Source organism: Setaria viridis, chromosome 2, assembly GCF_005286985.2.
Source record: "Setaria viridis chromosome 2, Setaria_viridis_v4.0, whole genome shotgun sequence".
Lineage (NCBI taxonomy): Eukaryota > Viridiplantae > Streptophyta > Magnoliopsida > Poales > Poaceae > Setaria > Setaria viridis.
Window position 1 is genome coordinate 16,379,838 of NC_048264.2, and position 70,747 is coordinate 16,450,584.

General features: G+C 48.5%; 4 protein-coding genes across 5 annotated transcripts; 3 read left to right on the forward strand and 1 right to left on the reverse strand.

Moving 5' to 3' along the window:
• The first annotated feature begins 22,843 nt into the window (after positions 1-22,843).
• Positions 22,844-27,994, forward strand: LOC117845308 (uncharacterized). 2 transcript variants are annotated; one of them, XM_034726303.2, is made up of 5 exons: positions 22,844-23,226; positions 24,536-24,689; positions 26,002-26,222; positions 27,338-27,511; positions 27,616-27,994. In XM_034726303.2, exons 1-5 carry the CDS (start codon positions 23,011-23,013, stop codon positions 27,700-27,702), a joined length of 852 nt encoding a protein of 283 aa, XP_034582194.1. In that variant the 5' UTR covers positions 22,844-23,010; the 3' UTR covers positions 27,703-27,994. The 2 variants fall into 2 exon arrangements, with proteins under 2 accessions (XP_034582194.1, XP_034582195.1); XM_034726304.2 differs by having other exon boundaries at positions 22,850-23,226; positions 26,038-26,222.
• A 2,171-nt stretch (positions 27,995-30,165) lies between these two features.
• On the reverse strand, positions 30,166-31,647 carry LOC117846601 (uncharacterized). Its single transcript, XM_034727825.2, has 2 exons — positions 31,242-31,647; positions 30,166-31,085 (listed from the first exon to the last, which is right to left on the reverse strand). Exons 1-2 carry the CDS (start codon positions 31,405-31,407, stop codon positions 30,394-30,396), a joined length of 858 nt encoding a protein of 285 aa, XP_034583716.1. The 5' UTR covers positions 31,408-31,647; the 3' UTR covers positions 30,166-30,393.
• A 7,084-nt stretch (positions 31,648-38,731) lies between these two features.
• Positions 38,732-43,298, forward strand: LOC117845635 (PI-PLC X domain-containing protein At5g67130). The gene is made up of 8 exons (XM_034726697.2): positions 38,732-38,990; positions 39,279-39,401; positions 39,488-39,625; positions 39,712-39,810; positions 40,086-40,389; positions 42,155-42,375; positions 42,454-42,540; positions 42,806-43,298. Exons 1-8 carry the CDS (start codon positions 38,907-38,909, stop codon positions 43,028-43,030), a joined length of 1,281 nt encoding a protein of 426 aa, XP_034582588.1. The 5' UTR covers positions 38,732-38,906; the 3' UTR covers positions 43,031-43,298.
• A 2,589-nt stretch (positions 43,299-45,887) lies between these two features.
• On the forward strand, positions 45,888-48,650 carry LOC117845343 (CBS domain-containing protein CBSX1, chloroplastic). Its single transcript, XM_034726354.2, has 7 exons — positions 45,888-46,138; positions 46,634-46,721; positions 46,813-46,877; positions 47,066-47,114; positions 47,483-47,541; positions 47,950-48,123; positions 48,241-48,650. The coding sequence occupies exons 1-7, from the start codon at positions 45,965-45,967 to the stop codon at positions 48,313-48,315; spliced, it is 684 nt and encodes a 227-aa protein (XP_034582245.1). The 5' UTR covers positions 45,888-45,964; the 3' UTR covers positions 48,316-48,650.
• Positions 48,651-70,747: the final 22,097 nt, after the last annotated feature.

The window sequence follows — 70,747 nt, forward strand, 5'->3', positions numbered from 1 at the left end:
TGTCGATCCGGAAAATGCTGGAAAGGTATGCAAGCTTCAGAGATCCATTTATGGATTGAAGCAAGCATCTAGGAGTTGGAACATTCGTTTTGATGAAGTGGTCAAAGGGTTTGACTTCACCAAGAACGAAGAAGAGTCTTGTGTTTACAAGAAGGTTAGTGGGAGCTCTGTAGTATTTCTAATCTTATATGTGGATGACATATTACTGATTGGAAATAACATTCCTATGCTTGAGTCCGTAAAGACTTCACTGAAAAATAGTTTTTCGATGAAGGACTTAGGGGAAGCGGCATATATTCTGGGCATTAAGATCTATAGAGATAGATCGAGAAGGCTTATAGGTTTAAGCCAAGATACTTACATTGACAAAGTGTTGAAGCGGTTCAGCATGGAAGAGGCAAAGAAAGGGTTCTTGCCTATGTCACATGGCATACATCTCAGCAAGACTCAGTGTCCTTCGACTGCTGATGAGCGGGATCGCATGAGTAGAGTGCCATATGCCTCGGCTATTGGATCTATCATGTATGCAATGATAAGTACTCGCCCAGATGTTTCATATGCGCTAAGTATGACAAGCAGACACCAATCTGATCCAGGTGAGAGTCACTGGACAGCGGTGAAAAATATTCTTAAGTACTTGAGAAGGACTAAAGATATGTTCCTCATCTATGGAGGTGAGGAGGAGCTCGTTGTAACAGGTTACACCGATGCTAGTTTCCAAACCGACAAAGATGATTCAAAGTCACAATCAGGATTTGTGTTCACACTGAATGGTGGTGCTGTTAGTTGGAAGAGTTCCAAGCAGGAGACGGTGGCCGATTCTACGACAGAAGCCGAGTACATCGCGGCTTCGGAAGCCGCGAAGGAAGGTGTTTGGATAAGGAATTTCCTCATTGAGCTTGGTGTGTTCCCGAATGCGTCCAGCCCATTGAATCTCTACTGTGATAATAATGGGGCAATTGCGCAAGCAAAGGAGCCAAGGAACCACCAGAAGAACAAACACGTAATGCGGCGATTTCATCTCATTCGAGACTTCGTTAACCGGGGTGAGATCAAGATATGCAAAATACACACGGATCTGAACATTTCTGATGCGTTGACAAAGCCACTCCCGCAGGCTAAGCATGATGCGCATGTAAGTGCTATGGGTATTAGGTACCTTCTAGATTGACTCTAGTGCAAGTGGGAGACTGTTGGAGGTATGCCCTAGAGGCAATCATAGAGATGATGATATTCCATTTGTATCCATGATTTGTATATTGTGTTCATTGAATATCCATTAAAGGCTACTTGAATTGATTTGCAATTATGTGAATTGTATGTGAAACTCTTTACTTGTATGGTTATTCTAAAGTTGTCCCTAGTCGGAGTTCATGTGAGGACACACATGAATATTAGACTAGCACATGTATTAGTTGATGACTATGTTTCACAAGTCATGGACATGGAGATGTTGAACTAATAATGTGGACACATGTGGAGACATGTGCTAGGACTGACCCAACACGAGAAGTAGTTCTCTCTTTAAACAACATATACGCTTTGTCCTTAGACCTGAGATTGTCGCATGTATTCTAGATGTGGATCGACCTACTTAGGGGCTATCAAACGCTACGCCGTAACAGGGTAGTTATAAAGGTAGCTTTCGGGTTTGTCAAGAAGCATGCTATGAGACATGGTCAATCAAGATGGGATTTGCCCCTCTCTGATTGAGAGTGATATCTCTGGGCCCCTCGAGTGATCGGATCCGAAAATGCATGGCCATGCTACGTACGGTTAAGAGTTAACCTACAAAGGGATTCCGAATCATAGGATCGAGAAAGAGCGGTCGACTTGAAGCTAGACCAAATATCGTGAGGCGAAGGGAATAGCATGTATATTATGTTGTGATGGTTCGTCTGATATGATCTTCGTGTGCGTATAGGAGTTGGCACGTCTTGCTAGAGGCCGCTACCGACTATTGGGCCGAGTAGGAGTACTCGGGCCATGTCTATACGTATCCGAACCCATAGGGTCACACACTTAAGGGGCTGGAAGCCCAATTCGGATCAGATCCGAGTTGGATTAGGTTTAGAAGTACTAATGGGCCTCGGATCCAGAGGCCCGTCAGGAACCTCTATAAATAGAGGGGTGGGGGCGCCCTAGGGTTTACACCTTTTGGCGAAACTCATCTACCACACCTCCCACGCCCTCGCCTGTTGCAACTCACGGATCTAGCAGTCCGGCTTGCGACGCTTCCTCCCTGCACGTGTGGATACCTTGGAGGTGTTGCGCCTGCAGCACTTGGACGAGCCGACGACGAGCCGCCGACGAGCCACGATGAGCCAACGACGAGCCGCGGCATCGGAGGCGATCTTGCTGCACGTGGACGAGCTGCTGAGGAGCTGCTGGATGTTGACGTGATCGACTACGTACGACTACGTTGATCGACTACGTACGACTACGTGATCGTCTTCACTGCATCGACGCATATCTACATCTTCCGCACCAGTAGTGCGTCGAGTGGTAATCCCGTGATCCTTATATGGCAGTTCTTCCTGGTTATACGCGGTAGAAATTTTGATTTGCGCTAGCATAGCCTACCTCGTATCCCAACACTTGCACCTTGGGCCTTCTTCCTCTGTTCGCCAGGGGGTTCTGGCCTTGCTGTTGATGCTTGTTCCTGGGGCAGTCCTTAGCAAAATGCCCTTCATTGCCGCAGGTGAAGCAGCGGCTACTGGTTGCAGGGCGGGGTGGTGCTGGTGGGGTCGGCCGGGGCGCCTGTGGTTGGAAGCCGGGAAAACGGGGCGCTGCTATTGGTGGGGGTCGGGCAATCCACCTTCCCGACTGCTGGGGTCAGCCGGGGGCTTGCGGAGGAACCATCCTGAACCTTCGGGTTGGCTGGCTCGGAAATGCCATGGAGGCCTTCCTCTTCTGGTCGGCTTTGAGAGCCTGTATGCAATCTTCTTGGGAGATGATCAGGTTGACCAACTCGTTGTAGGTGTCCACCTTGATGGGGTTTAACCTTTCTCTGAGCTCCAAGCTCAGTCCTCAGCGGAATCTGTCCTGCTTCTTCTCGTCTGTGTCCGCATGATAGCCGGCATAACGGCATAGATCGTTGAAAACTTGGGCGTAGTGCAGGACATCTTGGTTTCCCTGGGTAAGAGCCAGGAACTCGTTGAGCCTGCGCTCTAGGAGACCTTCTGGGATGTGATGCACTTTAAACGCGGTCTTGAACTTGTTCCAGCTGACCACATGGCCATCCGGCAACATGGCATGGTAGTGGTCCCACCAAAGCTGTGCGGAGCCACGCAGCTGTTGAGCGGCGAACCGAGCCTTGTTATGGTCGGGGCACGGGGCGGTGAGAAGCTCGAACTTGGATTCGATCGTACGAACCCAGGCATCGGCGTCGAGCGGTTCTTGTGTCTTCTGAAACAAAGGGGGCTGCGTCCCCAAAAAGTCCTCATAGCGAGCCACATGCGGCTGCTGCTGAGCCCTTCCACCATGGGGCTGCTGCTGTTGTCCTTGTACAAGATGCCTTAGCAGCTCGGTTTGAGTTGCTAGGATTGCCTCTAGTAGAGATGAGGGCAGGGGTGGGGGAAGATCCTGTCGCTGCTCGCTGCTGCCGGGCACAGAACCAGATCTGGTGCAATGCGCCATCTGCAAGAGTTATCGTCCCATTAAATTCCAAAACTTAGAAGTACTCCAACCGATGGAACGTATAAGTTAAATTCTCCAATGCGACTCTTGCTGATAATGCAACACACGTCCTCATAGGGAAGACACACTTCTTATCTTCATGTTAGTTAGCGTTTATCCTAGCCTTGTACTTAACTTCGGGCGAATCATACCCTACTCAGACTCCTATAATCCAAACTTAAGCCAAGGGGTCAGGCTAGGCGATCCTCCCGAGAAAAAGGGTCGGCAACGGTCCATATTAAAAAAAGGTCGGGCGAGGCGGAGACTGCCTCGTAAGGTCGGCGCATCCGATCTCGCGAATTGGGGTCGGCCAACTTGAATAGACTCACAGAAAACGGAGTGTGTGGTCGCGGCTCAACTCACTTAGTCTATCATTCCAACACTTTGCAAAAGTTAAAGGCCAGACTCAGGAATTGACTTCATTTACAACGGTGTTCCAAACACAGGGAGTACTCGACTCAAGGCTAACCTATTACAATTCTTTCCAAAATTTAGGCTGCTGAGGAGAACAACAAAAGAATGAGCCCCTGGTAACTCTTAATCTACAAATGGACACTATGAGTAGGAGAAGGGGCGCCGTCTTCTTCAATGTCCATACTGGACGCTCCCTCATCCTCCTCGGGGTCCTCTTGAGCTTCGAGTTGCATATGGAGGGCGTGCATATCGTCGAGCTCAGCTTGATGCTCGTCCAAGTAAGCATTGGCAACCGCCAGCTCCATCTCTATTTCCATTTTCTCCTCCGACAGCTCGATCATGCCGTCCACCAGGTCGGCCACTTCTCCTTCGAGCTCGGAGATCCGGTCTTGCATGTCGTGTATCTGAATGCCTCGTTGGATAAGCTGGTAGGTTTGGCCTACCATGTCTCTCCTGGCTGACTGAAGGTGTCCTTGAGCGTCCACTGCGGTCCGGGCAAGGATGGTCATGGCTCTCCCTTGGAGCTCGATCAGCCGATAGAGGGCTGTCATACATCTGACGTTGGTGGAGATTGTGACCATGGAGTAAGTGGTGGCTAGCACCTCAATATTTCTGACGCGGTCGAGCCACGCCGGATCCAACCGGTTCCTGGCGGGGAACAGGCCGATAGGGTCTAGGGTGACCTCCAAGGGGTGCAGCTGACAGAACTGGGTAAGGAGCTGGAGAGCGGCGGACTCCCAGGTGTCCTCTGGAGCTAGGCCGTAGGCTGATATACCGAAGGAGGGCCAGTCGGGCAGCACAGGGGGAGGAGGTACCACCGCCTGTACATTGCACGTCTGGATGCCCTGCTCCAGGTATAATCGTCCTGCGTACAATGGTGGGGACTGGTACCCGAACCATTTCAATGTGTCCCATAAAATCGCGGGGAAGCCCTCGAAATATAGACAGGTTGACTGGAAGGTACCATCCGCTCCAAACAAAACGTGTCCGGGGACGGCCATCTGGAACCAAGAAACCAAAACCACGTGAGATAGACTCCAAGGGTCAGGGGTCGGATAGAGAAGCATTCGGCTTAACCGAGAGCAATTGGAAGAACTATAAATCCTTAAAACCAAAAAGAGCTTTTCCGAGCAAGGTTGCTTTTGAGAAGAGTGACTTTACAGATTTTGCTTATGACGCATGCACGGCCTACCTTATTCTTAACCAAAACAACTGCCCGAAACCTGGGTCTTACGCGGTCAGTGCCGGTGGCAAGGCAACAAGTACGTCTCTCCCTATAATAGCTAGTCGGTTCTAGCCACGTCTCCTAAGCGAACGCGGTTAGTGTACCTGCAGAAAACACCACCACACGAACCTTTCGTGCCAGCACCCACGAAAGCGTTCCCAAACATTACCGCTCACTATAGGATCGGTACCCATGCGTTTAAGGCTGCATGGACAGCACTCAACCGTGGAAATAGGTTCCCTTTGAATGGAACCGTATAACCCTTCGCATACTCGCGATGCGGAATCAACTCACGTGTGATAAACGTGGCGAATCAACCGTGTTGATAGGTTCGTTGGAATCGAACCGTACCAACCTTCGTATGGATTACATATGGGACTTGCGCACGTATGATAGACGTGGGCGAAAACAACCACGATGATAGGGTCCTTTGAATAGAACTTCCTATCAACCTTCGCATACTCGTGATGCAAAACTCGGCACACGTATGACAAACGTGGCGAAGTGCTGGAAGGTTAGCAAGATAACCAAATAAAGTATTAGCCACCTAAAACAACCCCAAAATCCCCTAGGGCCTCTCGCACTAAAGTCATCCTTAACGATCGTACGAGATTTTTCAAAAAGTTTCTTGCAACTTTTATCTTTTCAAAGAAGTGTTAGGGCTTCTCGTGTTCTCTGTATTGCTAAACCGGCTCTGGTACCAGCTGTGGCGGATCCACTTCGGATCTACTTGGTTAAACCTGATTTAGCCGCATAATACGCGACAATCATGCCTAAGCCGAGTAAACACGAAGTGCCGTCGGATTTCTTCCGATTTAACCACATGAACAGGACCATTTTAGCAGACCCACACGAAGGTGAGCGGTTCCAGAGAATACAACAAGTCCACCGAGTTAACAACTTAACCACTGATTTTTGATTAGGAAATGAACCTCAGAGTTTTACAAGGGTTTCAGAAAGACAAACAGAAGGTAAAACCACTAGCGGAAGCAACGTCGGGGTCGGACATCCCTGGTGAGGCCAGCCGGGACATCACTGATCCCTCTCCTCGCCGTCCGAGGAGGGGTCCCACTCAACCGTCCAACCCGGAGGGAGCTGGGGCGGCCAAGTGCCAGCAGGAGAAGGGTCGGGAGCAGCAACTTCACCTGAAAAACAGGAGCCACAACAAGGCTGAGCTACTAAGCTCAACAAGACTTAACCGACAGGAGTAAAGCTACTCCACACTTCTAGACATGCAAGGCTTTTTGGCTGAGGGGTTTGTTTACCAAAAGCACTAAGTAAAACCCTATTTTCAAGTTTTAGCTCCGGTTCTAAGTTCATTAACCGGTCTAGGTTTTGCAACCTATTCTAAGCAATCATAGAACCAACCAAAGATATATATATCATCAACCAAACTCATGTCATCATCAGATTCCTTATTTACTCAGGGTGACATAGCGATCAAGCAGTCTCAAACTGTGAGAGGCAGACGAATCGATTCGAGTTCTTTAACCATGCATGGTGAACCTAACCTCACGACATCCGCGTACCCGGAGGTCGCTTCCTGTGTCGGCCTTCCCCATCAATCCCCTAACCCGTGTCGGGCCCATTTCCTTTGGTGCAAGGTTCCACAGACCCGGCCTCTGCCGTTCTGTGACCACGCATGCCACCACGTGCGACATCCAGCAGGGGAAACTCCATTCCAAGAACAATGGGGCGACCGCTCACGTCTAGGTTCAATCCGGTACTAGGTTTCCTCATCCCATACTAAGTATGAGGTTAGTACTTTCAAACACTTGATCACGAACACCACCACTGTCGGGCCTTAGCCAAGTTTCATAGACAGACGGGGCGACCATCCGTCCACCAAAAGAGTTACCTCATCCCTGCCCCGTCCATCGTCCTTACAGGTGTAACAGAAGGGTAGACATCCAACTCCTACCACTCGCGAGTGACAGGAAATCACTCGGCTTTTACCGTTTCCTATTTAAGCAAGCATCTACTCGGTCTAACAGCTAGTGTTCAGATCATGGGAGCTAACTTGTGCATCTAGGGTTCCAACCAACTCCTATACGTAAATGCACAATCATGTTTAAGGAAGGCATGCGCAAGTCTGGTAAAACAACACCAGGTTTTCATGCAACCGGGGCTTGCCTTCGAGCAAGGAGGAAGAGAACTGCTCGACTTCGGGGGCGGCTTCGGCTTCAGAGGGCAGGAGCTCAGCTACACCGTCGTCTTCTAGCGCCGGGTGCAGCTCGTAGAAGCCATCGGCGAGGCGCAGCTCTACACGAATGCAATGCATTAGTTAGTATAGACGGTTATTTCAACAGCAACACTTGCAAGTCTGAGCCCAGAAACTCGCGACACAAAGCAGGAGGGTGGGAAGGTTCAAGGGAGCTGGTGGAGATCAAGAGGTAAGGGTCGGAGGAAAGGCACTTATGATCTGACCCTTAAACTAGAGGGTTGGTGTGCTAGGGATCCTTAGACACTCAACGCTGAAGGGTTCACAAGTTTTACACATACACCCTTGGTTTGAAGAAAAGGTTACAGCCGAGCCCTTGGGCGAGGCGGAGAGGGGTCGACGGAACAGGTAGGGTCGGGCGAGACGGAACCGGGGTCGGGCGGATAAGAGGGGTCGGGCGAACCGGACAGGGGTCGGACGAGGCGGACCAGGGGTCGGCAGCTTACCTTCTTCCTATAAGGAAAAAGCTTGGGGTCGGGAAGGGACACGCTTGGGACGGAGGGGCTAAGGTCTTGAACAACGGCTAGGTCCGGCAGTGCCTCGGTGGCGGCGGTGCTTCTTGTGGATCACAAGTGAGCTCTTACGCAGCACGGAGGAGCAAGCGGCTGGATGGCTTGGGGAAAATGGAGTGGAGCGGAGAGGAGAGTTCCTCAGGAACTTAGTGTGTGGCGCTGGGAGCTCAAGCAGGGAGCAAGAGAAATGGCGGAAAGACAGCGATGGCGGAGGGAACTCCGGCGGGGTTCGCGCATTCCCTTTTATAGCGACTGGGAAGTGGGAAGGGAAGCGGCGCGGGAGTAAGAAGGTGAGCGGCGCGAAGGCCGGGGAAGAAGCAATGGAGTGCTCTGCCTGGGCGGCGATTGAGCGACGAGGGCGGTGGTGCAGGACTTCGGGGATGACGCCAGTGGTCATTGGGATCTGGCATTAGGGTGGCGCAGGAGCGGGCATGCCGGTGGTTGGGATTTAGCGGAGGCGGGCGTCGTTGTGCGGTAGAGTTGATGGAAGTGACCGGTTTAATGGCGCTAGAATCGAGGGCGCACAGGTGAGAAGACAGGCAGCCGCGGGCGCGCAGGCGAGCGCGGAGCAACAGATTGTCGGGCGGCTTCTGACAGGGCGGGGAAAGGAGCTGTCGCTGCCGTGGTCAGGGTTAGCGGAGGGGGAATCGTCGGGTAGCGAAGACTAGGCGGCGCGACTGTGTCGAAGTGACGGAAAAGACGGGTGACATCGGGGCTCTACGGCCGGGATCTGGCGATGTGATGATGGGCGCGGGAGGCGAGGCGTTGCAAAAAGGTTGCAGAGGGGCTTCCGCTACAATTGGGGAAAGGGGGCGCGAGAATCCACTTGGTCGCGGGCCAGAGACGAGGCTGATCGGCGGGCGTCGGAGAAGTTGAGCCACGCGGCGGGGAGACTCTGAAGCAGGCATGCAACTCGAGTGCGCCTATCGCGGAAGATCTGGGGGAAAAAGATCTCGGGGGTCCACCGGTCAGATAGAACGGACGTTTTGGAAAGGACCCAGAAGGATCAGACGGTGAGATGGGTTGGCGGGGTCGGAACTGGAGGCAAGCGGGGAGGGGTCAGGTCTCAGGGGTCGGGGCCGGTCGGAAGGTTGAACACTTAGGCTTGGAAAACTAGACAGGTGATCAGGGGCTCGGATTAAGATTAACTTGGAAGATTTGGGGCCGGTCGTCACAGCCTACCCCTCTTAAAAAGAATCTCGTCCCGAGATTCAGGTATCAAGTAGGGTGTGCCGTTCTTACCTCCTTGACGAGACAGAAAACCTGGGAAGTGCTTGTTCAGATACTCGTCTGTTTCCCATGTTGCTTCATCCTCCGTGTGGTTTCTGTTGGGATACGAGGTAGGCTACACTAGCGCAAATCAAAATTTCTACCGCGTATAACCAGGAAGAACTGCCGTATAAGGATCACGGGATTACCACTCGACGCACTACTGGTGCGGAAGATGTAGATATGCGTCGGTGCAGTGAAGACGATCACGTAGTCGTACGTAGTCGATCACGTCCAGCAGCTCCTTAGCAGCTCGTCCACGTGCACAGCAAGATCGCCTCCGGTGCCGCGGCTCGTCGTCGGCTCGTCGTGGCTCGTCGGCGGCTCGTCGATGGCTCGTCCAAGTGCTGCAGGCGCAACACCTCCAAGGTATCCACACGTGCAGGGAGGAAGCGTCGCAAGCCGGATTGCTAGATCCGCGAGTTGCAACAGGCGAGGGCGTGGGAGGCGCGGCAGAAGTGTTTCGCCAAAAGGTGTAAACCCTAGGGCGCCCCCACCCCTCTATTTATAGGGGTTCCTGACGGGCCTCTGGATCCGAGGCCCATTAGTACTCCTAAACCTAATCCAACTCGGATCAGATCCGAATTGGGCTTCCAGCCCCTTAAGTGTGTGACCCTATGGGTTCGGATACGTATAGACATGGCCCGAGTACTCCTACTCGGCCCAATAGTCGGTAGCGGCCTCTAGCAAGACGTGCCAACTCCTATACGCATACGAAGATCATATCAGACGAACCATCACAACATAATGTACATGCTATTCCCTTTGCCTCACGATATTTGGTCTAGCTTCAAGCCGACCGCTCTTTCTCGATCCTGTGATTCGGAATCCTTTTGTAGGTTAACTCTTAACCGTACATAGCATGGCCATGCATTTTCGGATCCGATCACTCGAGGGGCCCAGAGATATCACTCTCAATCAGAGAGGGGCAAATCCCATCTTGATTGACCATGTCTCATAGCATGCTTCTTGACAAACCCGAAAGCTACCTTTATAACTACCCTGTTACGGCGTAGCGTTTGATAGCCCCTAAGTAGGTCGATCCACATCTAGAACACATGCGACAATCTCAGGTCTAAGGACAAAGCGTATATGTTGTTTGAAGAGAGAACTACTTCTCGTGTTGGGTCAGTCCTACCACATGTCTCCACATGTGTCCACATTATTAGTTCAACATCTCCATGTCCATGACTTGTGAAACATAGTCATCAACTAATACATGTGCTAGTCTAATATTCATGTGTGTCCTCACATGAACTCCGACTAGGGACAACTTTAGAATAACCATACAAGTAAAGGGTTTCACATACAATTCACATAATTGCAAATCAATTCAAGTAGCCTTTAATGGATATTCAATGAACACAATATACAAATCATGGATACAAATGGAATATCATCATCTCTATGATTGCCTCTAGGGCATACCTCCAACAGTCTCCCACTTGCACTAGAGTCAATCTAGAAGGTACCTAATACTCATAGCTCTTACATGCGCATCATGCTTAGCCTGCGGGAGTGGTTTTGTCAACGGATCAGAAATGTTCAGATCCGTGTGTATTTTGCATATCTTGATCTCACCCCGGTTAACGAAGTCTCGAATGAGATGAAATCGCCGCATTACGTGTTTGTTCTTCTGGTGGTTCCTTGGCTCCTTTGCTTGCGCAATTGCCCCATTGTTATCACAGTAGAGATTCAATGGGCTGGACGCATTCGGGAACACACCAAGCTCAATGAGGAAATTCCTTATCCAAACACCTTCTTTCGCGGCTTCCGAAGCCGCGATGTACACGGCTTCTGTCGTAGAATCGGCCACCGTCTCCTGCTTGGAACTCTTCCAACTAACAGCACCACCATTTAGCGTGAACACAAATCCTGATTGTGACTTTGAATCATCTCTGTCGGTTTGGAAACTAGCATCGGTGTAACCTGTTACAACGAGCTCCTCCTGACCTCCATAGACGAGGAACATATCTTTAGTCCTTCTCAAGTACTTAAGAATGTTTTTCACCGCTGTCCAGTGACTCTCACCTGGATCAGATTGGTGTCTGCTTGTCATACTTAGCGCATATGAAACATCTGGGCGAGTACTTATCATTGCATACATGATAGATCCAATAGCCGAGGCATATGGTACTCTACTCATGCGATCCCGCTCATCAGCAGTCGAAGGACACTGAGTCTTGCTGAGATGTATGCCATGTGACATAGGCAAGAACCCTTTCTTTGCCTCTTCCATGCTGAACCGCTTCAACACATTGTCAATGTAAGTATCTTGGCTTAAACCTATAAGCCTTCTTGATCTATCTCTATAGATCTTAATACCCAGAATATATGCCGCTTCCCCTAAGTCCTTCATCGAAAAACTATTTTTCAGTGAAGTCTTTACGGACTCAAGCATAGGAATGTTATTTCCAATCAGTAATATGTCATCCACATATAACATTAGAAATACTACAGAGCTCCCACTAACCTTCTTGTAAACACAAGACTCTTCTTCGTTCTTGGTGAAGTCAAACCCTTTGACGACTTCATCAAAACGAATGTTCCAACTCCTAGATGCTTGCTTCAATCCATAAATGGATCTCTGAAGCTTGCATACCTTTCCAGCATTTTTCGGATCGACAAAACCCTCGGGCTGTATCATATACACGTCCTCAGCTAGGTTTCCATTCAGGAAAGCTGTCTTGACATCCATCTGCCATATCTCATAATCGAAATATGCAGCTATAGCTAGAATAATCCGAATGGACTTAAGCATCACTACGGGCGAGAAGGTCTCGTCGTAGTCAACTCCTTGAACTTGTCGAAAACCTTTTGCGACAAGTCGTGCTTTATAGATGTGAACATTTCCATCCATGTCCTTTTTCTTCTTATAGATCCACTTGCACTCTATGGCTTTAACACCATCAGGCGGGTCAACCAAGTTCCAAACTTGATTGTCTCCCATGGACTCTATTTCGGATTGCATGGCACTCTGCCATTTTTCGGAGTCTGGGTCCATCATTGCTTCTGCATATGTCGCAGGCTCATCATTGTCCAACAATAATATTTCTCGCATTTCGCGGAGCCTTGCTGACTTTCGTGGTTGTGGCGGTGCTTCTCTTGCCATGGGTATCTCAACTTGTTCTGCTACGTTAGCATCACTCATTGATTCTTGCCCGATCGGCTCATATTGAACTTCTTCAAGATGCACTGTCTTTCCACTCTTTTCTCCTTTGAGAAACTCTTTCTCTAGGAAAACCCCGTTCCGAGCGACAAACACTTTGCCTTCTGATCGGTTGTAGAAATAATATCCCAAAGTTTCCTTTGGATATCCCACGAAAATGCACTTATCCGACTTGGGTGTGATCTTGTCCGACTGAAGTCGCTTGACAAACACTTCACATCCCCAAATCTTTAGAAAAGACAAACTAGGAACCTTTCCAGTCCACATCTCATATGGTGTCTTAACTACGGATTTAGATGGTACCCTATTAAGTGTGAAAGCTGCTGTTTCTAGAGCGTATCCCCAAAATGACAACGGTAGGTCCGACTGGCTCATCATTGATCGAACCATGTCTAACAAAGTTCGATTACGTCGCTCGGACACACCGTTTCTTCGAGGTGTTCCAGGCGGCGTAAGTTGTGGAACAATTCCGCAACTCTTTAGATGATTGCTAAACTCGTGGCTCAAATACTCGCCTCCACGATCAGATCGTAAGGCCTTAATTTTCTTGCCACGCTGATTTTCAACTTCATTCTGAAATTCCTTGAACTTTTCAAAGGTCTCAGACTTGTGCCTCATCAAGCAGACATAGCCATATCTACTAAAATCATCAGTGAAAGTTATGAAGTATTGGAATCCTCTTCTAGCCGTCGTGCTCGTTGGTCCGCATACATCACTATGTACGAGTTCCAACAAGTCTACTGCTCTCTCAGGAAATCCTGTGAAAGGCGTCTTGGTCATCTTGCCTAGCAAGCAAGCCTCACATGTCTCGTATGATTCAAAATCAAACGAAGTTAGAAGTCCATCAGAATGGAGCTTCTTCATGCGCTTATCACTTATATGACCCAAACGACAATGCCACAAGTAGGTAGGACTCAAATCATTAGGCCGAGGCCTTTTAGCACTTACATTATAGACAGGTGAACCATCAAGATTTAAAACAAATAATCCATTCACAATGGGTGCAAAAGCCATAAACATATTATTCTTAGAGATCACACAACCATTGTTTTCACTCGCAAATGAATAATCATCCTTCATCAAGCATGAAGGAGACAAAATGTTTCGACTTAAACTAGGAACAAAATAACAATTATTCAACTCCATAATAAATCCTGACGGGAGGTGGAGTTGCATCGTCCCGACGGTCAAAGCAGCAACTCTTGCATTATTGCCCACGCGGAAATCAACTTCTCCTCTTTCCACGCTTCTACTTCTTATCATTCCCTGCATCGAATTGCAAATATGAGCAACCGATCCGGTATCAAATACCCAAGAATTAATAACTGTATCAGCGAGAAATGTGTTGTCTATAACATTAACAACAAGCGTACCTGAGGTAGAAGTACTCTTACTTCCGCCGTTCTTCAAGGAAGCTAGGTACTGCTTGCAGTTTCTCTTCCAGTGACCAAGTTCATGACAGTAAAAGCACTCTTTATCTGGAGCAGGTCCAGGTCCAGCTTTAACCTTGGGCAGTGGGTTTGGCTTGGACGTTCCAGCCTTGCCCTTCTTCTTCCAAGAATTGCCCTTCTTTTTAAAGCTGGGCTTGTTCTGTATCGCCATCACATGGCTGGTACTAGCGCTTTTCTTAATGTCAGCCTCTGCTGTCTTGAGCATACCACACAGCTCATTCAGACCCTTCTCCGTCCCATGCATATGGTAGTTCGAGATGAAGTTCCCATAGCTAGACGGAAGAGATGAAAGAATGAAATCAGTGGCCAACTCTTGGCCCAGTGGGAAGCCTAGCTTCTCCAACCGTTGAGTGTAACCAACCATCTTGATTACGTGTGGTCCTACCGCTGCGCCTTCTGCTAGCTTGCTCTCAACAAAGGCCTTAGACACATTGAACCTTTCAGTCCTGGCCTGTGTTTGGAACATGTCTCTAAGCGCCACGATCATATCGTGCGCCTCATGGTTTGTTTCGAACTGCATCTGCAGCTCGGGTTCCATGCAAGCAAGCATAAGGCAGCTTACTTCGAGGTTAGCATCACATGCTTTCTTGTAAGCATTCTTAGCAGCAGCGGGTGCATCCTCAGCAGGTTCTTCTGGTAGTGGGTTGTCTAGAACATCTTCCTTTTTCTCAGCCCTGAGAACAATTCTCAGGTTGCGGATCCAATCCGAGTAGTTTGTTCCATTCAACTTGTCCTTCTCAAGGACCGAACGCAAAGCAAACGATGTGGTGGTGTTGCTAGGTGCCATTTAATCTACAACAAAAGTAATGCAAAATACACTAAGACAAACGTATCCATGATAGAGCAAATCACATTAAACTATTTTAACAGAATCTACTGCCACTAAAATCAATATCCCTCTATTGAAACTTAGTGATTCAGGATCCACAACTAACAAGTCCACTAGTGAGCTTTAGCATCACCGCTAGCAAATGAGGTAGATCGATAAGCAACTTTTGCTAATCATATCACATATGACTCCTGTTGTTGGGTGACATCTCTATGTCTCGGCGCCCAACCTTTATGCCCCAAGGTCCTTAACCGTTAAGATGACCTCGTTAAGCAAACCAACCCTTATGCGTGTAAGTGTCCGACACAAACCCGTCTAGTCAAGGAAAACTAGTGGCACTCTAATTTCATAGACCCACCACTAATTGTACAAGACATGAGACGGTGCAAGTTTTAGTTGGGAGGGCATACTAACTTAAACTTTGTGAGGGATCGTTCTACTTCTAACATCACAGCATGCAGAAAGTAAAACATAAACAGAATAGCATTCACATAGTTGTGACACAGTATGGCCCGTTTTCATATGGTGATCTCCATCTCCATAGAACCTGTTCACCATGGTGATCTTCATATCCATGTTCCATGTGCGCCATCCTCCTGGTGATGAGTCCTCCAAGAACTAGAGTATGCTATTACACCTAATAGCTAGTAAAGAATCTAGTAATGAAGATTACATAGTTGCTTGGATCATCACAGATTGGTACGCAGACCATTAAATACAATAAAGTGACAACACATATGGCTCCTGCCGTGTTGCCGTACGCGCGACACGCAGGTCACGAATGAGTTACACACATGCATCACATACACAAGGGGGCCATACTGATCACAAGATACATACATACATCCTGCAAAATAGAGTTAGACGTCCTAACGTTCCAAACTTCGGAGGCTCAAAACTCCATCTTCCAAGCCGAATTTGGCAAATCTAATTTCGTCGAAAACGGCGAAGCCGATGAATTTCATGTGTAACTTTTTCTGTAGATCAATTTTCGTATAGAAATTGCCCCGATCCGAGATCGTACCGAAAAGTTACGGCTGATTTACCGAAGCATGCGCATACGGCAAAATCCCGACCCCGGCAGTAGATCACATCTACTATTGCACATCTAATGCGCCTGGCGTATGACCCTGGATCTCGATTTGACCAATCATATTGATCTTCCCTCACTGCAACTGGATTTACGTGTATCACTTAACTCCGATGGCGGAAATCGACCGGTAGGAGTATGTCGTTACACTACCATTGTAGCAAGGGCACGAAATCAGGACATAGATCAAACAGAGAACTCGCATATCTCCATATGCACACATCCCGAATCCAAAACTAAGCAGCTACGGCTCTGATACCACTGTTGGGATACGAGGTGTGGTAGATGAGTTTCGCCAAAAGGTGTAAACCCTAGGGCGCCCCCACCCCTCTATTTATAGAGGTTCCTGAGGGGCCTCTGGATCCGAGGCCCATTAGTACTTCTAAACCTAATCCAACTCGGATCTGATCCGAATTGGGCTTCCAGCCCCTTAAGTGTGTGACCCTATGGGTTCGGATACGTATAGACATGGCCCGAGTACTCCTACTCGGCCCAATAGTCGGTAGCGGCCTCTAGCAAGACGTGCCAACTCCTATACGCACACGAAGATCATATCAGACGAACCATCACAACATAATATACATGCTATTCCCATCACCTCACGATATTTGGTCTAGCTTCAAGCCGACCGCTCTTTCTCGATCCTATGATTCGGAATCCCTTTGTAGGTTAACTCTTAACCGTACGTAGCATGGCCATGCATTTTCGGATCCGATCACTCGAGGGGCCCAGAGATATCACTCTCAATCAGAGAGGGGCAAATCCCATCTTGATTGACCATGTCTCATAGCATGCTTCTTGACAAACCCGAAAGCTACCTTTATAACTACCCTGTTACGGCGTAGCGTTTGATAGCCCCTAAGTAGGTCGATCCACATCTAGAACACATGCGACAATCTCAGGTCTAAGGACAAAGCGTATATGTTGTTTGAAGAGAGAACTACTTCTCGTGTTGGGTCAGTCCTAACACATGTCTCCACATGTGTCCACATTATTAGTTCAACATCTCCATGTCCATGACTTGTGAAACATAGTCATCAACTAATACATGTGCTAGTCTAATATTCATGTGTGTCCTCACATGAACTCCGACTAGGGACAACTTTAGAATAACCATACAAGTAAAGAGTTTCACATACAATTCACATAATTGCAAATCAATTCAAGTAGCCTTTAATGGATATTCAATGAACACAATATACAAATCATGGATACAAATGGAATATCATCATCTCTATGATTGCCTCTAGGGCATACCTCCAACAGTTTCCCCAGAGGATCGTGTACATCTTGACCATTTGGCGCCGGGTATGCCTCTCTTTCTGATCAAGAACTCGGTCTGGGTATTCGGCGTAGGTTAGGTCGGGCTCTACCTGAAGCTGCTCTGGCTCTAAGATCTCGGTTGGAACTTGGACACATTTCTTTAGTTGAGACACATGGAAGACATCGTGTATGGCCGATAGCTGTTCTGGGAGTTGGATCCGGTAAGCCACGGGTCCACAGATCTCCACAATCTCATAAGGGCCAATGTAGCGGGGAGCCAACTTGCCTTTCACTCCAAACCGTTGCACTCCTTTGGTCGGGGAGACTCGAAGATACACATGATCACCAATGTCAAACTGCAGGGGCCTTCTTCGCCTATCGGAATAGCTTTTTTGTCGAGATTGGGCAGCCTTGAGATTTGCTTGAATTACCCTTACTTGCTCTTCGGCTTCTGCCACTAAGTCAGGGCCATAGATCTGTCTTTCTCCTGCTTGGGACCAGTTCAAGGGTGTCCGACATCTCCGGCCATACAAGGCTTCAAACGGTGCCATCTTCAAACTGGCCGGTGTGATAATGCGGCCACTCGCTGAATCGAACTCTCGGCATGGCCGTGTGCAGCGATAGGAATGGAAAGAATGGAGACAGATACGAGGCATCGCACGAGTGGACTGTCAACTATACCTGCGCGTACCTGGGTAAGAGCCAAGGACAAAGGTAGGGGGTTACATGCAAAAAGTTGTTCGAGCCACGCGCCATGGTGGCAAAATCCAACTGCATGGAGTATATTTGACTGTCTATGCACATAACACTAAGTAAGTAGAGAACTGACCTTCTATCCAGGTATTTTTGTTCCAGTTGATTTTGGACCCGGGACTAAAGTGGCTTTAGTCCCGAATTAAAAATGAGCCACCGAAGGGGGAGCTTTAGTCCCCGTTATAACGGCTAGTGGGATGAGGAGGCCTTTTACTCACGGTTGTTGTTTCCAATCGGGACAAAAGGCTCCTCCTCCCACGCAGCCCCCCCTCTCTCTCCACTTTATCTTCTCCTCACCCTTAACCTCCCTCCCTTATCCTCTCGCGCGGGCACCTCCTCTCCTCCCTCTCCTCCTGTCCTCCCTCTCTTTTCTACCTTCCTCTCCCGCCTCCTCCCCCTCTGCTGCCCCTCCTCTTCCCCCTCTGCTCGCCCCTCACTGGCAGTGAGGAGCGGTAGCGGGGCGAGGGCAGGGTGAGCAGCAGGCGCAGGCGAGCAGCTGAGCGGCAGTGGGCATGGGCTGGCGCGGGCAGAGGCGGCGGAGCCGAGGCAGACGAGGGCGGGTGGAGGTGGGCGAGGGCAGGCGGCGGTGAGCGGAGGCGGGCGGCAGTGGAGCGGAGGTGGGCGGAGATGGATGGAGCGGCGCCACCGCGCCGTCGGCCCACCTTTTTTTTAACCTTTTTAGTCCCGTTGGTATTATGAACCGGGACTAAAAGGGGTCTTTGGTCCCAGGTGAATGACCCGGGACTAAAGGACCCCATTTGTCTCGAAAACTTAGTCCCAGTTGGATTTTTGGGATCCATGGCCCTACCCAACCTGGACTAAAGGTCCGTTTTCCACTAGTGTAATTGACAAGTTCGTTTACCCACTTGCACGTTCTGCTATTTATTAGACCAAAATGATACAACCATACAAGTTGTTGCATGGTGGGTGCAATTTACTCATTATAAAAATTAGGAGGAGTTAGAGAGATAAGACCACTAGTAGAGAACTGACTTTCGATGTGCCCCCTTTTGTCCCGGTTTAAAGTAGGCCCGGGAGGAAAGGGGGTGCGCCACGGTAGGCAAGAATGGAAGGGAGATTTACTACCGGTTGGTATTTGCAATCGGAACTAAAGGCCCCCCTTTAGTCCCGGTTGTAACGGCTAGTTCCGGGGCGTCGGTGGCGTGACCCTTTTGTCCCGATTGGAGGCTCCAACTGGGACAAAAGGTAACATCAACCAGGACAAAAAGTTTAGTCTCGGTTGGTAATTCCAACCGGGACAAAAGGGCCACCCTTTTGTCCCGATTGGAGCCTCCAACCAGGAGTAAACTTTCAACTAGGACAAAACATTTTCCTTTTTGTCTCGGTTGAAGTTTTTAACCGGGATAAAAACTTGTCCCCCATTATATACCAAGACAAAGGCCTTTCTTCCTCCTCCAGCCCGAGCCAGTCCACCACAAAGACAGAGAGTTGAGCTTCACCTACTCTCCGGTGGTGCCGAAGCAAGGGAGGTGCTGCCCGAATTTTTTTCCCTAATTTTCGCGGGAATTTCACTAATCCAAAGTGTTGTGAAGGTTTGCTACTTCATCCGAGATGAACATGGTTTGCAAGTTCAACAAGTACGGATTTGAAAAACCATATTGAATTTGATAAGATAAACTATCTAGACAAGGGTAGCATCATTCTTAAACTGCTGCAAGGATACATACTACATACGACACATATGACACACTAATTTTTTCCTCATAATTAATATTGAAAGCCTCTCCATTCTACCTCACATTTACTCCCCATTCTCCCTCACATTTTAGCTCAAAATCCTCTCCATTTTCTACTTTACATTCTAGCAAATAAACTATCCATCTCCATTCTACATATCAAGTTGTTTTAACTAATAAAAATCGTATATAACAAGCAAACTATCCACCACATTCTATCTCAAAAATATGTATAAATACAAATCATCTTCATTCTCCCTCTTTCTAACAAGCAAATTCATTTTTCTCCCTCTCTAAAGTATAAAACAAAGCATAACAATAATAAATGAAGAGAGAATGAAGTAGTTAACCTTCACAACACTTTGGATGAGTGAAATCCCCACGAAAATAAGGAAAAAAATTCGTGCAGCACCTCCCCCAGGCTTGCTTCGGTGCCATGGAGAGGAGGTGAAGCTCTCTGTCTCTGTGGAGTGGACTGGCTCGGGCTGGAAGAGGAAGAAAGGCCTCTATCTTGGGATTTAATGGGGGATGATTTTTTATCCCGATTTAAAATTCCAACCGGGATAAAAAGGAATACCTTTTGTCCCGGTTGAAGTTTACTCCCGGTTGGAACCGCCAATCGGGACAAAAGCGCAACCCTTTATCCCGGTTGGAATTACCAACCGGGAGTCAACCGGGACAAAAGGGTTGCGCTTTTGTCCTGGTTGGAGGTTCCAACCGGGACAAAAGGGGACGCCGTCAGTGGTTGGGAACTAGTTGTTACAACCGGCACTAAAGCTCCGCCCCATTTCAGCCTACCGTGGCGTGCTCCCTTTTGTCCTGGGTCAATTTTAAACCGGGACAAAAGGGGGTGTATGGAATGTGAGTTCTCTACTTAGTGATCCTTTTGCAACCATTTTCAATGATGACATAATTTTCTGAAAGGTTGCTTAAGAATGTTGCAAAACAAAGTGCAATGTATAGTGTGTTATGTGTATATCTCGACAATATTACATAACAAATGCACATGTCAGCAGCATATACATTTGACAGAGCAAAAATACCGATGACGAAAAACTGAAAAAGCAATCCTACAATTCGCTGCATGCAGCTGGTCCCTTCGATGAAGGAAAGTATTAGATAAAATTAACATATTACTATGGGAAGTAATACATGCACAAGATAACATCGGGAGCATAAGGGAACGGAACATATACAATTCGATCCTATCATCACATCAACCCGCTTAATTGTTTTTCCCATAGCACTAAAAGAGGTGGTGAGTTCAGAACACACCCCTCAAGAACACGGGCCACATAATCACCATCAATAATGATCGTAAATTTGAATGAAAAAAAATGAAATCAAGGAGCAGATGCAAAATTGGTGGCACCTTTCTTAATCCTAAATAATCCACCCAAATTAAATAATTGATGAAACAATGTGAACGTGTGCTTACCTGCTGGAACTCTCATCACGACAGCTAGGGGAAAGCACAGAAGAGCACAAGCTGAAGATGACATCAGGCACCTGCTAAGGTCGATCGTGGCACACGCGGGCGGCAGAGGTGGACTGTGAGGCAGGTGGAGGCAGATGTATCGCTGTCGCCGCCACCATTCATTCCGCACAGTATGATGGGCAGGGAGCGGGGGACGGGGAAGGGGGCTAGGTAACGGCTAGGTTAAGGTGGGGACGGCAAGGGCGATGATGGTGAGCGAGGCAAGGGAAAAATTTTGGCGAGGCAAGAACGATGCGTTGAAGCCTTCGTGCGTAATGTGCACATGACTGGCCGGGTTGAGACACACCACATCGATAGCCATGCACCCACTGCCCACGCGTCGACGACGTCTGTCGTACGCTGATCATAAACGAACACGCAGCACAACAACACAGGTAAAACTAGGAGAGGCTCCCGTAAGCATGCAATCCTTTCAGCCCTCCGCGCGTAATGTGGACGCGTGTGGCCAGGTTGGGCCACACCACATCGATAGCCATGCACCCACTGCACACGCGTCGATGACGTCTGTCGTATGCCGATCATAAGCGAACACGCAGCACAACAGCATAGGTGAAATTAGGAGAGGCTTCCGTAAGCGTGCAATCCTTTCAGCCCTGCGCGTGTAACGTGCACACGACTAGCCAGGTTGGGCCACACCACATCGACAGTCATGCGCCTACTGCCCACGCGTCAACGATGTCTGTCGTACACCGATCATAAGCGAACACGCGGCACAACAGCATAGGTGAAACTACGAAGAGGCTCCCGTAAGCGTGCAATCCTTTCAGCGATATAACTATAGATATTAGCTAGCCAAATATATTATGACGACGGCGAACCGGGGTCAGGCCGGGGCCAAAGTCTTCGCCTTCCCATGGCTTTGGTTTGAACTTTGACGCCGTGGGAAGCAACAGCAACACGGCCGCATCACGCAACGCAACGGTGACTAGGGATGGCAACGGGGCAGGTCAGGGCCGGGTGAAGCTTCCACTGACCCGTCCTCGAAACCCGAATAGTAAACCCGCCCTGAACCCAAAACCCAATTCGAGTGGAAATGTTGCCCCGACCCCGAAACCTGCGGTGCCCAAAATCGGGCAGGTCCCCGACACCCGAGCCGTCAACGAAGGCGACCACGAGGCCATGAGCCGCAGGAGGTCGGATGCCACACGCGAGGCCCATGCTGTTGTCGTCGCCTCGCCAGCGTTGCCTGTCAGCCCATGGGTGCCGTGCACCCCGTCGCCGGCGTTACCCGTCAGGATCCCAGGCGCCGCCCGCGGGGTCCCGCTGCCGTTGCCGTGTTGCAGGGGTCCACGCCACCATCACCGCGGGTGAAGGGGCCGAGGGGCACGGGCGGCTAAGACCTGCAATGAAGGGTGTAGCTGTGTCGCCCGTGCGGGGCAGGGGGTGGCGCGGCAGTTGCCGCTGCAGCTGGGGAGTGGGGATGGGGTGGAGGCCGCTAGGGTCACGGGAAGCGGGTGAGAAAGGAGAAGGGGGTGGAGGGCTGCTAGGCTAGAGGTGTGGAGGAGGCCGTGCGGGGGAGGTGTGGGCCGGTGCGGGTGAGTGATAGGTAGGCCGGTGCGATAACAGTTGTGCTTTGTGGGCCAAAATTTTAATCTGATCCCGCATCCACCATGTGTCGGGTCCTGAAGCCAAGACCCGCAGAGGGAATTCTAGACCTGTCATGTCCGCGTTGGGTCTGAAACCTACGGATCTCGGGTACAGACCCACCCGATTGTCATCCTAACGGTGAGCCGCTGAAAATTAGTTACCGAACGTGCCCTTCCCCATTTCACCTGTTTCCTCGTCTCGTCTACAAACAGCCTTCCTTTCCATCCACCCGCACCCATCCCTTCCCCGCATCCGCGCCGCCACCGCCCCCTCTCCCTTCCACGAAACCCTAATCCTAGCACGCATCCTCATCCACCTCGGGAGGGAGCGGCAGAGAGCGGCGGCGCGGGCAGCATGTCCGCGGCGGTGTGCGGGAAGCGGGCCTCCTCCTTCTTCGAGGAGCAGCAGCACTCCCCGCACGCGGGCACCCCTCCGCCCTCCAAGCGCGCCCGCTTCCGCGCCGGCGGCGGCGGCGGGAGCCCATCGCCGCCACGGCCGCGAGGCGGTGGGAGCGGCGACCCGGCACTCGTGGCCGCGATCCACGCCAGGTTCCCCTCTGTGAGCCTCGAGGTAATTCGATCCGTCCGATGTCGTCCATGCTATGCTCCACGTTGCGGCTCCTCAAATGGTAACTTATCGTCCCCGTTAGAGTACTAGCTTTTGCCGTTGCCGCAGCGCAAGGATCAACCTGAGCGGCCACCGTGCTCGTTGCTGCCAAGGCTACTTGCGCATCCGCGGTGTGCCAGCGGTGGGTCCTAAGGTCTGTCATACGTTTGAATTGATTTGTAGGGACCTAGGATCGTTTGTTCGGTTGTCCCTGCGTTTGGAGTGGTTTCTGGCATTTTAGCTGCGCATATTATGCTGATTACTATGGCGGTATGGGTTAGCTCTGAAGAAACCTTGAATTATGCCTACAATTGTGGCTGCATGAGCACTTTTATGCATCTTGGAATTATCCAGGGTTTCTCCTTGAAGTTTGTGGATCAAATATTAGTTGCTGGATGTTATTTTGTTGGTTTCTGGTGGACGAGAATGCCACGACTATGATTGTCTATTTTGCTTTGATTCAGCTCATGCCTTCTGCACAGCCTCTGAGATAGAAATCGGTTGTGCTGCATTCTAAAGGGGTGTTTGGTTCCACGGACTAAAGTTTAGTCCCTGTCACATCGAATGTTTAGATACTGATTAGGACTAAATATGAGCTAATTATAAAACCAATTGCACAGATGGATTCGCGAGACAAATCTATTAAGCCTAATTAGTCCATGATTTCACAATGTGATGCTACAGTAAATATGTGCTAATCATGAATTAATTAGGCTTAATAGATTGGTCTCGCGAATTAGCCTCCATCTGTGCAATTAGTTTTGTAATTAGTCTATGTTTAATACTCCTAATTAGTATCTAAACATTCGATGTGATAGGGACTAAACTTTAGTCCGTGGAACCAAACACCCCCTAATTTGTTTGGATGCTGCATCACCTTTTCATACGTATTTATTGTTTGCCTCCATTAGTTTGCATGATAATTAGCCAGTCTTCTAGCAACCCGGTGCATCAACTGGATTATGGCATGCAAGTAGTTGGCCGTTAGCCTGTTACTAAAAGAAAACATGAAACTGGAAACCCTAATGGCTTGATGCCCAAGGAACCAAAATGGCCTTTTCTTGGCCGTTTGTGCATGATGTCTGGCTTACCTCATTACTTGATGTCATATCCTAATTTGTCCACGTAACTTGTTTTCACCCCATTTAATTATGGAGTCCTTCCCCAACATATTATTTGCTTTCAATGATAAGTATAACCGTATCATGCCATGCTGGCATGGCTGTAGACTTATCCACAACTTGAGGCCTCATGCAAGCTTATGTTATTTCAGTTTATTGAGAAGGCTCTGGAAGAGGGTGGAAATGATTTTGATTTAGCAACAAAGTACTTGCTTAATTTCCATGCACAATCTGCCGAATGTGATGCAGCTAATGGGTACCAATCTCCCAACGGGATGACTACTGAGGATCAAGTTCCTGCAGAAGGTAACCTTTTGATGTCTGTCGCATTCATTCTTGTCATGATTAACAATTACTTCTTTTGGCTGTCTATTTTTTTCTGAACCTTTAGGCTCTTTATCGTCTGGTTTCATTGCTCCACGTTCAATGAATATGTTTGGCACTTGAAATAAACTCGTTTGCTATCTCTTATCAATTGTATTGTTTTTTAGCTTTAATGACATAACATCTTACCCTGTGATTGTGTGACTCTAAAGCCAAATGATTTACCCAAGGACCAGAGTTAGAGATGGCAATGGGTGCCCGAAACCCGAAACCCGATGGGTTTATACTCCATTAGGGCATGGGCATGGGTCAATTTTTCTACCCGTGGGTTTATTAATGGGCAAAAAGTGAGACCCATCAGGTTCGCGGGCGTGGGTTTGGGAACATAAAACCCGAACCTGTGAACCCATGGGTTTTTTAGACCCGGCCATATATATCAAATAAGCCCATGTTCTTAGCGCACACCTCAATTTTGATGGCCAAAGCCCAACTCTTAAATGCATGCGCTACTTCTTGTCGTGACTTGAATTGTTAAACACTGAACTTAGGTAGTTTAAGATCTATACTATGCATTTGTGTCACTAACCTGAAGTGCTTTGTTAACATGTGGTGTTATGATTGGATAACTCATATATCTTCTCTTACTATACTTCCATTGATTTACATCAATATTGCATGCATATATATTGAATTGTGAACATATATATGTATATAACAATTTTTTTGCTTGTTGAATTGTGAACATATATATGTATATGACAATTTTTTTTGCTTGCTTTGGTACCCACGGGCGACCCGTGAGTACCCGATGGGCATGGGTTTGGGCATAAAATTAAACCCGTAACAGGTCATGGGTTTTTTAATGGGCAGGTTTTGTATTTGCGGGCATGGGTTTGGGATGGCAAAACCCAGCAGATTTATGCCCGTTGCCATCTCTAACCAGAGTATATGCTTTACACAGTGCTTTTTGTATGCTGATTAGAATTTTCTTTTAGCTTCCAACCTACTTGAAAAAGTAAATCGTCTACTTGTCCAGTGAACAAGTCGAATGAATAAACTTGGAAATATTTGAAATTGTGTACTATGTATCAATACCTTGCATATTTATCTGCTTTAATGTTAAACAATATCAATCTCTTCAATTCCAGTATTAGACAAATGTATCAAGATAAATGTTTGTTCAGATCTGTTCCCCCTAAATGTATTGTATATCCATTTATTCTTGTTTTGATTTGAGAATTACCCTTTTGTGGTACTCTGGGAGTCTGGGTTAATAGTTTGTTTTATGTTATAGATATTTTGGTTGACAATGTGGTTGCTGCACCTGTAGATAGTGTTCCTTGGGCAGAAAACCTTCCGTCAAGCAGCACTCAATGGTCTGAGGTTCTTGTGAAGGAGATGATGAGTGCCTCCAACACGGATGATGCAAAGGCTCGTGCTTCCGGAGTACTGGAGGTTTTTGAGAGGGCCATGACCTCTCGTATTGGTGCAGAAGCACTTCAAAATTTCCAGAAGGTAGCTGAGTTCCCTTCCTTGTTCTCGAGCAATCTTTGTCATTGATGGTGATGCACCTGTCCCTGCTCGTTGCCTTTCGTTGGTGCTCAGCATGAATTGCAAAAGTTGGCTGGAGTTTCTAAAACTTCAATTTCTGGTTACTGCATAGTTTGTCTTTTTTTTTCAGCACGTGTTTTGAATTATCTGGATGAATGAATGAGGTAAAGGCCAGAAGAGCTGGCATGCTATCAAACCACTTTGCAGCAAGGTCATTAATGTGCAAGTGACTGGCATCCTGAAATGTTTGCAAATACATGCATGATATAATCTTTTCCCCGCAAACACAGTATGTTATAATCTTATTATAGTTTGTTCTTTCTTTTCTGATAAGGGTGAACTCCTTCCTTAAGTGTAGTCTTCCACACTAGCAGCTCCTTTAGTTCACATTTTTTTCGCATTGGATGTCCTATCATGGTTCCTTATTATAATAGATTAGTAATTCCTAGTCAGGAACCTGTTCCATTTCAATGTGATAGTTTTTGTGCCTTGCACAAGGGGCCATTCCTGCAAGCATTATACCGAGTGATATACATGTTAATGTGACAAAGAAACTGAGTGCATATCCAAATCTTTTGTTTCAAACTTTTTGGTGAAAAGAATGCAAACTTGATCCATCATTACACCAACTATTTTTCAAATATTCCAGTGTGCGCAAGGGCCAAGTTTAAGGGCCTGTTTGGTAGATTCTCAGTGGGAGCTAACTCTTAGAGAGAAGTGATTCTGTGGCTGAAAGTGATTCTCTATGATTAACTTTATGGAGATTTTTTTTTCGAGAAGTGAATCAGGAGGAAGCTATTTTTTCAGCTCCCAGCTCCTGAATTCATTTCAGAGAATCACTTCTCAGAATCAGCAGACCCTAAAACAATCTGAGCCACCATAGAATTGGGTATTCAGAGCTCATTCTCATATAAATATTTACTGATTGATCAATTTTACTTATTCAAGGTGCATACGTTGCAATTAATTGAACTGCATTATGCTGGTTTATTTTTGCTTTCTTTTGGTTTATATATTGTTATGTTAAAAGGCAGTAAAGCTTGTATCCAACGTGAGTTGATGTTCTTGCCTTTAAACAGGAAAATTCGGTTTACAAGGAACAATTTGAAGCTGTTATTAGGGAGAACGCTATTCTGAAGAAAGCAGTTGCAATACAGCATGAGCGCCAAAAGGAGCAAGATGAGAGAAGCCAGGAGCTTCAGCAGCTGAAGCAGTTGGTTGTTCAGTATCAGGAACAAGTTAGAAGCCTTGAGGTACAACAGCTTCGTTGTTCTTCTTTTTTTTTCGTCAATCCTTTCTCCTTGAGGTGCCGAAGAAACTTATGCTTTCCTTGTGTCCTCTTCTTTCTCTTTTGCAGGTTAACAACTATGCCTTGTCCATGCATCTCAGGCAAGCGCAGCAAGGCAGCTCGATTCCAGGGCACTTCCAGCGTGACATTTTCTGAATAAGTGGAAACCTGAACTGGAGGTTTCCATAGCATCAGGATAGCATTTCACCCTTTCAGTTAGTGGCATGTCTTGTTATTGGCCTATATTTAACATATATAGCCAAATGATAACGTATCTTAATTTATGTTGTATACCAGTGTAAATGTATGCCCGTTGTTGGCACGCTGCTGCCCTCTGCAGTTGGGAGCTGGGAGAGCAAGCAGCCCAACATCGGCGTATTGTTGTCCAAAAACAGATGTTACTATGTTATCGATTTAGAGAGAGAAAAGATGAAACGGCGTTAAGTTATACTTGTGTGTACGTTATTTCGGTCAGAAATTTAGTTGAGTTTAAATCAAACTCAAGATAATTTTCCAGTTTGCCTGAGTCATTCGTTGCAGACGTGACTAGTAACTCCCTGGAAGCGTGTGACCTGGTATTTGTAGGTTTTTTCTGGCGTTGCAAGTAACCCTGATGGCTGCTAACGTCGTTGATGTGGCGCTTTGTTGCTTGCGTCATTGGTCTGAGGGCCATTCATATGCTGCCGAAGCCACGTTAGATAATTTTGAAATTTGAAACAAACATAACTCTTGTTTTCGTTATGGAACTGAATTGTCTTTGAAATCCAAAAGTGTGTTTTTGCATCTGACCAGGCTGGATCTCGTGGTAGATGCCTAGATGATGATCCAGTGCCAATTTCATCTCTAACAATATCTGACCATGACTATATTGAAGATGACATCACAGTGACACAGTTAGTTGGTCATAAGTGGTTTTTACTCGTGTGTAACAGCCCATCACTGTTCTTTGACTGTTTGTAGGACACTGATAAAATATGATATGGGCCTGGGCCCAAGATGCTCCAGAATCATAAGTGGTTTTTACTCGTGTGATACCGGAGGAGGAAAAACGACATTATGGCTTACATACCACACGGTTGTGTTTGGCAAACAGAAAATATAGCATACGGATCTCATCTACTGGTTTAACGGTGTTGGGATACTAGGGGTTAAAATTTAACCACGTTACATCAGATGTTCGGATGCTAATTAGGAGAACTAAATAATAGCTAATTATAAAACTAATTGCAGAATTCAAGCTAATTCGCGAGATAAATCTATTAAGCCTAATTAATCCATGATTAGCAAATGGTTACTGTAGCACCACATTGTCAAATCATGGACTAATTAAGCTTAAAAGATTCGTCTCACGAATTAGACTCCATCTGTGTAATTAGTTTTTGTAATTAGACTATATTAATACTCATAATTAGTATTTAAACATCCGATGTGACAGGGCTAAACTTTAGCTCCCTTGAGCCAAACACCCCTAAAAGACTCCTGTCATTAGAACAAAATCGCACTGTATGTGTGCAACACATGGGTAGATTCAGGGGGTGTTTGGATACTAGGTGCTAAACTTTAGCAGTGTCACATCAAATATTCATATGCTAATTAGAAGGACTAAACATGAGCTGATTATAAAACTAATTGCAGAACCCCTGGGCTAATTCGCGAGACAAATCTATTAAGCCTAATTAATCCATCATTAGCAAATGGTTACTGTAGCACCATTTTGTCAAATCATGGACTAATTAGGCTTAATAGATTCGTCTCGTGAATTAGACTCCATCTGTGTAATTAGTTTTGTAATTAGTATATGTTTAATGCTCCTAATTAGTATCAAATATTCGATGTGATAAATGCTAAATTTTAGTAGGTGGTATCCAAACGTAATTCGTGATGTTCGTGATGTTCTCGGTCTCCTCGCCTTTCGATCGACAGACAGCTCTCTTGGAAAACGAAATTAGCTTCTGATCATACCTTTTTTTTTTGCTAAAAAACAAATCATCTTCATCTGCAAGCAGAATGGGTCTCGTAAAAGTTTCACATTTTGTGTCATCCCTCTGCACATATTTACGTGAGAAATATCCAGAATTTGCATTAAAAGCAAGCTACCTTAGCATTATTGTGAGAAATCCTGATCCACGCTGCATCTGAATCTTCAGTCTTAAAACCACGTACGGCAAGGCAGGAAAACACAACTTATGGTTGCCAGGACAGCCATGTTGCATTCCTCCAGAGTGGTTTAGCAACACTAGACAGCCTATCCAGGGGCCGTGATGATAAGCAAATATGAAATGCAGAAATAAATGGCCAAACATTACCCGAAGCCACCAATGTGTTGTTAGTGCCCAGTCATATACTCCATGAACTGAGCAACCAAAATACCAGGCATTATGTCCCACATTTTTGTGCCAAGAACGAGTAGCTGGTTCCAACAAATAAACGTAGAGTAGAACGGATTCAGAATCGACTGCAGAAAAGTTTTGATTGTAAAAGAACCATGTCAGAACCTTGACATGCTCCTCCAAAGAGGTTCAGCAACCGGCACTATTCATTGATGAATTTGCGATAGCTAACGATGCAAAACTCAAAACTGCATCCTCAGAAGTACAGAAATAAATTACTGAACATATCTGAAGCAACTAAAGCATTTCATATTCCCAGAGCGAGGAGTATATCCAGTTAACATTCTAATGAGACCATGCCAAGGTACATTTGATCGTCCTATCTGATGCAAACCGAGACATCGTAAGCAGGAAACATTCTAGTTCTCACTGACGTACGAATCCATGATCAGAGCAAGGTGAGTTCTGCAGAAGAAGGTGGCTGCCTGAAGCGATCATCATTGAGTCAGAGCTCACCTCACCAGGCATCGTCCGTCGCCACCCTGGCGTTGGCGCGCACGCGCTCGAACGCCTCGACGGGCACCGTGAGCGTCCCGGCGCGCGCGTGCCAGCGGGTGCCGTGCCGCGCTACCTTGCCCGACACGTCCTCGACGGCCTTGAGGAACTCCCTGGCCTGCGCCGGCTCTAGCACCTCCTTGACGGCGACCTCGACGGCGCGCCACCGCAGCTTGTCCGCCCGCCGGGCGGCGCGCGCCATCTTGCACATCTCCTCGGCGGCCGTCTCGGCGACGCCGTCCTTGGTCTTCTCGCACGCAAGCTTCATGGCGTAGGTGGACTGGTACTCGGCCACCTCGCCGTCCAGCGCGGCCTCGCGGGCGCTGAGGCGGCGGGCGGCGGCGGAGAGTGCGTGGCTGGTGCGGGACGGGAGGGACGGGAACAGCGCCGGCAGCAAAGCCAGGAGCATGCAGGACGGGCGGAGGTCCCCGCCGAGCCAGGAGAGTGCGGACACGGCCAGCGGCGGGTCGTCGGGGCGCGCCACCAGGCCGGGGACGTCGCGGGGGCGGACGGGCGGGCCGGCGGCCAGGCGGGAGTAGCGCGCGCGGAGGCGGGCGAGGTCGGCGGTGATGTCCATGGCGGCCGCGCTGTCGCTGTCGCTGGAGTCCGACGACAGAAGGCGACGGTGCGCCATCGGGTCTACGGCGCCGGGCGCTGGCGACCATGGGAAAGCAAGACGGCGAATCAAAGATTAATTTTATTCGACAGAAAGAAACAGCAAGAAGACGGGGAAGGATTCGAGGCCAAGAATCCATGGGGAGAATCAGGAACGCGGAGATTGAAGCCAAGAAAGAGGGGTTAGTTAGTTACAGCAGGGGACGAAGCAGGGGAGGCAGGAGAGGAAGCCCTTCTCCTTCTCCTTCTCCTTGTCCTTCTTGGCGCTCTTGCCCGCACCGCCGCTGCGGTGGTACCCGGCGTCGTAGCCGAAGTAGAAGTCGTCGGCGTCGCCGCCGCCCAGGGGGCTCAGGAACGGCATTGGCCCTGCGCGCGTAGAGAGAGAGAGAGAGAGAGGGAGAGAGAGATGGCCGAGGCAAGGGGTGGGTGGGTTTAATGAAGCCCGGCCGCGAGCCCGCGACCCTTGCCGCCGCGCCGGTGTGGGCGACGAGGCGCGGTGCGTTCCACCTTCCAAGTGGTATTCTGCACCGTCTGATCGTCGGATCCGACGGCTGAGGAATGACACTCAAGGGGAACGTGTATGACAGAGGATAGCACCATGTCCTCCCTCCCGATTTAACTGTCGCTTGGGAACCGGGATTGTGAGGGAAACATAGTTTCCGAGCGACACTTAATAGGGGACAGAGGGAGTAAAGCACATTCATAGTAAAATGCTCAAAATTGATGGGACGCAAAAACTGCAGACCAAAATTGTAAAGAATATCTCCACCAAGGTCATGTTTAGTTTCCTCCAAACTCCCAACTTTGACACTATGCAAGAAGAAGATTCTCCATCACATCAAACTTGCGGTACATGCATGGAGTACTAAATGTAGATGAAATAAAAAACTAATTGCACAGTTTTGTTGTACTTTGCGAGACGAATCTTTTAAGCCTAATTAGTCAATATTTGGACAATAATTCACAAATACAAACGAAACGCTGCAGTTGCGCATTTATGGCAAAATGCCAATTTTGCCACTCCCAAATTGGGAACTAAACAAGGCCCAAATCATGTGAATTCGTGTGTTCTAGACACGACTCAAGATGGGTTATTTATCCTCAGTCACCAATATATTTTTTCTTTCCCTCACCAATAATATTTTTTGTATTTTTTTAACTAGTGTTGCAGCAGATTAAACAGCACCATGAATAGAGTAGAAGGATGAATCCCCTTCATTTAGGCGAGGGAGGTGTGTTTGGTGATCACCAAATTTCTTTTTTTGTAATGGGATCGGATCAATAGCACCTCTTATCACCAAAATGATATTTTTTTTTTAGTATTGAGGAGAAGGATGAGTAATCTGGATTTGGGGATATAGTCTTTTAATCTCATCTTGACCACTAACATAAATCTCATCTTGGACTTTATTTGATGGGGAAATGATCTCATCATTACTTCTATTTTTCTCTTCTATTCATGCCAATTCCGGTGCTACCCCCTAGCAGTGTTAACAGGTGTGGAAAATAAGGGAAAATTAGTTTTGTAGCATTGAAAGATCGCGACTTCCGTAAAATATCACTGAAAGATATCAGCCCCCGTAAAATACCACTGAAAGGTGCATATTTTTTTCACCGAAAACTTATTTTGGATACTTTTCAGCACATAACGCGAACATGAAATGACCTTGCTACCCTTAGGTTGAGGACTAAAAGAAAATCAAGTCCCAGGCGGTCGGTCAACCACACACCCGTGACTCATCACCCTCCCCTTGCACAAGCCCGTCACCCTCCCACCAGCGGCGCCACCCCTCCCCACCACCTGCGACACTACCCATCCGTCCCTGCAAGTGGGTAAGACTAAAACCCTAGCTCGTCCTATCCCTGTTTCACCAACAACAAGAAGGATGGCAGCTTCTGTAGAAACACCAACAAGACCACCAGGCACACCAGTGGGTGGACCAATAACAAGAGGAATAGCAGAACAACTGGATATATCACCAGGAGGCATTACTAGGAGGGTCATCATAAACTAGGCTAGTGTGATCCTGAATCATTTCATTGAACTATTACTGTATGGAAAAGTCATGTATTGAACCTATTTTGAGCATGTGTTGTTTTGCATGTGTTGGACCAGAGCACTAAGTTGGCTATTGCACTAGTATGTGTTTCATTAGTCACTATGTTACGCGTTGGTCAATATTAGTCCATGTGTTGAACCAGAATAATATTTTTCATGTGTTTAGTCAATATTTAGTGCATGTGGTGACTTGTACAATGAGCTTGTGTTGAAATGCTATCAGTTGAGGTCATGTGCTTGTTTCTTATGTTTTTAGTCATCAGGTACCGGATTGGGAGCCTTTTAATTCAAGTTAATAGAGCTAATGCTGAAATCTAACAGATTGGTATTTTCAGTTTATGTCTTGGTATTTTCAGTTCATGTCTTCGCCTTTCAGTGGTGTTTTACGGGGCTGATATTTTTCAGTACTATTTTACGGAAGTCGCGATCTTTCGATACTACAGAACCAATTTTTTCAAAAGATAATATTGCCCGCATTGACACAATCACTGCAACTGTACTCCTACTTCTGCATAATACAAGCTCTTGTGATTGCGTAAAAAAACTGAAATTAGATCCCGAGAACCAAAATATTAGCAGCAGATTGGAATGGAAGAAAGACAGCAAGATAGACATAACTAACCTCATATAGCGGAAGAAAAGGAACGCCAACCAGCGTATTTACTGTTGCGTTTTTCTTCACGCGGTTGAAAAACATGCATGAGCCGACCAGTCGCGTGGGGTCTACGCAAGCGCTTCGTCCGTGTATCGCAAAGAAATCAATTCCCATATGCGGGCTGGCCTTTTGTAGGAACAAATGCGACGCCGCTCCATCATCGCCGCCTCCACTCGGCCCCCGCCCCAGCAGCTCGCGGAGGATACACTGGCAGTAAACTTAGTATCAATCCTGGTTAGTAGGATGCAAATTTTTCAAAAATCTATTCGGGATAAACCAATCGAGGGGATCTTTTATCCCAGGTCACTCAACCACGACTAAAAACTCTCTTTTATTCCGATTGATAATACCATCGGGATAAAAAGGGTCACTACCAATCGGGATAAAAAGGATCGCCACACCAGGCGCTGCAAAAAAAAAATCCCAGGGAGCCCCCCACACGCGCACATCACAAGTCACGCCAGGCGGTGTGAGGGATTCGAACCCACGACCTCCAGCCTCGCGCGTAGCTTCCTGCCATCCCACCTACACAGCACATCTGACTATATAGGGGATGCAATCCTTTTGTACTAACTCGTGGGGAACCCTTTCATCCCGGTTGAAAACACCAACCGGGATAAAAGACCTCTTTTTATCTCGGTTGGTATTACAAATCGGGATAAAAGGGTTCGAGGGATTTAGTCCTCTTTCAGCCACCCCGTGGGGATCCTTTTATCCCGGTTTGAAACACCAACCGGGATAAAAGACCCCTTTTTATCTCTATTAGTATTACAAATCGGAATAAAAGGTCCTCGACCCTTTTATCCCGGTTGGTGTTTCAAACCGGGATAAAAGGTCTCCCATGGTCTTTTTTTTTCCACTAGCCTTTGCAACCGGGATAAAAGGTCCCGGTTGGTGAGCGCCAGTGACCGAGCTTTAGTCTCGGTTGGTGAACCTTTTATCCCGAGCCAATTTTAAATCGAGATAAAGGGACGCATGGTAGGTGAGTTCTCTACTAGTCAGTTTCTTGCTAGGCGAGTGAATGATTAGCTGGAATAGTGTTCAATGCTCACCGTGCAAGGCGATCTTCATTAGATTGAACATTATTCGTCATCAGTAGTACACAAAATTGAACCCCAGATGCCGCTGGCCATCCCTGTCTTGTTCTATCAGTGTCGTCGCTCCTTTAGATCATTGCTCCTCCGTCACCCCCGATCCTCTTCATGTCCACCTTCTAAGCCATCAGCTTTGACTCAAAATGTAATCAATCCACTGCGCCAAATCTTCCCAAATCGAGCCTAACATGATCCATTGATTCCAATGAAAAAAAATAATCCCAAAATGAACAAATCAATACCATCCCATGTTTGAGACGCGAGCAGGCGCGGATGAAGAGGAGGAAGAAGAAAAGGAGGAGGAACTACATCCCCTTGGGTGCGAGATTCTGAGCACCGAAGTCGGAAGGTAGTATTATCTTTTGCCACACTAGTTAACATCCATTTGAGTTGTGGATGGAGGATTTCTCTATCTTTCGGTGTCATAAAGAGTTCTCTATTAGGTCAAGCATAATCAGTAACTAGTCACACTGCTAAGTAGAAACGAGTATATGCATGCAGTCCTAAGTGCTCGTTAGCTTTTGAAAGAAGAGAACTGCTCTAATGCTCATAAAATAGAATTGATAATACTCCCTCCGGTCTAAATTGTAGGTTGTTTTAGCTTTCTTAATTCATATAGATATTATTATGCATCTAGATATAGTGTATGTGTAGGTGCATAATAATATCTATGAACTTAGAAAAATCAACATGACATACAATTTAGAATGGAGGGAGTAATTAATAAATGCTTTAAGATATGTACTATTTTTTTTTGGAAAAGAGTACTAGAGCAGAACTCTTAGGACCCCTTTGGCAAGGCTTCGACTCCTTGAAACAGCTCCAGCTATGGCTCCAGTGACTTGTCTGGTGAAGCTGAAGTCGTTTTAGAAAATGTTTGGCAAAACGACTTCTCCTATTTTTCATAACTGAATGAAATATGTCATATGTCCAATGTACCCCTAGCTGTTTCACTTTGTTGTACAAATCATTTTGTACTTTTCTTCAATTTATATTGTAATTTCATATGAAATAGAAAATGATTAACATATATAAGTATAGATTAAAGTAATAGTTTCTCTTTTCTCTTTCTTTTTTTCTTTTTCTCTATTTTTCTTTTATTTTTCTGCCTTCTTTTTTTATCCTTTTCTCCCTTCTTTATTGCTCCTTATCTGTTCCTCCCTGGCTCATCCTTTCTTCGGGGCGGCGCTCTCTAGCTCCATCCTCATGATGCTGCTTTTGTTCTGCGCCACACCGTGTCACTCTCTCCGTCCATCCTCATGCGTGCTGGTGTGGCCCGGGCCGCACGAGACATCCGATGCTGTCAGGTGAGGCTAGGCCGCAGAGCCAGGTGCTCGTGCCCACGCCGGGCGACGCGGCCATGCTGGCGCCAGCTGGGGCAGGAACGGGGTGTGAAGCGCCTAGGCCATTCGCCGGTGATCCTCTGGCCGGCTGCATACCGCCACGCTTCCGGTATGATAGGGGGACGAGGGGATGGAGAGGTACAGTGGCATTGCTACTGTAATAGCTGCGAAACTGGAGGAGCAATTTTGTACTCGTGCTTGAGGAGATGGGGAGGAGCTGAGTGGAGCTGCTATTTTAGGCTCCGTCCGCTCAATTCATTTGTGCGAATGGCTCCTTCAGTGCTCCACCCCTGAAGCCATTTTAGATTTGGCCGTTTGGTATGGCTCCTCCTGAAGCCGGTGTGGAGCTGTTAAAAGAGTGTAGGTACCCTTGGAAGTACGTGATATTAGATTCTACGCCCATGAGTTGTATTCATCTACTTAGTAACATGAACAATATCAGATCAAGGCACGATATCGCATACTATTAGCATTTGGCATGATTTGCGGAGAAAAAATTGTTAAAGTTTATTCAAAACTATAGAAAAGAAATAGTATACAGATAGACAAAATCAAGTGAGCACTCATTTTGTGAGTTTTTGAAATGGCGAAGTTTATGGATAAAATGTCCCTACTTTTAGACCATGCCGGTGTCTCAATTTTTGTCAAACAACTATACATGGCCTATTCCAATCAGAGCAAATTTCTTAGTTCTTCCTGAAAATATTGTAATTTTTCTGCAAAATCATATAGACTGTTTTAAACATACTTCAACCGTTCTATTCCCTATATTTGGAGTCAAACTTCTTAGAGCAACTCCATGAGATTGATTTTCCCCTTTATCTCCCTACGGGGGAATCCCATTTCACAATTTTGGATTTTGAAGATGAATGCTACAACAGATTCCCTTTCCTGTTCTATCCACGCGCCCACATGTCAGTGAGTAAGGGAGTGTTTGGTTCTTTAGGACCTCCTAAAATTCCTGTCACATCGAATGTTTGGATACTAATTAGGAGTGTTAAATATAGATTAATTATAAAACCAATTGCACAGATGGAGACTAATTTGTGAGGCGAATCTATTAAGCCTAATTAGTCCATGATTTGACAATATGGTGCAGTAAACATGTGCTAATGATGGATTAATTAGGCTTAATAGATTCGTCTCGTGAATTAGCCTCCATCTATATAATTAGTTTTATAATTAGCTCATGTTTAATCCTCCTAATTAACATCGAATATTCGAGGTGCCATGAATTTTAGTCCGAACTAAAGAACTAAGACCCCCCCTAAATCATCTTCTTCCTTCTCTCCCTCGCTTCTCCTCCCGTGGCTGGGGCAACGAAGGTCGCTTGGCTGCTCGCGCGTGTGGGAGGGGCCACAGCACGCTTGACCTGCTCGCCCGTGCCGTGGGAGAAGCCACGGCGGCGCCTGGCTCGCTCGCCCGTGGGCAGGGTGGCAGCGCTCAGGCTGTTTGCCTAGTAGGGGGCAACGCTCAGCCCTGCCGTGGCACCGTGCGTTGGAGTGGGTGGCGCGCGAGGAGGGGGGCAAAGGACGGTGGCAAGGGTCGGGACGCCACACACGGGCGTGGCTTGCAATGGCAGCATGTGACTGGACGGTGCAGAGGGAGGGGTGGTGCGGATCGTGTGGCTAGGAGACCAGGGATCATGCGATTGTGAAAGAATTGATGGAAAGGGAGAAGGGTGATTTCTCCTTTAGAAAGGGGAGAGGGAGGAAGATAAACATAATCGAGAAAAAAATAAAGAGGAATGGAGAATGGAAAGAGAACCTAGATGAGGTTTTTTACCCTCTCAGTCTATTTTATGGCTGAAAAGTGGACAAAGTAAATGGAGAAGGGGATCTTTTGAGGTTGCTCTTAGATAGGACACCGTTTTTATCTTGCACGTCAACTTGACACTAAAAGAAATGAAAACATGGTTCAAGTCGATCATAACAACTAAAACATCTTTGTTTCCACTTTGGATTGTGAATGCTAATTTCAAAAGCTAAAGCAAAACAACCATCTTACTTTTTAAAGTGCTTGTGGGAGTGCAAAGCCTCCTCTACATCTAACTTTAGGTTGCATCCAACCAACAACAACATATTAATGGTTTGTTTAGTATCGCTCCAATCTATGTTTCTTAGTTCCAATCTATATTTCTACGACGAAGCAGATCTGTCATGAAGCTAAAGCTGCTACGCGAGCAAGGGAATGAAAGGGTTTTGTGTGTGATTGCTGATGGTACCCTTATGGTGTTTACACCCACTCTATGACACCATTTGGTCAAAATTTTATACCACAAAAATATTTACAGATGCTTATGTAAAAATTTACGGATGCTTACGTAAAGATTTACGTGTGTACATAAAACACGACAATGGCACGCGGAAGTTCGTATACAAAGATAGTATCTTTCTGGAAAAATTCGTCCCCTAAAAAGAAAAGCCGCCCATGGACACGCTACTTGGTCTGCCATCATCTGTGTGATCACAAACTCTGACGGGCAGCAGCAGCAACGATGAGAAAGCGTGTTGACGGTTCTGACCCCCAAAGCCAAACATTACCTCTGCGAGCTCGTCTTTGCTTTGCTTTGCTTTCCTGCTCACCACCAAACCACAGGTACTATAATCAACAGCCGTCAGCAGATCACTCGCTCTCACACTGATCACTCCTGTCCTCTGAAAAAGGCGGAGAGGGTAGGGGAGTGAGGTGGTTTGGTGGCCGCAGCTGATGGCGCCGCCGCTGCTCCCCTCCTCCGTGCTCCTCTTGCTCCACATCGCGCTGCTGCTGCTCGTCGTCCCCTGCTCCGCCCAGGTACCGCCCTCTCTCCCTCCCTCGTAACTAGCCCGCCTGCGGTCTGATTCTTGCTGCGGTCTCAGTTTCTTGGGTGTGCCTATCCGTGGGTGGCTCGTGTAAAAATTCTTGCCCGGTTCGATCTGATCCTTACGACTCAGTTCTTGTTAGACGTTTTTTGGTTCTTGCTATAATTGGAGCGCGATTAGTTATTCGGGGTGCCTTTTTTTTGCTAAACTTGCGACCAGAATTCACTTCACCGCTGGGCATCAGTGAATGAACGATTCGTGCGGTTCTTGTTCCGATCAGGTTGGGGATTCGTGCTCCTCCGCGCGCGACTGCGGCACGGGCCTGTACTGCGGCAACTGCCCCGCCTCCGGCAGGACCAAGCCCTCCTGCATCAGGGACCTCGCGATCCAGCCCACCTCCATTGTAACCCACCGCACCCCCCTGTTCCGCCTCTTCCTCTGTAGCTTCTCTTCGTCCTGATACAAATGGGGATTTCGCTTCTTGTCCAGGTGAAGGGGCTGCCCTTCAACAGGTACTCATGGCTCGTCACCCACAATTCCTTCTCCATCCTCGGGGAGCCGTCGCGCACCGGGGTGGAGAGGGTCACGTTCTACAATCAGGAGGACTCCGTCACCAACCAATTGAGGGTATGTTCTGGATCTTTACGAGCAGATTAAGTATGTCTGGGAAGAGAGTGTAACCGATTAAGCAATTGATGTGGAGGTGCTTGCAGAATGGCGTCAGGGGACTAATGCTTGATATGTATGACTTCAACAATGATGTATGGCTTTGCCACTCCCTGCAAGGGCAATGCTACAACTTCACTGCTTTCGTAAGTTTATTCCTTGTAGATACTTACTGGTTCATCGCCCATCTCATAATTCTGTAACTCCATGTTCGGACTCAGGACTAGTGTTTGTTTATTGTTTTCATTATTAATCTTGATTTCCCCCAATTTTGGATGAGAACACCTCCTGGAAGAATTCAATTGGTCTGAATAAATGTAGGAAATGATAGTTTATTTCTTTGTCCCTAAATTTATCTGCAACTCTGAAAGATGTTACACGGGCTCCAAAACTAAAATGTTCAACTTAAATTTGATGTTAGGTACCAGCAGTTGAGACACTAAAAGAGGTGGAAGCATTTCTCTCTGAGAATCCCTCGGAGATTGTAACAATATTTATCGAGGATTATGTTCGTTCACCGATGGGACTGAGCAAGGTCTTTACTGCTGCTGACTTGATGAAGTATTGGTACCCCATCTCGGAAATGCCAACTAATGGTAAGGACTGGCCAAGCGTCACAGATATGGTTGCAAAGAACCACAGGTTGCTGGTGTTTACTTCTGATTCTTCAAAGGAGGCTAGTGAAGGAATAGCTTACCAATGGAGCTATTTGATAGAGAATGAGTGTAAGTATGACTATCTGTGCTCTACTAAGATATAGTTACACATGGCTTCCTGTATATTGTTAGATAGTGATGACCAAATAGAAAGCACTTCAGTTACAATATGTACTACCATATCTTCCTAGTTCAGAATTGAGACTAGTTTACTACAAAGATGAGTATGACCAATTTGGAACCAAAACTAGTGAGTGTTGAGTGACTTCATTGTTTCCCTCCGGGTTTTGATGTTCATAAATAACCAGCAGTTACTTTAGAATTGGAAGAAAAACTGCTTTGAATGTTAGATTTGTTTCAACATAACCAACATATTGTTTTTAGTACTGACATGTACTTAGGTTTCTCAGTTTCTACTAATTTTGAATAATTTTAATTTGTTTCTTAGGATGATACGATCTGAAAATGTACATGACATAAGACTGTACACGTGAATGTTGCCATTGTGAATTGATACCTAATATACCTAAAGTATGCCTTGGAACAATTGTGTTACCCCTAATATTGAACTTGAAATTTTTATTATTGTTTTGTGCATAATGATTAGTCAAAATGTAAAAAATATCTGAAGTTCACACAGTGCTGTACTTGTTCACTTCGATTCGAATACTATGGCAGCTCAAATATATTATGTATTTAAACTGTAAAAATCTCTTGCTGATTGCAACCAAATCATGCGATCTTTTGTGTCAATGTTACTATGATGCAGTGCAATATCCTGTGCTGAATTTGTGTTAACGATATATGCTGCCATTTTGCTAGTATAGGAAGTATTTTCCTATACTAGCAAAATGGCAGCATATATGGTTTACACAAATGCATATATCGTTAACACAAATGCATTGGATCTGCTATAGCTTCGCAAATGCATTTTTTATAAAGTTTTATGTAATCTGTAGATTCATGCTTGAATATTGATGTACACTAAATTATAATCTTTTTGGAATGTCGTCTTTCCTACTAGTACACATAGCAAAGCTGAGTCGGAGTGGAATCATCTGCAAAAGTGCAATTGGCAGATTTCCTTCCTCCTATTGTTTTGGTGGCTACGTATCCATATGGTTTTAGAGTTTAAGAAACCTATTAGTTATACTGATTTCAAGGGAAAATGGGTTGACTACTTTCAAAATGCAAGTTTCGGATGTTCCTATCATTTATTTCAGAACATGGTATCTAGTCTAAAATGTGTAGCAATCTCATCAATATGTTATGCTCCTTCTTAAACAAGACATAACCAATAACAGTGAACAAGATTAATTGTTGTATAGTCGTACAAATGAGATTGCTTGAAGCTTCTGAATAATCGTATCTGCAGTCTAAATTCTAAGAATCACTAAAGTAAATGCACAGCTTCCTGTCTTGTTCTGTTAACATTGGTCAAGATTTTTCGGACTGGTAACCATGTTATGCACACTAGCAATACACATATCTTATGGCTAAATAAGAAAAGAAATTAACTAGAAAATGTCCTTGCACAATCTTAATTGCACATACTTCACCCGATGCAATCTGGTTAAAAATAGACACAAATTTGTTTTGATCTCAGGAACGCGATTGTGGCTTTATTTACCGCAACACAAGATTTGAGGTTAGAAATTGTATTCCTAACCAAGAGGCTAGATTATGCCTTAGACTGACCTGGTGACCATCTATGAATTTGCCATCTGAAAAATGAAATATTAATAGCCCTGGTAACTATTACTCAACTATAAGGTATCTGCAATAGACTTCTCTTCTGCCAAAATTCTCATTTCATTTCTTGTGGTCATGGCAGCTGGAGATCCAGGGATTGTGCCTGGTTCTTGTCCAAACAGAAAGGAATCACAGCCACTGAACTCAAGATCTGCATCTCTATTTCTGCAAAATTACTTCCCCACGATGCCTGTACAGAATGAAGCATGTAAAGAGAATTCTGGGCTACCACAAATGGCCCAAGCTTGCTATGCTGCAGCTGGAAATAGAATCCCCAACTTCATAGCTGTGAATTTCTACATGGTAATATTTGATTCCCACAGTTACAAACGAGATATGTCTTCTTGTGGAATAAAAAGTTTCTTACTGTACTCTCTGCAGCGAAGTGATGGTGGTGGTGTTTTTGATGTTCAAGACAGAATCAATGGCATCACATTATGTGGTTGCAACACCATTGCTGCTTGCCAGGTAATTATAAAGTTGCAGTTGTAATGCTGACCACTTTCTGCACTAGGGTTAGTTTGTTCTCCATGATCATTAGCACCGGCCTGACATTTCTGGGAGGACGGAGGACCATAAAGCATTCTCTTTTGGAGCATACGAGTTTTGTCATATCCCTTTTTTTTTTTCAGAATACGCAGGAGAGCTGCGTATCTTTTCATTAAGAAGAGAATATACCTTTTTTTTCAGACTGGTGTTTTTCATCAATGTCCTCACCAATGAATATCTGCAGGCTGGGGCACCAATGGGCGCATGCAAGGACACTGGGGCACCTAATCGGACTCCGTCATCATCATCGTCATCCTCCTCCTCTGTAGATGGAAACATCTATTCGGGAACTATAGAATTCAAGACCCATCCGACTGCTGATGCCAGCACTACATCCATGCGGAGTAGTTTTGTTCTTCTGCTAAGCCTGGTGTTGACTGTAAAGCTGGTTGCATCTTTCATGCATTAGTTTCTTTTTCAAACTTTTCCACGGTTTTTTTATAGAAGAAATTGATATCAGTGTTTGAAGTGAGCTTGTCTCTCTATTCAGATGACAGTTAGCACCTTACTAGCTTTATAGTCTAGAGTTGAGAGGGGGGGAGTAGATGACGTTTGGATCAATGTTAATAGAAGAATGAGTAGCAATCTTACTCTGTTCACCCAAAAATATTACAAACAAACCGATGGGTCATGTTCCTGCTGCTAGTGTCATATGCAGATGTGTGTTATGTTGCCAAGTTGCATGGAGTACTACGAAGAAAATATCTAGAATTTTACCAAACTTGTGTGGTTGTGTTTTTTTTTTCGTTTTCCAGATCATTGAGATAATACTTCATCTATCAGTGCCATACATTACATCACATACGTTAGGATCATACGACAGATGGTTGTCTCAGAGCAACTCCAAGAGGCGGCTAATCTTACCCCAATACCTTTTTTAGGAAAAAAGAGAGAAAAAATAAACTCCAACAATCCACCTAAACCTTCCCTAATTTTTTGGCGACGCTAAAAAATAGCCTGCCACCGCGTATATTTTAGCGTTAGCGTTTCTCCCCCAATCCTGATTCCCGCACGCCCGCGCGTCCCTTCCGATGGGCCCAATACGATGACGTGGCCTGTGTTTGAAGTATTGGGGGCTATTTATTAGCGATCTGCTGTGGACTGATATGTTTTTGGGGAAATTTTTTTTGAAAGAACTCCCAATACATAGTTTTGGGGAAGAATTTTTTAGGATACTCTTGGAGTTGCTCTCAGATGGTTAATGTTTCTCCATAAACCATTTTAATTGGTGCATTCAACCGCTCTAATGATATTTTTTTCTTCACGTACAAATTGAGTCTTAAATTTTCTGGTGTAACGACGAAATATCATAATTATGTAAAAATATATTAGAAACTTTCATGATCAGTTTAAAGATTATGGTCATTTGGTAACACATTAACCCTAGAAATAGAAGATCGCATGCGAAAAAATGATGAAAACACTTTTAAAGATTTATTTCTAGAATTCTTGGTTTTTTCCCCCTTGAGTCCGTTTTGTGATATTTGTTTCTATTATATGAAACATAGTAGAGATAGAGATGTTTTTTCTAGTAAAGATGGAGATGTTAATATACACACAGGCATGCCCACTTCTATGAATACGTACTCACACACCCTATCCCGATTGGAGAAAAATGTTTTTTGAATGAAATTATTAAAAGAACAATTAGCTAAAAATACAAGCAATTTATCTAATGGTCACGTTACACCACAACAGATATAACCAACAAAGGTACCCTATCTTCATCTGGTATCTAAATGGGTGTCAAATCAACCTTCAATGATGGTGTTTCTTTCATTTTAAGACATAGTTTTTCCCTTGATAAAATTACTACCTCCGTTCCAATATGAACAGAGAGTATTTATTTTGCCATTAAGATTTCATTAATTCTTTCATTCTTTCAGCGATGCCTGCATCGACAAGGTGTGTGTGGACCCACTTGGTAAATGGACGTTAAATATGGGAGAAAAGCAAAGTTTGCAGCGACAACGAATAAGAACTATCAACTCTTTCCTCCATTTCAAATTGTATGTCATTTTGACTAGATGCACGTCTACAATTTGGAACGGATGAAGTATATATCTCTGTTTTTTTAACCTGAGATCTTTTTTGGCCAGTGTTACCCTTAGAATTTAGAAATGTGGAGTGGCCTGTCCATGCTAAAACCTTCCCTTCCTGAAATGCAAGTCTGAACTCTGAATACAAAGAACTGCGAAGTTTTTTTTTAAAAGGCAAGAACTGCGAAGTTCGGGACGGGATTGAACCTGAAGCAACAACCGTGGTCGTCGTTCCTTGCGTTTTTTTTTTCGAAAGATGTCGTTCCTTGCGTTAATAATATTTAAAAAAAACATCCACGGCCGTGTGGATTGTGGTGCCTGCTTTTTCCTCCCTGGGGGAAAATCTCTAGCTGCATGCGTCCATGCAGGGTTCTCGTCGGATAGTGGAAATCAGCACATGGAGCCGCGTCGGGTGACCGCGAGCGAGACTGCAAGGAGGGAAGAGAAACACGACTCGGCCGGCCGACGTCCGCCGACGCGAACGGAGCTACAGCGACGTCGGAAGCTGCCCTTCGCCGGCCACCGCTGAACCGTCGTCATCTAGCTAAATGTGGAAATGCTTTGTTCTCGTATTATGTTTTGTGAGATGGTGGAAGCTCAAGCATTTCCACATTTTCAAAAAGAAAACTTGCAATGATCTGGTTTTAGGGTCTTCCAAAAACTAGTCAACCATTAGTGTATCCATAGCTATTGTGCCCAATTTTGAGAACCGGTGACAACCGCGAGATCGAGTTTGGTACGTACGAAGATGATGTGAATTGGAAGATTGTGATAGCGTAGACCTTCACTATATCTCGCCATATTGGTTGTTGGTTTTGGGTTGGCAAAATAGAGATTGTGTGCAAAATACTGAGCATAGATTTTTGGGGGCAGTTTTTCCTCTTCATGCATAAAATTCAATTTTATATAATACTCCTTTGTATACCTGACATTGTTTACTTTGACCAACCTTTTTTACTTATCTTCATGTAGCAACACTAAAATGGCGGGAATAATCTGTCAGCATTAAAATGGATTACCATTTCAGAGATGTTGGTTCTAGAGCGAGGGCGAGCACGTGCACAAGTCGAGTGTCGATCACGCAAACGGTGGCCGCGGCGCGGACGGCCGAGAACGGTCCGGTCCCTATCCGTTCGCCGTCGTCGTCGGCACGCATGCTTTTGCATTTGCTTCCCCACCAGCTAGCTACTCTACCTATAATATCCTCCCAGTCAATCACCAGGCTGCAGCCATTAGCCGTCCAGCCCCACCCCCGCTCGGATCGACCACCCAGTCGTTCCCTCGGCGCACCAGGCGGCGCCGCCATGGACGCCACGCTGCTGCTCTCCGCCAACGCCGCCCTCGCCGCCCGGCGCCGCCCTTCTACGCCCGCGGGACGCCCGGGGCGGGTTGTGCCGGGGCGGGGCCCGGCGTCCTGCAGGCCCGTCCGCGCGCGCGCCGCAGCAGCGGCCGCGCCAGCCGCGGGAGGCGTCGACGGGGTGAGGACGGCTTTTTTTACTTTTCTCTAAATTTTCCTTGGTTATAAGAGGAATTGATGCTATTTTGGTATCTACCCTTGTTTAGAATAGTACTCCTTCCGTCTTTAAAGTTGAATTGGTGCTGGATTATATACTCATGCTTGAAACCAACCCCTTTTTCCGGCCGAAATTCTCCCAAGAATGAATTGGAGGCTTTTCTTCTTCAGAATCAGAACAGGGAAAAAGAAGTGAACAGTAACTCTTTCTGAAATAACCTCCTTGTAACAGCACTGTTGTAAAAAGGGAGGGGAAAAAAGCAATTTTCCTTTAGATTAGTAGGACGATGTCAAAGTCATTCTTGTTCAATTCACATTCCTGTCGTTCAGATGCCTCTTTCAGCAAGCGCACAAATACTAGTGTTCATCTGTTGACGAAATTGTTCTCCTTGGAATTGAATATATGTATGGGTTTTAACATCACTTCTGTACTGATAATATCTGCACCCTCCTTGTTCAGCAAAGCAATGGAGTTTACACGGTTGGTGACTTCATGACGACAAGGGAAAATCTCTACGTTGTCAAACCTACAACTTCAGTTGACGAAGGTACCCCTCTCCTCCTTCCTAGTGTGATGCCTGGGCTCGATTGCTTTGTAATTTCCCAAGTTGCTCACTTCTGCTGTTTCTTTTTGCGCAGCCCTTGAGATGTTGGTGCAGCACAGGATCTCTGGCTTCCCTGTGATTGACGACAACTGGAAGCTGGTTAGTTTTATCCTTAAATCTTTTCCCCAACTGTCTTATAGAGTTATAGTATTCTTCTACTCTGTTGTTATTGGACCGCATGAACTTAGTTCACTTTCCTCTGTTAACCTGAATTACACCAATTAGCTTGGCTATTATTGCAGTGCTATCTCTGATGTCAATTATATTCCCAATATCTGCACCTGCAGGTTGGGGTCGTATCAGATTATGATCTGTTAGCATTGGACTCAATGCCAGGTATTCATGATTTCCAGGAAATTTTAATCTTTTGCTTGCAAAGAATTCATATTACACCATTTGTTTGGAACTGCACACATACCAAGTCATTCATGCTACTAGTCAGTTGTGATGCAACAAAAGGAGCTACCTTCTGCATGTTGTCTGTAGTATATTTCATACAACACTTTGATCATATCCTTTCCATTACTTTCTATTGTGTCCTGCAATTCATCTTTACAGTCATATATTGTTCTACATGGTGTCTGGCGCTATTCTTCTTTTTTGGGAAACAGTTAGTGGTAGTATTCACTATTCTTCTTTTTTGGGAAACAGTTAGTGGTAGTATTCATTATCTCTTCATTTATTATATTTATCTCATGATTCAGGAAATGGACTGGCTGACACAAATACAAACATGTTCCCTGAGGTGGATAGTACTTGGAAGGTATCTCATGATTGAATTACTCATGTTGGCTAGTGTACTACTTTTAAAAAATAGTATCTTTACATATCAGCTTTATTTTTTCTGACCTTTTTATCTCCCACCTATTGAGATGAAATGCTCTGCTTTATGTGGAGGCAGTTTTTCTTTATGGGGGGAATTTTCTGTGTTGACAAAACAGCTCCTCCATAGAATAAAATGTTCGCACCACATGAGACTTTGAACCACACTTTTGTACATCAAGAATCCTCAATCAGTCTAGCTTAAACAAAATAAGGATAACATTCTGCACTGTTTGTACTATTAGAATATCTGATTATTTCTCTCATTTGTTTTCACTACTTCTATGAATAAATTTGTGGTCATCTCTTCAGGATATACTTTTTTTAACTCATAATTACTGCTCTACAGACATTCCGTGAGATACAGAGACTATTAAACAAAACTAATGGCAAAGTCATTGGTGATGTAATGACTTCTTCACCTCTTGCGGTGCGTGAAAATACTAATCTTGATGCTGCCATAAGGTTGCTACTTGAAACCAAATACCGAAGATTACCTGTAGTTGACAGCACAGGGAAACTAGTGAGTGGATCCATCCTTCCTTGCAGTTCCTGTTTGTCTGCTTTAGCTCAATACCATTAACAAAATATTTTGAACATTCTTTTTTGCGTAAACATAATGAAATTTCCGTTCCTGAAGGTTGGGATGATAACAAGGGGAAACGTCGTCGGAGCTGCTCTCAAAATAAAGAAGAAATCTGAAGAAGGCGCTTGAATCGCACAGTGCCTTGGCATTCAATTCATTGAGACATTGATTGGTGAACTTCATTACATATACACTGAGTGCAGCTCCAAGTTCTACCTGGACACCAGCAGATGGATATGGTGTTGTATGCAGATTAATATAAGTTGCAAAGGGCTCTGATATAGTTTCATATAAGGACTACTATAATTCATTTGAGGTAATCATACTTGGTTCCCTCTCAATATTAGGTGGTGCTAGCGTAGTGGTGTATAGGTTAATTTATATAGTGAAATTTAGAGCTTGTGATATGATGGGAATCTTTGGATTGAGGTAACAGTATTAAAAACTGTGTTATGATTCCAGCATGTCCTTGAGAACTATGTTTCATCCGCAGCAGACCAGCTTAAAACAAACACTCTGGTTCACGGTGCTTATTGTTTTACAGTTGGGCATAAGAAGATAGATGAAATGATCACCTTACTCTGGATGTTCTTTAAAGTGTGCACGTGTTAGAGAGTTGTTGATTTATGATGCATTTAAGGAAGGGTACGTGTAAGACTAGAAAAAGCACGTCAAACCTGCCAGAAGTTGTAGAACAACAAACAAGTATTTTGTAGATTGTAGAAGAGTTTAAACAACTACTGTAGTATATTGATCCAGAGCGAGTATGTTGAATAGGCTCCAAATTTATATTCGTCTGCTCGCATGAACCATCAAACATTCAAACATCATCTAAGCACCGTTCTAAAGGTGAACGCTCATGAGCAGAAGCACAGGAAGATGATTTCCCTCGAGCAACTTGACGGTATTTCGCCAAGAGGTTGATATTTGGTTTTTGATTTAAAAAGCATGTTGTCATCTCATTTTAGTTTTGTTGATTGTTGCATTGCTGCCGGTTTTGTTTAGCTAGTTACACTTATGCTCAGGATGTGCAGCCACAAAAGCAGACCATTCAATTCCAAAAGGAAAAAAAGGAAAAATTGGATCATACCATCAAAAGAAACAGCTATTAGATATATACCATCAAAAGATTGAACTACAGATGTTTACCACCAAAAAGTTGCAACGTTAAACTATCTAGTATTTCTGTTTGCCTCCGTCAAAAACTGCCCAACAGCCCAAGTCCAGGTGAAGAAAACACAGCCACCAGGTGAAGAAAACACCAGCCACGGCGGCGCCGCTCTTTCCTGGCAGCACCATGCGTCCGAGCCGGACCGCTGCACACCTGCACGCCCGCACACGCCGCTCCTTCTCTGCAGGTTTCACCGTGCCTCCACTACTCCTGCCCCCACCCCCATCAGGCGCAGCCGCGCCGCCGGCCGCCGGCCGCCGCTCCTGCTCCGCGTGCTCGCCCTTGCACCGCCGGCCATTACACCATGCCGCCGCAAGCCGGTTAGGAGCACCTGCGGACGAAAGGAATTGGAAAGTGTTGGAAAGGGGTGAAAATTGGACGTTAAAAAATATTTCTGACGCTTGGGTGCTACTTTTTTCACGGAGAAGAAATTGACCCGCCCAACCCATCCCCCTCCCCGCTCAGCAATTTTCACGTCACCCGCGTAAACCACGCTCCTTTCCTTCGGTTACCTTTCCTAATCACGGTAGTAATATTTTCTTTCCCTAATCTCCATGCGTTCCCTACTGCTAGCTTCCTCGGCCCTCTGCGCTCCGCGTCGCTACCGCAAGATCGACGTCGGCGGCTCCACGAGAGCGCCCTGCCACCACGCCCACGCGAAGGTAAGGACTGCCGGCCTCTTATCTCGCTGGTTGCGCAAACGGCAAGCCTCCTCCCTGTTCCTGCACTACCACACACACGAAAAGCGATCGACGACGTTGAAGCCATGCGCAGAAACGGAGCGGCCACCTCCATGATCATGACGGCGATTAGTGCCGCACGCTGCCGGTCAGACCCTCCACACCATCACACCATCACGCTGCCGGTTTCAATTTATTTGTTTTAGCTTCTCATCCTTCCAAACCTCTCCATGCACCCTCACTCCTGTTGGATCTTCTGTTAACACCGGTATGTTTACCAGAATCAATCGAAAAAGATAAGATTCTGATAGGTGATAAAAGAGAAAGGAAGGGTCCGTTGACGGTTCGATGTTGACCAAAGTCCACCACGAGCGATTGGGTTCCAGAAGTCGATAGAAGACGGGAGGGATCCGATCCGAAGAGAAACCGACTCCACCAAATAAGGGAAAGCGTGGAGATTTATCTCTAGTAGTTTTTATACTCGTTTGTATCGGTTCATATCGTAATCGACTAGGATTTTAGCTTGCTCCAAGGTATAAAATAAACCCATGAGCCTTGTAAAAAAAGAATCATCAATCAATCAACGCAACCTTTCGGCGCCACGCCACCAAAACCTAAGGAGTAGGAGTAGAGTAGAAACCGGCAAGTTTCTTTTTGCGTGCAAGGTTGCATTGGTTTTGATCTCAGACGAGCTTGTAAGTACCGTCACCCGATCGTTACGTTATCTGTATCAGAATTTTCTAGGCATCGTCCAATATTCTGATCTCTTATCGTAAGGGCTAGTTATCGAGTTAACTTAGATTGAAAGTAGAACTTTCTAAGCTTTGTCCAATGTTCTATTTGTCTTTGACATTGCTCATAGTTATCGAGTTATTTGGTTTTATTAAGTTGTATCGTATCAATCTCTTAGTTTTATGAAGTGCTCACACTAGTTAGGTTGTCTTTCTCGGCTTCTTGATCTTGTTTAAGCGTTCACCCATTATCTGATCGTATTGGCTGGTTAGATCTTGCATGCTTTAATTTCTTTACATATGCTAGGTCCGATAGATCTTTACCTCTGCCCCTCGTATTGCTAGCTATCGGATCTTTAACGTCAAAACGCTACCATTGAGAGCCGATACATAGGCTGGGTATCATCCATATCTCTCAAAAGCATGATGACGTCATTGAGCCGATAGCTATGCGTACGAGATCTTGCTGCCGCAAGCTAGTCTGTTAAGTTAGTGGGCCAAAGTTAATGTTCTCTCAGCTGTATTGCCTTGATTAAGTTCAATATACTTCTCATGACATTAATCAGATCCGTTAGCTTAATCGACTTGTAAGTGGTAGGCAAGAGCATGCTTTAAATTTTTAGATTAATAGATTGAGGTTAATGTCCTCTCAGTCGTACTGTCTTGGTTAAGTCCAATCTACGTCTCATGATATTGACTAGATCTATTAATTTAATTGACATGCGCATGATTAGCAAGTGATACTGTTATGACTGTTGTTTTATATTGCATCTATCTTAGCTCGTCGGCTCATATAGCCGATGGCACATGCCATCAATACTTCTTTTTATTTACTTACATTGAAAATCTAACTGTAATGGTGTTTATTCAAAGGCGTTTAATGGTGTTTATTCAAAGTAACGCCTATCAATGAGCTAGAATGCTTAGCCGCCTATTAGCTCAGGAATTTAGTGTTTCCGTTGTTAATTTCAAGTCAAATTGACTGACACGCCTTGCACCTTCGTGAGCCGATTTGGATCCTACACTGGAGTCAAGTAGATATCCCAGGTCCTCCATGTTGTTCAACGAAGAAGCCTGAAGCCTAGATTTTGCGTCAACACGCTCTTGGCACGCTCGGTGGGACCAACAATCAACAAACGTCATTAGTGCTCGTCGTTGTCTCAACTTCAACCAGATGACTGGCGAGACTGGAGACGATCAATCCGGTGATCCCAAAGCTCCCAAGCAGTTTGTGGCAACTGAGATTACCATGGACAAACTTGATGAATTACAAAGGAAAGAAGTAGAAGACGCTACTGCAAAGTTCCAAGCAGCTTGTCTGCAATCGTTTAGCATGAACCGCAACAGGGCTCACAAGAATCATCCTCTGCCAGTGCCAATGCCACGAACCAGAGATAAAAATCAGGAGGCCGAGGAAGATGACCTTGAGCTTCAGTCTAAGATCAACTCTATGGTCAACAAGGCTTTGAATAGCCCAACTGGGGTATTTGCAAATGAAATCCAGAAGACGATCTTGCAGGTTGCAGAGCATTATGTTAACAAACAGTCCTGGAAAAGATATGTGGCTAACATGTCTGGTCACGGAGGTGGTGTACATGATTTATCTTCCAGACACCTGGCAAGACAGCCGACGATCGGCCCATCTAATGGCCAGCCGAGACAAAGATCAGGATCAATTTCTATCCAGACTGCAAATCAACACTCAATGCCACCAAGGCAGTCAGATTTTACATTTGATGGAAACAGAGCATTTGATATTCGAGAACCTCATGTTATAGATGGATTTGTACCCTCAGCCTCTCCACATTAGCAGCATGGAAATGGGCAGAATAATGAAGATTGGGCTGCGAAAATTACTGAGGTTATGAGCAGTCAATTTGGTTTGAAGCCCAAGGAACAATCTTATACATACCAACGCCCATACCCTACATGGTTTGATCAAGTGGCGATGCCACATCGGTACCGTGTTCCTGATTTTGCTAAATTTTCTAGAGAAGACAATATGTCTACAAGGAAATACGTCAGTCGATTCCTAGTCCAATGCGGAGAAGCGGCTACCATGGACGCACTTAAAGTGTGAATGTTTCCATTATCATTGACGAGACTCGCTTTTACATGGTTTTCAACATTGGCACCCAACTCCATCAATAATTGGGAAGATTTGGAAAGATTATTTTATAGGCGCTATTATGTAGAAGCCCAAGAGATGAAGCTAAAGGATCTGATGATGATGAAGAAGCAAATAAATAGGGAAACGGTGGCTGCCTTTGTCTAGAGGTTTTGGGATGTGCGCAACAAGTGTTATAATATATTCTTAACTGATGGACAACTGGTTGAATTGGCTTATCAAGAGCTACTGGATCCTACCAAAGAAAAGTTTGCTCCTTAGGACTTTGAAAGCTTAGCATAACTAGTGCATAAGGTCTCGGTTCATGAGAGCCTATTCCAGAACACGCGTAGGGGAAAATATGGAGTCTCCAACTTCAATGCATATGATTCATCTAATGAAGACTCCGATGCAGAAGGGGAGATTGTTGTTGCAGAGTGGGTCAAGAGGAAGAAGCCGGTTTCGTGTCCATGGATCAAAACCAATATGGAGACATATGACTTTGATATTACTAAGGCCGATGAAATATTTGACTTGTTGCTGCAAGAAGGACAGATTAAATTGCCTCCGGGTCATAAGATACCATCGGCTGAGGGACTTAAGAAGAGGAAGTCTTGCAAGCTGCACAACTTTGTCACACCTCACACCAATAATTGTAAAGTGTTCCATCAGCAGATTCAGACCGCCATAGAACAAGGAAGGTTAAAGGTTGACGACAACAAGAAGTAGATGAAGGTTGACAAGCACCCTTTCCCAGCAGTTAACATGGTAGAAGCTACCCTAGTTGATAGGAAAGAAGAAACTAGGCTCCAGTCGGCACTTCTCACGTCCCAGAGAGCCAAGGAATCTGGAATAGTGGACTCGCGGGTGTAGATATCGGCTGAGGACTACAAAAAGAAAGTAAGCTAGTCTCAAGAAGTAGAGGAAGATGAAGCCAGCCGATCTGTTAGGAATCCTAAAGTAACATCCAAGATGCTAATCAAGAAGTACCAGCGCAAACGAGAGGTTCAGGAAGCTAGGGCAGATGATGACCGGAGCAAGTTTGAGTCACATTGGAAGTATCCTTTCTTCCAATACTGCTAGAATGAAAAGCTTTGGTTACCATCGACTATTGATTGCCCATAGTGCAGTTCACAGTATCAAGGCTATCGTGAGTCCAAGAGACAATGCCGATCGGTGCATGAACGACAGTCATCAAGGCACCGTCGGGCAGTCGAGGGATCCGATGAGGAAAGGGAAGTTCAATCTGTGCATGAGAGACTAAGCTACCTACCAAGGTGCAACTATGTTGTCATCGACGAGTCCAAGGAGGAACTTATCAGACGTCAATAGAAGCTGATTCCTAGGGAGCGTTGGTGCCCAGAAGGGTTAACCAAGACTTAGAGAAGGAGGGTTCAACACCTGCGCTTCTAGGAACAAAACTAGGAGTGGCGTGTCAAGCAAGCGAATAAAGATAAAGAGGTATCAGCTGAAATTAATATGGTTTTTATTTTACCTTCTGAATTTGGGGCATGTCATAGCGATGAACAGGAGGTTGCCTAATTGGTGTTGCCGGCCCAGCAAGCTATATTTGAGAAACCAGAGGATGAGAGACACCGTCACCTCAAGCCTTTGTACCTGAAAGGTCATTGTTGGGGGGAAATATTAACGATCCCCTAAGACACCACTTAAGGAAGCAGACACGGAGGCCCGGGCCCACCTAAACGTGATCAAAGCTCCGCCTCGCCCGACCAAGACGCCAGGATCGGGAACGTCCGACCCCCTTCCACAAAGTTTCCGCCTCGCCCGACTGCGGCCCCGGGGTCTGGGGCGCCCGACCCCTCGTCACGAAGTTCCGCCTCGTCCGACCCCAAGCGAAGGGGTCGGGCGCGTTGAGGCCCCCGGGGCAAGCATCCCCCTCGGATACGGTCCAGATGGACGAGACCGACAAAATCCTGTGGGTCCAATCGTCGGCCTCGCCATAAATGCGCCGCAGGCCCGGCAGAGGGAACGGATGACCGCGCTCCTCACGCAACCTGTCACAAGTACCCGTGCACGACCACACTGTACAGGCTACAGTGCCGGCGGCTGACTCCCATTCGCCGCAGGGTACTCATGACTTGCGCCGGCCGGAGCGAAGGAGAGACCGGCCTATCCTCGGGCCCCGCGCGCCCTCGGGCCCCGCACGGCAAGGATGTGACGCTCTCTCTCAGGAGCCATCGCCTGAACAACAGCATCCACCGTCCTCCCCAGCAGACACCAGGATAACGATGGAACGCCCTCATCATGACCCGACACCTATGGGTATCGAAGGAGCTATCTGTAGGGAGCAACAACAGTTGGCACACGGCGGCCTCCCCTTCCAGCATGCACGCCGGCGTTCGCCAGGGGCCGGCAGAGGCGTCGGGCGCCTAGGAACTTGCTCCTCCTCCCTGCCGTGTTTTTACCATTCTACGCTTTACTCTTTACAGTCCTCTTCACCCGATCCCAACTGTAACTCCGGCCACCCCCTTGCGATATAAAAGGAGGAATCCAGGGCTGGAGGGGGGATCGACTTCTTCTCCCACAAGCCACTGCACACAACGACTCTCCTTGAGAGCACGAGCACCCAAAGAGACTTGGGACCAGTCCCTCTCTCGTCGACCTGTAACCCCTACTACAGAACCCCGCGTGGGCAACACGAACATCCTCGATACTGGACGTAGGGCTTCCCTTGCCCGAACCAGTCTAAACCCGTGTCTCCCACGCTACCACCTGAGGCTTACGCGCATAAAAGAAATTTACTAGTCTAAGTCTTGATCGGCCGATCTTGACAACGACAGTTGGCGCGCCAGGTAGGGGACCTTTACGCGTACGTTCCCAGCCTCAGATGGCCAATTACGACGGTAGCTTTACTCCGGGCTCCCTGATCTGATTCGGGAGCCTGGACTTCCTCGCCACCGCGGAAGGGATCGAGCTGATCCCTGTCCTCGTCCTACCCGCTCGCCCAGCTGCCCTCGGCCCTGCCGCCGGGACGGCGGCGAGCGGTCGCTCGCCCACTGGAAGGACCTCACCAAGAGGACAGCCCTTCGGGCTACGCAACGCCACGGGGGCTTACGGACGCCTCCTAGCGCGGTCCTTGACCACGTCGCCCGCGAGCAGCGAGCTCGTAGGCGCGGCAAGGACAATCTCTGACGCTGGCTCCAGCAGCGGGAGTCCCCACCCCTCGCGCGAGTGCCTTGTGGTCGACGCGCACTCCGAGGGGTCCAACGGCGATGGTGCCGAGGGGAGACAACGGGTTCCCCCCTCGCGCGCCGCAGCTACAACTGGAGCCTTACCAAGGGCCCCGGAGTGCTCTCGGCAACCAGAAGCACGCGTGGGCGCTCGCCAAGAAGTAGAGCACCCCCACCACGAGGGGGGAGCGCGACAACGGGCGCGTGACGTCCAGCAACGCATCTGTGCGGACGGAGAGCGTCCGCCGCTCTTTGCCCGCGCTAGCCAAAACGTCGCAGCCGCGGCGGTGTTGCTCCGACAGCTCCCCGAACCAGCGACGCCCGAGGAGCGACGGGCACACCAAGAGATGCGCAACCTGCTCGAGTGCGCCGCCGTCCAGCAGGCGGAAAGTTTGGCGTCCTGGCGACGCGGGCAGAAAGCCAGCCGGGCGACGCCTGACGCACCCCCAGAACGGCGGGGGGAATCTGTCCATCAACCCCCTCCGGGGGCGAATCAGGCCGCGTCCGCCCGACGGACCCCGCCCCCCGCGGGAGGCGAGGCTCGATCCGTCCACCAGCGCGTCGGTCTCGTCCGCGACGCCCGCGACACCCTGAATGCGCGGAGACGCTCCCGCGCGGACAGGGGGGACGGGGCAGATCGAGGCTACCACGTTCACTGTGGCGGGCGCTACGACAGCGGGGAAGACCGCAGCCCGAGCCCAGGAACGGCTGGGCCTCGGGCCTTCTTCGCGCGCATCCTAAATGCGCCCTTTCCGCCGCGCTTCAGGCAACCCACGAGTGTAGCCAAATACTCAGGGGAGACAAATCCTGGAGTGTGGCTCAGCGATTACCAGCTTGCATGTCAAGCCGGCGGGGCGGATGATGACCTGTTTATCATCCGCAACCTACCCCTTTTCCTGGCAGACTCCACGCGAGCTTGGCTAGAACATATCCCTTCGGGACGCGTTCGCAACTGGAACGACCTGAAAGAGGTTTTCATAGGAAACTTCCAAGGGACGTACACGTGCCCCGGCAACTCCTGGGATCTCCGGAGCTATCGTCAGGGGGCGGACGAGTCCCTCCGGGATTACATCCGGCGCTTCTCCAGAAAGCGCACCGAGCTCTCCAACGTCGCGGACGCCGACGTCATAGGAGCCTTCCTAGCAGGGACCTCTTGCCGGCCCCTCGTCCACGAGCTGGGACGCCGAGGCCCGCGAACCACGGAAGAGCTCCTCAATATCGCCACTAGCTACGCCTCCGGCGAAGAGGCTGTCGGAGCGATCTTCGATCGTTCCAAAGGCAAGGCGAAACGAGAGGAGGACGCCAACGAAGGCACTTCCAACCGCCAGCAGAAGAAGAAGGGCAAGCAGCGGCGCGAGGCCCCCCTCGTGGCCGCGGTCGAGCGCAAGCGGGGGCAGCCGCCCCCTGAAGGCGCTCCCGGCTTCTTCGACAAGTTGCTCGAGGGACCGTGCCCAAACCACGAGTTCCCCGTCAAGCACGCCTACAAAGACTGTAACCTCATGAAGAGGTACTTTGTGGGCAATCCGGTGAAAGGCGACCGGAAGCGGAAGCCCGATGAGGAAAAGAAGGGCGACGAAGAGAAGGAAGACGGCTTCCCTAAAGTCGACGGCTGCTTCATGATCTTCGGCGGCTCTGCAGCGTACGACACCAAGCGCCAGCAAAAGCTGGAGCGCCGGGAGGTCTACGCGGCCGAGCCTGCGACTCCGGCCTTCCTCGACTGGTCCGGGCCGGCCATCACCTTCGATAGGTCCGACCACCCTGAACGCGTCCGACATCCGGGGCGTTACCCTCTCGTCGCGGACCCTATCGTCGGCACGACGCGCCTCACCAAGGTACTCATGGATGGGGGCAGCGGCCTCAACCTCCTCTACACCGAGACTCTCGACGCTATGGGGATCGATCGCTCCCACCTCCGTCCTAGCAAGGCACCCTTCCATGGCGTCGTGCCAGGGAAGCAGGCGACGCCCCTCGGGCAAATCGACCTGCCCGTTACGTTTGGGACCCCTTCCAACTATAGGAAGGAGGTCCTCACCTTCGAGGTGGTGGGGTTTCGCGGAACCTACCATGCCATCTTAGGACGGCCGTGCTACGCGAAGTTCATGGCAATCCCCAACTACACCTACCTCAAGCTCAAGCTGCCAGGGCCCAACGGGGTCATCACCGTCGGCACGACCTTCCAGAAGGCATATGAGTGCGACGTAGAGTGTTGCGAGTACACCGCGGCCATCACCGTCACGAGCGGCATGGCGGTCCAGCTTGCGGAGGTGACCGAAGATCAACCCGACGCCAAGCAGTCGAATACCTCCTTCGAGCCCACCGAAGGCATCAAGGAAGTCCCTCTCGATCCCGGCTGTTCCAATGGTGGGGTTGTGCGGATCAGCGCGGCTCTATCCCCCAAATAGGAAAGCGCGCTCGTCGACTTCCTCCGCGCGAACAGCGACGTCTTCGCGTGGAAGCCCTCGGACATGCCAGGCATCCCGAGAGAAGTCGCCGAGCATTCCTTGAACATCAGGGCCAGCTCCAAACCAGTGAAGCAAGGTTTGCGCCGTTTCGACGAGGAAAGGCGCAGGGCCATTGGTGAAGAGCTCCAGAAGCTCCTGGCGGCTGGGTTCATCAAGGAAGTGCGCCACCCCGAGTGGCTGGCCAATCCTGTCCTTGTACCAAAAAAGAACGGGAAATGGAGGATGTGTGTCGATTATACCGGTCTCAACAAAGCGTGTCCAAAGGATCCGTTTCCTTTGCCACGCATAGATCAAATAGTCGACTCAACCGCCGGGTGCGAGACCCTCAGCTTCCTCGACGCATATTCCGGCTACCACCAGATCGCGATGAAAGAGGCCGACCAGCTCACTACCTCCTTCATCACCCCCTTTGGTCCCTACTGCTACGTTAAGATGCCGTTCGGCCTCAAAAACGCGGGGGCTACCTTCCAGTGATGCATGCTGAAGTGCTCCGGAGATCTCATCGGGTGGACCGTTGAGGCCTACGTCGACGACATCGTGGTTAAATCCAGGAAGGGTGACCAGCTCGTTCCCGACCTGGAGCTAGCCTTCGAAAGACTGAGGGATAAGCGTATTAAGCTCAATCCCGAGAAATGTGTGTTCGGAGTCCCAAGGGGCATGCTATTAGGCTTCGTCGTCTCTGTGCGCGGCATCGAGGCAAACCCGGAGAAGATGGCGGCCATCAGCGACATAGGGCCAATCCGGAACATAAAGGGGGGTGCAGCGCGTCATGGGATGCTTAGCAGCTCTAAGCCGCTTCATCTCGCGCCTCGGCGAGCGAGGTCTTCCTCTCTATCGGCTCCTGAAGAAGTCTGACCGCTTCGAATGGACCAGCGAGGCCCAGGAGGCACTTGACCGACTCAAGGACCTCCTAACGAAGGCCCCAATTCTAGTCCCGCCCGCCGACGGCGAGTCCCTCCTGCTCTACGTCGCGGCAACCACCCAGGTGGTTAGCGCGGCCCTGGTGGTGGAGTGGGAGGAGGAGGGGCACGCTCTTAAGGTGCAACGCCCGGTGTACTTAATCAGCGAAGTCTTGTCCGAGTCCAAGACACGATATCCACAGATCCAGAAGCTCGTCTACGCCATCCTCATCACGAAGAGGAAGCTGCGTCACTACTTCACCTCCCACCCGGTAACGGTCGTTTCATCATTCCCGCTTGGTGAAGTAATCCGGAACCCAAATGCTATAGGGAGGATCGCGAAGTGGGCGCTTGAGCTTATGGACCAGGGTATCACCTACGTCCCCCGCACCGCCATCAAGTCCCAGGCACTTGCCGACTTCGTGGCCGAATGGACGGAGGTGCAAGCGCCGTCGGCGCCAGAAGAGCGGGAGTACTGGACGATGTACTTCGACGGGTCACTGATGAGGGCCCGCACCGGAGCAGGCCTCATCTTCGTCTCTCCATTGGGCGTGCGCATCAGGTACATGATCCGCCTCCATTTCCCTGCATCCAATAATGTTGCCGAGTACGAAGCCCTACTCAACGGGCTCCGTATCGCCATCGAGCTGGGTATCCGTCGGCTAGACGTCCGGGGCGATTCCCAGTTGGTCGTCGAACAAGTCATGAAGGAGTGGAGCTACCACGACCCCAAAATGGCAGCCTACTGCAACGAGGTCCGTAAGCTCGAGGACAAGTTCGACGGGTTGGAGCTCAACCACGTCGCAAGGCGCTTCAACGAAGCCGCTGACGAGCTGGCGAAGGCGGCGTCCGGCCGGATGCCCGTCCCCGACGGCGTTTTCGTTAGCGACCAGTTGAAGCCTTCAATCCGTTATCTGGAGCCGGCAGGGGTCGGCGAAGCACTCCCAGCCCTGGGGTCGGGACCCGAGCCGGGGGAGGTCGGCAACGCGCCACCTGTCTCGGACCCGAGCACCGGTCCCGAGGGAATCAACGTTGCCTTACCCGACTCGGCCCTGGAAGCCAAGCCATCCGACCCCGTGGTCATGGAAATCACGGCAGACCCCGCGGCGGGGGCCGACCCCCCAATCGACTGGAGAGCCCCGTACCTCGACTACCTTGTCCGCGGTACGCTCCCGGCAGACAAAACAGAAGCCCGCAGGATCGCGCGCCGTGCAAAATCCTTCACCATCATCGACCAGGAGCTCTACAAGAGAAGTCACACTGGGATCCTCCAGCGCTGCATCCCGATCGAGCAGGGAAAGGCGCTGATCCAGGATATCCACGCCGGGGCTTGTGGTCACCACGCCGCGCCAAGGACACTCGTTGGCAACGCCTTCCGACAAGGTTTTTACTGGCCAACCGTGGTCGCGGATGCTACCCAGGTAGTCCGCACCTGTGAAGGATGCCAGTTCTTTGCCTGCCAAACTCACCTGCCCGCGCAAGCGTTGCAAACCATCCCCATCACATGGCCGTTTGCGGTCTGGGGGCTGGATCTCGTCGGACCCTTCAAAAGGGCGCCCGGGGGCTTCACCCATCTGCTCGTCGCTATCGACAAGTTCTCCAAATGGATCGAAGCAAGACCAGTGGCGCAAATCAGGTCCGAGCAGGCGGTACAGTTCTTCACCGACATCATCCACCGCTTCAGGATCCTAAATTCCATCATCACCGACAACGGCACGCAGTTCACCGGGAAGAGATTTCTCCAGTTCTGCGACGACCACCACATTCGAGTGGATTGGGCGGCAGTGGCGCACCCCCGCACGAACAGGCAAGTCGAGCGAGCCAACAGCATGATACTCCAGGGTCTCAAGCCACGGATCTTCGACCGCCTTAAAAAGTTCGGCGGACGGTGGGTTGCGGAGCTCCCAGCAGTCCTCTAGAGCTTGAGGACGACCCCCAGCCGGGCGACGGGGTTCACCCCGTTCTTCATGATCTACGAGTCAGAGGCCATTTTGCCCACCGACCTAGAATACGGGTCGCCGAGTGTCAAGGCGTACGACGAACAGGGAAACCAGGCGTCACTCGAGGACGCACGAGATCAACTCGACGAGGCGCGAGACGTAGCCCTGCTACACTCGGCTAAATACCAGCAGGCCCTATGGCGTTACCACAGCCGCAAGATACAAGGCCACGCCTTCAACGTCGGTGATTTGGTGCTCCGCCTCGTCCAGGACAACAGGGGTCGGCACAAGTTGACTCCCCCATGGGAAGGCCCGTTCATCGTCGTACAACTACTACGACCAGGCACCTGCAAGCTGGCAACTCCCGACGGGCAAATCTTCAGCAATGCCTGGAACATAGAACAGCTAAGGCACTTTTACCCATAGCTTTTATTTCCAAGTTCTGCATAAACTTACCGTCATTTCCGTTCTTTCATTTAAGCTCAGGGGCATCCGACCCTGGCCTCGTTCCAGGGCCGCATACCCCTCGGGGGCTACCACTTTTGTTCTTCTGCGAAAAAAGAAACCCCGAGCCACCTCGGTTCAGGCCTTTTTCCTTTAAGCTCAGGGGTATCCGACCCTGGCCTTGCTCCAGGACCGCATACCCCTCGGGGGCTATCAGGGGTCCCAACCCAAGCCGCTGGGCACCATCTAAAAAGAAAACGTTTTTTTTTCAAACCGAACACTCCCTTTCTAGACCTTTGGACGCAAAAAAGAGAAGGATGCGTGAACGGTGCTCAGGCAAGATTTGATCGGACCGCGAAAAAACCTACGCCCCAGCGGCTACGGCACCTTTGCTCATCAAAACTTACTGACGCACCCGGCAATGCATCCTAAGCTTTCAAGCCCAAAGGAACAACAAAGGGAATCGGGTTCTTTCATGCAACAAAAGTCATAGAACAGGCCCGTATGGCCAACGCGAAACGAGTTCAAGGCTGACATAATTACAAACTTTTTTGGGGCGCAAGCCCGGCACAGCTAACTTGGCGAGGGGTCGGCAGGAGGGGCGGCCTCATCCTCCAGGAGCTTCGCGAGGGCCTCCGCCGACGCGGTCACCGCGGCGTCGATCTCGTCCAGCTCAGCTTCGGTGTAGCCCGTGGTGTACCCTTCACTCATCCCGGCAAAGTTGATGCCAGAATAGTGAGAGCCGAAGACCCCGAAGGCTCGCCGCACGCCAAGGTGAAGCGCGTCCACGGCGATCTCGCGACGCCGATGGCGTACCCCGAGGCCACGAGCCGGCAGAGAGCTCGACCCCTCCTCCGGAGCTACGCCAAAGTCGTCGCAGACGACGCGGGCCGCATCTCGCAGGGCGCTGTGCTCACCGCGCTCCTCGTCGAGCAGACCCCGCAACTTGGCGATTTCACCTGCAGAAACCCCCCAGGAACCCATCGCCGGAAGAGGGAGGAGATCGACGGAGACGGGAAGAAGAGCGCGCGGCTTGGAGCGGAGGAAACGAGGCGAGCGCGGATGAACTGAGCGTGAAGCTGGGAGGCAAGAAGGCTCGAATGCGGAAGGAAGGCGAAACCGGCGCGGCGAGCCCCTGCTTTTATAGGAAAAGTAACGGGGAAGCCAAATCGACGCCCCGGTCGCCATAAATGCAGCGCCAAGTACGCCCCTGCCACGCCCGTTTCCTTTTCGAAAACCGCACGCACGATCGGCCGCGAAAACATCCTATCCTCCTCGATTCGCGGGACGGCGCTCCCCATAACTCCACTTCCCGGGTAGCGCGCCCACGATGCCTCCCACGTTCGGCCCAGGCGCAACGACCGCTCTGCTCTGGCCCAAGGCCCACAGGGAGGTAAGAAAGGGATACGGGGCTGAAAATGCCCCTACGGCCCATTACGGTCCAGAGGTTCGAAAGCTGGCCCGACACGGGTTCGACAGCTGCCTCAGGACAACCCCCGAGCAAGGGGTGAGAAGGGACGGGCCCGCTAGCGGCCAATACCCAGGCGAGCGAAAGCCAAGGGCGTCCCAATCTCACGTTCGAGTCCCGCCCGGTATAAAATTCATGGTTTTTCCACGGGGAAAGGCAACGAGCCCCCAGATCCGGTCGAACGGATCCGGGAACTATATGAACTGGCCGGCGGGAAATTGGAGTGCGCCACCAGCTTGGCCCGAGCCGGACCCCCCCCGAACGGGGACCGGGACTCCACTCGAACCTACCCGTTTGCAGCTCAAACGAGCACCACGGTTTGTCCAACGCGGATAACGTGGCCCGGCTCAACCCCTCCGTCCTAGCGAACGGACGCCTGAGGGACAACGATCAAAAGTCGACCTAGCCTCCCGATCGGTTTCCTGCAACGAGCAGGAGCTCGGGGGCTAGTTTCGCAACCAACTACCACACGTGTGGTCACAATTCGAAGGTTCCCCAACTAGGCTAAAATAAACCAAACGCGCCATAAAATAGAGCCCGCGGCAAAACAGCGAAAGAAGCCTCCGGAGGAGCACTTCTGCTCCACCACAGGCTCGGGGGCTACTGTTGGGGGGAAATATTAACGATCCCCTAAGACACCACTTAAGGAAGCAGACACGGTGGCCCGGGCCCACCTAGACGTGATCAAAGCTCCGCCTCGCCCGACCAAGACGCCAGGATCGGGAACGTCCGACCCCCTTCCACAAAGTTTCCGCCTCGCCCGACTGCGGCCCCGGGGTCTGGGGCGCCCGACCCCTCGTCACGAAGTTCCGCCTCGTCCGACCCCAAGCGAAGGGGTTGGGCGCGTTGAGGCCCCCGGGGCAAGCATCCCCCTCGGATACGGTCCAGATGGACGAGACCGACAAAATCCTGTGGGTCCCCTCGTCGGCCTCGCCATAAATGCGCCGCAGGCCTGGCAGAGGGAACGGATGACCGCGCTCCTCACGCAACCTGTCACAAGTACCCGTGCACGACCACACTGTACAGGCTACAGTGCCGGCGGCTGACTCCCATTCGCCGCAGGGTACTCATGACCTGCGCCGGCCGGAGCGAAGGAGAGACCGGCCTATCCTCGGGCCCCGCGCGCCCTCGGGCCCCGCACGGCAAGGATGTGACGCTCTCTCTCAGGAGCCATCGCCTGAACAACAGCATCCACCGTCCTCCCCAGCAGACACCAGGATAACGACGGAACACCCTCATCATGACCCGACGCCTACGGGTATCGAAGGAGCTATCTTTAGGGAGCAACAACAGTTGGCACACGGCGGCCTCCCCTTCCGGCATGCACGCCGGCGTTCGCCAGGGGCCGGCAGAGGCGTCGGTCGCCTAGGAAATTGCTCCTCCTCCCTGCCGTGTTTTTACCATTCTACGCTTTACTCTTTACAGTCCTCTTCACCCGATCCCAACTGTAACTCCGGCCACCCCCTTGCGATATAAAAGGAGGAATCCAGGGCCGGAGGGGGGATCGGCTTCTTCTCTCACAAGCCACTGCACACAACGACTCTCCTTGAGAGCACGAGCACCCAAAGAGACTTGGGACCAGTCCCTCTCTCGTCGACCTGTAACCCCTACTACAGAACCCCGCGTGGGAAACACGAACATCCTCGATACTGGACGTAGGGCTTCCCTTGCCTGAACCAGTCTAAACTCGTGTCTCCCACGCTACCACCTGAGGCTTACGCGCATAAAAGAAATTTACTAGTCTAAGTCTTGATTGGCCGATCTTGACAACGACAGTCATGTTGACGGTCAGCCGATGGCCAAGATGCTGGTTGATGGTGGTGGTGCTGTGAATATAATACCATATGTTACTTATCGTAAGCTTTGAAAAACTCCAAAATATTTGATCAAGACTAACATGATCCTAAAAGACTTTGAAGGGAAGAGGTTAGAAACGAAAGGGATCCTGAACGTCGAATTGACAATTGGTAGCAAAACTCTACTTACTACCTTCTTCGTCATCGATGGCAAAGGTTCATACAATCTTCTTATGGGTCGAGATTGGATTCACGCAAATTGTTGTATTCCGTCCATCATGCATCAGCTGCTAATTCAATGGATGGTGATATGGTGGAAATCGTGCCAGCTGATGAAACTAATATCATTGCTGCAACTGATATTCCTTTTTGGGAGTTTGACGAAGTGTGCTGCTTATCTAGTAATGCCTGGGAGGAGGATGAATGCATGAATGCTGCAAAATTCTTATTTCAGCTAGATCAAGCAGCCAATGAGGAGGAATGAAGCAAATACAAGTGGTTGTGTCGGCTAACCTGTTAGATAGTTATATCCATAGGTGATAGGTCAAAGCCGACAGTATGTAAAAGCCGATGTATACCTGTTGATATCGCCTTTAGCACAAAAAATATATAAATAAATGATGTTTCCTTAGAAATAAAGAGTATTGCTAATTAAAAGTTAAAGCATATCATAATAAGCTTCGCCGTGCAAACTTTTTCATATCATAGGATTACAAAAGCCGATGATTGTATTCATCATCTTAAAATAGCTGATAACTTAGGATATCGCCTTTAGAACAAAAAATGAAAGGAAAATACAAGAGGAAGTGCAAGTTTGATGAGGGATGGTGTCCTTCTATCATGACATCTTTCAGAAGCTCGTTGTAGATGGTGTGGAGGTACGTCACGAGAATTCTTCTTGCATTGTAGCCTCCATATTTCACAAAAGAGGCCATGAAGGGAAGGAGTATCCTATTCTATTTCACAAGAATTCTTCTGGCATCTGGTGGTTATGGATCCTCTATGAGCTTCCAGCCTACGAGTCCTATTCTTTGAGCCATGGTTCTTGGTGGTGGAAAGTGCTAGCGCTGGTGGTTTATTTATAGCAAGATTGTTGGTGTGTGATCAAGGCAATACAGAAAGCTCGTGAGGTGTAATGACATGAATCTTTCAGCTTTCACGGATCACCAAGGCAATAGTGTTCTCGTGATGGTTGGCTTGGCCTAAATGTAACGCCCGTAAAAATCTACCAAATTAAATCACTTGTTAAAAATGCATTCCAAAATTTTCCAACCGCTGAGCCCCGGCAAAATTTTCCGTCGGACCCGTTGTTCCGGCCCCGACTCGTCAACCCTCTTTTTCCGCTCCCCGTAATTTTCGCTGCGTGCCCGTCCAATCCATCACGCGTGCCGTCAAATTCTGCAACTTTCGCCGAGCTGCCCCTCCCTTTTTCCTCCTCCTTTTTCCTCTCCTCTTTCCCCCTTTTCTTTTTCCTATTTTTTTCCCTTCTTCTTCCTCCTTCCTCCTTTTTCTCTCTCCTTCCTTTTCTCCTGCCGCCCCCTTCTTTTCCCCTGGCGCCGCCCGTGCGCTCCAGGCCGCGCCGGCCGTGCCCGGCCCCACCAGCGTGGGGGCCGCGCTGACCAGCGCCGCACCCGGCCGCCCGCTCCCGACCGCCCGCACACGCCCGCGCAAGCCCGACCGCCCGCACCCGGCCGCCCGCTCCCGGCTGCCCGCGCCAGGCCGACGCCTGCCGCACGCGCGCCTGCGCTCGCACGGCTCCGTCGCCCGGCCGTGCGCGCCTGCGACCGTGTCGCGCCTGTCCATGCACCCCGGGCCGCGCGTGTCCCGCCGGCGCCGCCGGCCGGTCTTTGGCCGTCCCCTTCCAGCGCGCTTCCCCATGAAGTCGCCGCCCCCTGTGCCTCCTCGTTGACCACGCCGCCACGCCATCCATGAGCAAGCCCGTCCCGGCACGCCACCGGCCGGAAAAATCCCGGCCACCATCATCACCACCGGCCGCTCCCTCTCCGACCTATAAAAGGGGGCAACGCCCCGGCTCTCCGCACCACCACCGCCGCTAGCCTCACCACCACCCCTCCCCTGTTTCCCCCGTGCGCCCAACCGCCACCTCCACCGTGCGCCGCCACCCCTACCCATTGCTGGCCACCCCTCCTCCCATCTCCAACTCCCCAAGGTAAGGGGCAAAATGGGACCCCCTCCACCTTCTCCACCTCCTTCGCCCCACGGCTCGCCGCCGGCGAGGCCCGGCCGGCCGCCCCCTCCCCCCCCCCCCCCCCCACCGGCCCCTTCCCTTCCTCCACTCCTGGGCACGGTTGAAGGAAGAAGAAGGGGAAAAATCCCCTTCAATTTCGATCTGCCCCTCCCCTTCCTCCTATTTGCAAACTGGCCCTTCCACCTCTCTCAGAAAAGTTTCACGGATACGCCCTTCCACCCTTCAGAAATAATTACAAATAGGTCCCTGGTTCTCGCGGTTTAGTCCTAAACCTCATTTTAAAGCCCCTAATACTCCTTTAACCCGTCATTTCATGCGTCAAACTTCCTCCAATCGATCCCAAATTCAACCACGACCTCCCCTCATATTTTTCCACCGAGGCATATCCAAAGTTCATGAAAATACCCTTCCTACCTATTTTCCGTTCACATTTCCTATTCGGAGCTCAACGGGTAAAATCTTTTTCCTTTTTATTTATTGTGTGCTCGTTGGTGTGTGCCGTAGATCGCGGAGTACCCGAGGAGGAGCGCGAGGAGGAGTTCGACCGCGAGCCCGAGCCCGAGGACCAGTACCGCGAGCAGGAGCTCCCGGAAGGCTTTGAGAACGGCAAGTCCAATTTCACCCTTTGATGCATATTTAATACCCAGTTTTTCAGACACAACCTATTGGCCTGTTTTATAAAATGCATATTGTTTTATCGCAAGACATGGTTGGATAGCCACCCCTTGGTTGTTATGATTATTCCTTGTTGTCCTATATTTATCTCTAAATATGAGTTGCTCTGTTTAGATGATAAATACTGCTAGAATGCTTAGGAACTCGTTACCCAAATTCAATCATGACTACATCTGTTTATTCGGAAAATAAATGTGTGAGTGTGTTCAACTGAGGAGTTGGGTTTTCGGGTGTAAAGAAAAGTGGTGCGTGGATGAGATGGATGGGCGTTTCTTGTGTGGAATGCCGGATTGTTGAGCTCGTACCTTAGTGGTTGAGCAGAGTTGGGAGATATCCATCTTGTCGTAGCTAAGGACCGAGTTGATGTGTCATCTTGCCTGATTCCACCATCGTGCAACCACTCGACCGTTGTATGGGCAACGGCTTAGCATAAACCCCACTAGCTAAACTGCTAGGCTTCAGGTGTGCTGGTGAGCGACGGGAGCCCATGAAAAAGGACTAAGCTCTTGGTGACTTAGGTCCCGGTTTCGGCCCTGTGGATGGGTTGCTAACTGTTGGAGGTATGCCCTAGAGGCAATCATAGAGATGATGATATTCCATTTGTATCCATGATTTGTATGTTGTGTTCATTGAATATCCATTGAAGGCTACTTGAATTGATTTGCAATTATGTGAATTGTATGTGAAACTCTTTACTTGTATGGTTATTCTAAAGTTGTCCCTAGTCAGAGTTCATGTGAGGACACACATGAATATTAGACTAGCACATGTATTAGTTGATGACTATGTTTCACAAGTCATGGACATGGAGATGTTGAACTAATAATGTGGACACATGTGGAGACATGTGTTAGGACTGACCCAACACGAGAAGTAGTTCTCTCTTTAAACAACATATACGCTTTGTCCTTAGACCTGAGATTGTCGCATGTATTCTAGATGTGGATCGACCTACTTAGGGGCTATCAAACGCTACGCCGTAACAGGGTAGTTATAAAGGTAGCTTTCGGGTTTGTCAAGAAGCATGCTATGAGACATGGTCAATCAAGATGGGATTTGCCCCTCTCTGATTGAGAGTGATATCTCTGGGCCCCTCGAGTGATCGGATCCGAAAATGCATGGCCATGCTACGTACGGTTAAGAGTTAACCTACAAAGGGATTCCGAATCACAGGATCGAGAAAGAGCGGTCGGCTTGAAGCTAGACCAAATATCGTGAGTCAAAGGGAATAGCATGTATATTATGTTGTGATGGTTCGTCTGATATGATCTTCGTATGCGTATAGGAGTTGGCACGTCTTGCTAGAGGCCGCTACCGACTATTGGGCCGAGTAGGAGTACTCGGGCCATGTCTATACGTATCCGAACCCATAGGGTCACACACTTAAGGGTCTGGAAGCCCAATTTGGATCTGATCCGAGTTGGATTAGGTTTAGAAGTACTAATGGGCCTCGGATCCAGAGGCCCGTCAGGAACCTCTATAAATAGAGGGGTGGGGGCGCCCTAGGGTTTACACCTTTTGGCGAAACACACCTGCCGCGCCTCCCACGCCCTCGCCTGTTGCAACTCGCGGATCTAGCAGTCCGGCTTGCGACGCTTCCTCCCTGCACGTGTGGATACCTTGGAGGTGTTGCGCCTGCAGCACTTGGACGAGCCGCCGACGAGCCGCCGACGAGCCATGACGAGCCGATGACGAGCCGCGGCACCGGAGGCGATCTTGCTGCACGTGGACGAGCTGCTGAGGAGCTGTTGGACGTGATCGACTACGTACGACTACGTTGATCGACTACGTACGACTACGTGATCGTCTTCACTGCATCGACGCATATCTACATCTTCCGCACCAGTAGTGCGTCGAGTGGTAATCCTGTGATCCTTATACGGCAGTTCTTCCTGGTTATACGCGGTAGAATTTTTGAATTGCGCTAGTGTAGCCTACCTCGTATCCCAACACTAACCCCTTGGGTGCTTCCGTGTTGACTAGTCAGTGTTGGCTAAGGTGGGTAATGGCTTTGTTAGGATCCGCACCATCACTAAGGTGATCGTGATGCGGTACCCTACTTGTGGGAAAAGTGTGCAACCTCTGCAGAGTTAAAACCTATCCGGGTAGCCCTGTCCACGGCATTGGACGAGTTACGGCTCGGTCACACAACTAGCTTTTGGAGATGGTTGGTTTTAACGGTGTGTGTTGGATTTTGGAAGTGTCCGGCAGTTGTGCCGTGCGCTACGGCGGACGGGGAGTCCGGTAGCGATAAAACTTGGATCCTTTGTGTAGGATCAACCCCACTTAATGTTTTGGTTACTACAGAAAATGCATTACGAAAATTTCTTTGAAATAAGACCTTGCATGTGTCAAAAATCTAGCTTTATTGCAAATAAACCTTAACCATATCCTTGTTGAATCCTATGTATATTCTTGTTGTATCCCCCCTCCGTGGATGGGGTTGGACTTGTTGAGTACTTTTGTACTCACCCTTGTGTTGTTGCTTCAGAGGAGGATCCGGACTTCGTCGCCGAGGACTTCGAGTAGGAGGTTGCGTCTGCACCCAACACTGCCTGTGATGTTGGCCCTTTTGCAGGATGCTTCCGCTGACGCATAGTTCCGATTGCAGCCCGGAGTCCGACTGGACTGCAACTTGGATTTGTATTGTTATCGCTTTAGTCTTGCTTTGGGTGTGGCTTGCACGCCCGCTCCTTCGGGAGTTGTACGGTTTCTGAACTATCTGTTGAATAAATGTGTTTATCAGCCTCCTGGGACTGATAATTGGATCACATTTAGTCTCTACTTA

Bases quoted from the DNA above. Each gene is read 5' to 3' on its own strand.
- LOC117845308 (XM_034726303.2), top strand. From the start codon at position 23,011: ATGTCCGCGGCGGTGTGCGGGAAGCGGGCCTCCTCCTTCTTCGAGGAG. The intron at 24,690-26,001 runs GTAACCTTTTGA...TTTATGTTATAG, and splicing joins GGATCAAGTTCCTGCAGAAG to ATATTTTGGTTGACAATGTG. The intron at 26,223-27,337 runs GTAGCTGAGTTC...GCCTTTAAACAG, and splicing joins CACTTCAAAATTTCCAGAAG to GAAAATTCGGTTTACAAGGA.
- LOC117846601 (XM_034727825.2), bottom strand. From the start codon at position 31,407: ATGCCGTTCCTGAGCCCCCTGGGCGGCGGCGACGCCGACGACTTCTAC. The intron at 31,086-31,241 runs GTAACTAACTAA...CATGGTCGCCAG, and splicing joins CCCCTGCTTCGTCCCCTGCT to CGCCCGGCGCCGTAGACCCG.
- LOC117845635 (XM_034726697.2), top strand. From the start codon at position 38,907: ATGGCGCCGCCGCTGCTCCCCTCCTCCGTGCTCCTCTTGCTCCACATC. The intron at 39,626-39,711 runs GTATGTTCTGGA...AGGTGCTTGCAG, and splicing joins CCGTCACCAACCAATTGAGG to AATGGCGTCAGGGGACTAAT. The intron at 39,811-40,085 runs GTAAGTTTATTC...ATTTGATGTTAG, and splicing joins GCTACAACTTCACTGCTTTC to GTACCAGCAGTTGAGACACT.
- LOC117845343 (XM_034726354.2), top strand. From the start codon at position 45,965: ATGGACGCCACGCTGCTGCTCTCCGCCAACGCCGCCCTCGCCGCCCGG. The intron at 46,139-46,633 runs GTGAGGACGGCT...CTCCTTGTTCAG, and splicing joins CCGCGGGAGGCGTCGACGGG to CAAAGCAATGGAGTTTACAC. The intron at 47,542-47,949 runs GTATCTCATGAT...ACTGCTCTACAG, and splicing joins AGGTGGATAGTACTTGGAAG to ACATTCCGTGAGATACAGAG.